Source organism: Rosa chinensis, chromosome 4 (assembly GCF_002994745.2).
Source record: "Rosa chinensis cultivar Old Blush chromosome 4, RchiOBHm-V2, whole genome shotgun sequence".
NCBI lineage: Eukaryota > Viridiplantae > Streptophyta > Magnoliopsida > Rosales > Rosaceae > Rosa > Rosa chinensis.
In genome coordinates, this window is record NC_037091.1 from 61178031 (window position 1) to 61236493 (window position 58463).

At 38.4% G+C, this 58463-nt stretch overlaps 11 protein-coding genes and 1 long non-coding RNA gene across 17 annotated transcripts; 5 read left to right on the plus strand and 7 right to left on the minus strand.

Moving 5' to 3' along the window:
* Positions 1-460: 460 nt before the first annotated feature.
* On the plus strand, positions 461-3831 carry LOC112197286 (pentatricopeptide repeat-containing protein At1g26460, mitochondrial). The gene is made up of 7 exons (XM_024337907.2): positions 461-1131; positions 1279-1501; positions 1595-2077; positions 2471-2677; positions 3004-3141; positions 3247-3441; positions 3522-3831. The coding sequence occupies exons 1-6, from the start codon at positions 524-526 to the stop codon at positions 3430-3432; spliced, it is 1845 nt and encodes a 614-aa protein (XP_024193675.1). The 5' UTR covers positions 461-523; the 3' UTR covers positions 3433-3441; positions 3522-3831.
* Positions 3832-4208: 377 nt separating this feature from the next.
* LOC112197287 (triose phosphate/phosphate translocator, chloroplastic) lies at positions 4209-7539 on the minus strand. Its single transcript, XM_024337908.2, has 12 exons — positions 6859-7539; positions 6692-6751; positions 6534-6599; positions 6346-6424; positions 6129-6249; positions 5711-5806; positions 5491-5603; positions 5314-5391; positions 5108-5224; positions 4868-4967; positions 4671-4771; positions 4209-4578 (listed from the first exon to the last, which is right to left on the minus strand). Exons 1-12 carry the CDS (start codon positions 7137-7139, stop codon positions 4552-4554), a joined length of 1239 nt encoding a protein of 412 aa, XP_024193676.1. The 5' UTR covers positions 7140-7539; the 3' UTR covers positions 4209-4551.
* Positions 7540-10513: 2974 nt separating this feature from the next.
* Positions 10514-12340, plus strand: LOC112198555. Its single transcript, XM_024339705.2, has 5 exons — positions 10514-10752; positions 10832-10904; positions 11367-11418; positions 11501-11570; positions 12030-12340. The coding sequence occupies exons 1-5, from the start codon at positions 10627-10629 to the stop codon at positions 12114-12116; spliced, it is 408 nt and encodes a 135-aa protein (XP_024195473.1). The 5' UTR covers positions 10514-10626; the 3' UTR covers positions 12117-12340.
* A 4037-nt stretch (positions 12341-16377) lies between these two features.
* On the minus strand, positions 16378-18844 carry LOC112199942 (14-3-3-like protein GF14 iota). The gene is made up of 7 exons (XM_024340937.2): positions 18674-18844; positions 17854-18160; positions 17506-17593; positions 17303-17412; positions 17063-17211; positions 16808-16863; positions 16378-16694 (listed from the first exon to the last, which is right to left on the minus strand). Exons 1-7 carry the CDS (start codon positions 18747-18749, stop codon positions 16689-16691), a joined length of 792 nt encoding a protein of 263 aa, XP_024196705.1. The 5' UTR covers positions 18750-18844; the 3' UTR covers positions 16378-16688.
* A 1207-nt stretch (positions 18845-20051) lies between these two features.
* Positions 20052-22237, plus strand: LOC112198517 (putative pentatricopeptide repeat-containing protein At1g26500). Its single transcript, XM_024339660.2, has one exon. The coding sequence runs from the start codon at positions 20218-20220 to the stop codon at positions 21718-21720; it is 1503 nt and encodes a 500-aa protein (XP_024195428.1). The 5' UTR covers positions 20052-20217; the 3' UTR covers positions 21721-22237.
* A 6017-nt stretch (positions 22238-28254) lies between these two features.
* LOC112199709 (F-box protein At3g56470-like) lies at positions 28255-28773 on the minus strand. Its single transcript, XM_024340684.1, has one exon. It carries the CDS (start codon positions 28771-28773, stop codon positions 28255-28257), a length of 519 nt encoding a protein of 172 aa, XP_024196452.1.
* Positions 28774-29351: 578 nt separating this feature from the next.
* LOC112198449 (probable methyltransferase PMT5) lies at positions 29352-34481 on the minus strand. Its single transcript, XM_024339576.2, has 10 exons — positions 34330-34481; positions 33050-33932; positions 32789-32924; positions 32306-32546; positions 31913-32144; positions 31589-31746; positions 31103-31406; positions 30685-30817; positions 30159-30366; positions 29352-29729 (listed from the first exon to the last, which is right to left on the minus strand). The coding sequence occupies exons 2-9, from the start codon at positions 33559-33561 to the stop codon at positions 30217-30219; spliced, it is 1866 nt and encodes a 621-aa protein (XP_024195344.1). The 5' UTR covers positions 33562-33932; positions 34330-34481; the 3' UTR covers positions 29352-29729; positions 30159-30216.
* Positions 34482-35276: 795 nt separating this feature from the next.
* Positions 35277-37152, minus strand: LOC112197456 (protein KTI12 homolog). Of its 2 annotated transcripts, none has more exons than XM_024338135.2 (2): positions 36997-37152; positions 35277-36570 (listed from the first exon to the last, which is right to left on the minus strand). In XM_024338135.2, exon 2 carries the CDS (start codon positions 36472-36474, stop codon positions 35566-35568), a length of 909 nt encoding a protein of 302 aa, XP_024193903.1. In that variant the 5' UTR covers positions 36475-36570; positions 36997-37152; the 3' UTR covers positions 35277-35565. The 2 variants fall into 2 exon arrangements, with proteins under 2 accessions (XP_024193903.1, XP_024193904.1); XM_024338136.2 differs by having other exon boundaries at positions 35277-36573; positions 36997-37143.
* A 669-nt stretch (positions 37153-37821) lies between these two features.
* Positions 37822-39659, plus strand: LOC112200278 (NAC domain-containing protein 41). 2 transcript variants are annotated; one of them, XM_040519176.1, is made up of 5 exons: positions 37822-38063; positions 38180-38193; positions 38433-38802; positions 39006-39313; positions 39396-39659. In XM_040519176.1, the coding sequence occupies exons 3-5, from the start codon at positions 38529-38531 to the stop codon at positions 39498-39500; spliced, it is 687 nt and encodes a 228-aa protein (XP_040375110.1). In that variant the 5' UTR covers positions 37822-38063; positions 38180-38193; positions 38433-38528; the 3' UTR covers positions 39501-39659. The 2 variants fall into 2 exon arrangements, with proteins under 2 accessions (XP_040375110.1, XP_024197075.1); XM_024341307.2 differs by lacking the exon at positions 38180-38193.
* Positions 39615-42777, minus strand: LOC112200277 (COBW domain-containing protein 1). Its single transcript, XM_024341306.2, has 9 exons — positions 42578-42777; positions 42243-42460; positions 42041-42155; positions 41567-41656; positions 41192-41365; positions 40980-41099; positions 40455-40565; positions 39976-40057; positions 39615-39884 (listed from the first exon to the last, which is right to left on the minus strand). The coding sequence occupies exons 1-9, from the start codon at positions 42707-42709 to the stop codon at positions 39826-39828; spliced, it is 1101 nt and encodes a 366-aa protein (XP_024197074.1). The 5' UTR covers positions 42710-42777; the 3' UTR covers positions 39615-39825.
* Positions 42778-44194: 1417 nt separating this feature from the next.
* LOC112196108 lies at positions 44195-47088 on the minus strand. 4 transcript variants are annotated; one of them, XR_002934937.2, is made up of 4 exons: positions 46734-47088; positions 46576-46637; positions 44927-46425; positions 44195-44561 (listed from the first exon to the last, which is right to left on the minus strand). It is a non-coding gene; the product is annotated as an uncharacterized LOC112196108 (long non-coding RNA). The 4 variants fall into 4 exon arrangements; XR_005810192.1 differs by having other exon boundaries at positions 44195-44592; XR_002934935.2 differs by having other exon boundaries at positions 44819-46425.
* Positions 47089-52169: 5081 nt separating this feature from the next.
* On the plus strand, positions 52170-56227 carry LOC112198050 (beta-glucosidase 40). The gene is made up of 13 exons (XM_024339064.2): positions 52170-52313; positions 52838-52904; positions 53082-53140; positions 53236-53311; positions 53439-53510; positions 53691-53778; positions 53865-54120; positions 54289-54404; positions 54542-54756; positions 54900-54931; positions 55293-55395; positions 55549-55657; positions 55789-56227. The coding sequence occupies exons 4-13, from the start codon at positions 53251-53253 to the stop codon at positions 55961-55963; spliced, it is 1227 nt and encodes a 408-aa protein (XP_024194832.1). The 5' UTR covers positions 52170-52313; positions 52838-52904; positions 53082-53140; positions 53236-53250; the 3' UTR covers positions 55964-56227.
* Positions 56228-58463: the final 2236 nt, after the last annotated feature.

The following is a 58463-nucleotide window of genomic DNA, read 5'->3' on the forward strand; positions in this document are numbered from 1 at the left end:
GGTAATGAATAGTAACTTGACCGGTCGAATTCTTGACTTTTCGACATTGACATTTCTTGACTACGGGTGGACTTGCTCTAAGAACATGGAGGAGTTTCACGACAGAAATCTCAGTCTACTTGTAGAATGTACAAACCCTAACCGGAGTTCACTGAAGCCCATTTCAACTTGTAGAATGTACACACAATTTCATGTGATTGAAAAGGTGTTGGGTCACTCATGCTTGGTAAAGGTCTGAGATTAGCGACATCTTCAGCTTGTGAAAATCTGTACTCGGCCTTTAGAAAAAGAAAATATGTAATGGGCCTCAAAGTTGGACCCATTTTGCTAGGTTCAGGGCGCCAAGACAACCTCATCCTCATGAACAGACGAAAATGCCACTACATTTCCAGATAACATCTAGACTGCCATTACAGATAGCAAAATTACCATTCCACCCTCCCCTGATCGCCACTGAGCTTCGTCACAGACCTTAAAACCCTAAAACCAACCAGAGAGAGAGAGAGAGTTCAGTTCACCACTGATGGCGTCCCAAATGGCGATCCTTGCCCGGACCCGATCCCTGGCCAAAACCCTAAACGCAAACCCCACCTTCTTCAAGACCATCACCACCTTCTCATTTCTCTCTCAGGAGCCCCAACTCGCCGCCGAGCCCACTCAGCCGGCGGCCCCCGAGGTCCCGCTCCCTCCCAACCCAACCTCATACCCCGAAAACTGGCGCACTCCGCCGTCCTCCGCCGCGTCGGCTCAGTCTCTGCTCCCCCTAGGGTTCCTCCAGCAATCCCCGAGCTTCCAAATCCAGTCCCTCTCGCAAGACCTGGACTCGCAGGGACTGCTCAACGTCTTCGCCGATTGGATGACGTCACAGAAGTGGACCCAGATGAAGCAGTTGTTTGAGCTCTGGATAAGGTCGCTGGACAAGAACGGCAAGCCCAACAAGCCCGATGTGAGCTCTTATAATCACTACCTCAGGGCCAATCTCATGAGCGGAGCCTCGCCGGCGGAGATGCTGGATCTGGTGGCCAGTATGGAGGACCACGGCGTCGAGCCCAACACGGCGTCGTTTAATCTCGTCCTCAAGGCTATGCACGGCGGCAAAGAGTCCGAAGCCGCCGAGAAATTGCTCCAACGGTTAGCGCTCGTTGTCGAAAATGTGTATTGAATTTGTAGCTTAGAGATAGTTGTGCAGTTTTCGATTTTGTTTTAGATGAAATTTAGAGCTAAGAAGTAGTGTGTATGTGTTCGTATTGATGAATCCATTCGACTGTAATGTATCAGGATGTTGCAGACAGGCAATGTAGCACCGCCTGACGATGAGTCCTACAACATAGTTGTGAGCTTGCTCTTGCAATCTCACAGAGTTGATGCGGCTTTGAAGTATATAGATTTGACTTTGAAGTCTGGTTATATGGTGTCAATGCAAGTGTTCAAAGATTGTGTACAGGGATGCGTCAATACGGGGAGGCTAGATAGTTTGGTTTCGATAATTGACAAGTGCAAGGTACCTTTTTCTCATACCTAAGCTATGTGGAGTGAGCGGTGGAAATTTTACTTGATGTTCACTTATTATAGTTTGCTTATATGGTGCCATCAGTCAATGGATCAGAACAAAGCTCTTTGTCCTCCCTGGAACTTGTGCAACTATATTGCGGACGTGGCTTTGCAGGCGGATAATAGCAAGTTGGCAGTTCATGCCCTGAAATTTATGGCCAATTGGATTGCTCGAGGTGAGCAATCAAGGCCGGCTGTTTATCTTTCTGTAGATGAAGGATTGCTTCTGTCAGCACTTGCAACTGCTGGCAGGACATCTAGTAGTACTTTAGTGGACGCGTCATGGGCAATCTTACTACGCTCATTGCGACAAAAGAAGGTCCCTAATCCTGAATCTTACCTTGCAAAGATATCTGCCCTTGCGTCGCTGGGGGAGCTGGAGAGAGCTTTTATTACTCTTCGTGAATTTGAGACTACTTATGCTAATTCCAGTAAAGAAGTAGAAGAGGAACTGTTCTCTCCATTCACCTCTTTATATCCATTGGTTGTGGCTTGCTCCAAGACTGGTTTTGAAACTTTGGACTTGGTATGTTTTGATTCCCACTGCTATACTAAGTATCTCTAATTATGTAGATTAATAAGTTCAGACCATTCTTAGCTCTAATTCTATATATTCATCATATTTGGATAATTATTCTGCATATTTCTGTTTCAAATTTTGGAGACTAGTGATGCTATTTTGTATCTTAAAGCTTTGTCTACACAACTGCCATCATTTATTTTAGTTTTCATATTTGCTCGTTTTAGGAATACATATTGGACCTTAATATATGACAAACCATAATTGATCCCATTAATTTTGTCTAAGAGATAAAGAGAGGTGATGTCTCAGAGGACCTTAATATACTATTACACACTGAATGCTTTTTTATATGTTTCTAATGCATCTTTCTAACTAGAAACATATACTATTTCTCAGGTATATTTTCAGTTAGAGAGTTTGAGCCGTGCAGACCCTCCTTACAAGTCTGTTGCTGCTTTGAATTGTATTGTATTAGGTTGTGCAAATATCTGGGACCTTGACCGTGCTTACCAAACTTTCGAGGCAATTAGTTCCACCTTTGGATTGACCCCTGATATTCATTCATACAATGCTCTTATGCATGCTTTTGGGAAGCTGAAGAAGGTAATATTTCAGTGGTTTTATCTCTTTGAGACTTTATTGACTCACCATGCCTGCCTTTTACTTCTGTTTTAGTGATATGCATTTGAATAGCTTGTTTCCCCCCTCCCCCAATGCCTAGTCACATAGGATAGATTTTGAGTTATGTTGTTCTTGAAAGAAATAATTACTAGTAGTTGCGGCATATGCTCAGGAAAATGTATTTGGTAGGGCTATATTTAGACCCATTTGCTACTCAAGGAACTGAGGCAGAATCATAATTTGCATATACAATCGTGCACATTAGACCTGCAAGCATCTTGCTAAAATATTTCAATAATGTTTGACAGACTTCGGAAGCTGCAAGAGTATTTGAACACTTGGTGAGTTTGGGTGTCAGACCCAATGCAATGTCATATTCATTACTTGTAGATGCTCATCTCATCAACAGAGATCCAAAAGCTGCCCTCTCTGTAATCAAGGAAATGGTAATTTCATCCTTTTGTAATCCATGGGCTCGCATTCAGTTTCCTTTGTATATGTTTTTGCTGCCTCTGCAGAGAAGCTTATATATGTGTAACATCTTTGGACAGGTAAATTCTGGATTTGAACCTTCAAAAGAAACGCTAAAAAAGGTCAAGAGACGATGTATGCGAGAGATGGACTATGAGAGTGATGATCTCGTGGAAGATTTTGCCAAAAGGTTCAACCTTCGAATGGATGGAGAGGCTCGCAGAAACAGATTGTTTGAACTTAATTATAGCACTGGATATGCATAATAGTAATAGGTAATTAACTTGCACACTCGGTCCCCCTAAATTAGGTCTCTTCTTCAACCACTTTCATGATTGTGTGCTTGCTCTTGTAGGTCTGCTTCGCCTTGATTTGGAAAATCTGACACAACATGAGATTGAGCTCCCTCTCGCAATGCAACTTTCATCCGTATTTGTATATTACTGTGTGCGCTCAATTTTGAATCTTGGGCAGGATGAATGCTAGGATAATAGTTTTATTCTATCTTCTGTCTGCTGTATTCTTTTTGTGCTTTTTTGAGGAAAACTAAAAGAGCTGTAGATTGTTAGACGACAGAAAATATTTTAGGTTGCTAATAATTATGGGATGATGATGTCTCATTTTTTTTCTTTACTTTCTTTCATACTATTTCTGTTACTGTTGTTGATAGAGCGACTTTTGTGCCAAAAAATTTTTATTTTATTTTTTATTTATTTATAGACATACAAGCAATTTAGCTGTCACAAGTGGAATGACACTGTTACATGCAGATAATATAAGCATCAATGGAGGAAACTCAAAAAAAGAAACATAGCATTCGGTAACCCTCCCAGAAGAAGCTGAAGTTTAGATTTTGTTTAGTTGATTGAAGAACAAGTTCTCTTCATTCGGGATTGAAAGTGAACTTAAATGGACGAAGCACATCTATATAAATAGAAAATGGAATGAACTAGTTTTATCGATATAACAGAATGAACCAGTTGCCTGAAGCAACGAACAAGAAATCTGGGAATCAAAGATGCATGTCCATTTGAAAACTTGCTTGGAAAGAAATCAATGAAATTGAAAGAGGACATGCCGAATTATGACATTAACATTGTGCTAAAAAAAATCTCTCGCACCAGTAGCGATCAAGTCTCTTTGGAGATCACTTACAAATTGGTAATAGTAGTACAACAACAGTCAAAATTCAATGAGCATTTCAATTTTGTAACCTATAGATGAAGCCTGCGACTCCATAGATATTATTTTCTCTTTCCATTCTCTCTCGGAGCTTTTATTTCCCCGTAAAAATCCACCGCGATCTTCGTAAGTTGACCCACCAAAATCAAACAGCAGCATCAACTTGTACTTGTAGCACCCTCGATCATCCTATGCTAGACCTCTTATGACGTTGAAATTGCAGCAGCCTTCTGAAATAGAACATATGATATAAAGTATAAGTTCAATCCAAAATGGCTACTTCAAATTCAAAAGGAAGAGTTAAGGACTGTAAAATCCTTACCTTCTTTTGCTCTTCCAAGTTTGCTTTTATCAGGGAGTAAATGGCAACACCAGCAATTGCTATTGCAGTACCAATCCCAGTTTGTGTAGAGATCCTGTTGCCTGCGAATATAGATTTCATATATGAAGAGTTAATCAACCATGGTAAGCAACAGCATCATAGTAAAGAGTGGAACAATGAAAGATGAGAGCAACTACCAAACACAACAATGGAGAACCCGATCACAAAGACACGTTTCAACACATTTCCAACTGCATGCGTTAGTGGTGCAACTCGTTCCAAAGTGTTGGTAGCAAGCTGCAATCAAAACCCAACAAATAGTTAATAATGCAAAATGGGCAATCAACTGCATAGCATAAAAGCCAAGCCGTATATGTAAATGTATCGAATACCAAGCATGTTTTCAGTTATATGCAGCAAGCGTGTCAATCGCTTACCTGATTGTACAGATGATAAAACATTCCAATCCAGAATAAATCAGACACAAATTTGTAAATGCCTACTTTGGCAATTGCATCCCTAAAACCATATTGCATCAGTTTGGGTCCTTCAATCTGACATCAAAACAAAAGCATTCAATAGTTATCTTTGAAAATTAATTCCAAATTCAAAAGCTGATTTCTATGAAAAGAAACAGACTCACAATTAGTGCTGGTGGGATACAAACCAAGAGAGCAATTATTGAAATGTAGGCGTATACATTTGTACTGTCCATTCCTGTCTGTGATGTCAAATGATATATTCTGATTAATGAAACCAAATAACGAAGAAAAACAGAAAAAGATAACTGGCTTGATTAAATTTAGTTGAGCCTGCTTACCATGGCTTTTTTGGAATAGATACTTCTGTAGGTGAATGCAATGTTTGAAATCATTGCACTACCAAAGCCAAGCCAGTTGAAAGAGAGTTCAGTCAGTGATGCCATTGACACACCTAAAATACAAGTTAACTTCAGTCCATTGAACTCAAGGCATGTGAGAGAGATGCTATGACATTACATAAAAGGATGGAAGAAGATGAAAGAGGAACGAGTTTGTTACCAATAACAACAGGGGCTAATGAGAGCCACAAGGACAAGGGAATGTGATGCCCCAAAACAAACTGAGAAGCAGAAGCATTGAAGAATGGCTCCAGGGCTGTACGAGGAAGAGCACACATCAGTAAACTAGTTTGTTTTGAGACAGAAACGATCATCATAAAGAAAGATAAACTTGTTTGTCTCTCATTTCTACTAGTAATTCAAAAGCATATATCAGTAAACTAGCAAGAGCAATGCTTGCTAATCACAAACCAATTTACCAAACTCAAATAGAACTACTGCAAGGTTCATTTACAGACTGAACATTGACAATGTACAACTGGTTAGACAGTACTGAGATATGTCTTTGCATGTCAATTGATTGTTCATCAACAGACACAGATGAATGAACGATCCAACATTTGCTATAGCATTCATACCTTTAATGGTGTGTGTAAAAGACACGGCAACAGCTGCAAAAGAGACATTGGACATGACATGTCCGAGAGCGTGACAAAATGCAACTGGGGTCAGCAGTGCCAATTGCTCCCTGTCAATCGGCTGGCGAAAGATTTACATGATCTAGTTAGTAGTAGTCATATTGTGACTTTGAAGATAGAAGATAACAAACAGTTGCAGAAAGAAACAAATACTTACTGCACGCTTCGGCAATCCAACAGACCAAGAAACAAGACAGTACACCACTCCAACAAGGAGATGTATAACAGAAACAAAACTGTAAAAGGAAGCAAAAGATAAAATCCCACCAATCAATCTTTTGAATAACAGTAAAACGAGGCTCAGTAAAGAAATATTGAATCCCTTGGCAAAGGTGAAAATCTTACTATGGATATGGGAAATAATTGTAGACCTTCTTGTTCAGTATATTGAAGATGACATTCAAGAAATACCTGAAAAATTAAAAAGCCAAAAAACATGAACATCTATCTGCATTGACCTCCACAAAATTAATTGAGAAAAAAAAAAATATCTGACTACTTACCACATGAAGAAAAAGAAGCCAGTGATCAAGAAAGGAAATTTCTCAAGAAAGCTCTTTGACCTGCATTCAAAAAATCAAGAACTTACTATAAAAATTTAAAAGGGTCTACAAATGAAAATTACAAAAGCACCAGAAACCAAAGTGAAAAAGGAATGGAAAATTCTAACCCCTCAGTAATCTCAATCTCAGCACCATCTGAAGCAGCCTTCACTACCGGCAATACAACAGTCCCTCGCCGTCTCAGGTGTTGACTCCAGCCGGAAAATCCCTTCGACAAAGCCGGAACTCTTAGTTTCTCCGGCAACGGCGAAAAGGCCAAGCTTGAGGAAGACAGAGACCGAGACTTGAGGGCAACATTGGAAGGTGAAATCCTATTGGGTGATAAGTAAAGCGAGGAAATTTGATTAGTTCGGATTGGGGAGCGAACTGGGGTGATCATTGAAGCCATTTTCAGTGCCCCAAAACAAAGTGTCGACGAATTGAACAGGGTTGGAGTAGCTAAGCAAAAACAGAGGAATTATATTAGAAGCAATATATGAACGGTGAAAACGAGGAGATGGGTTTGTTTATATTAAAAAGATGAACGGAGAAAACAGAGAGCAAGAGAAAAAAGGCAAATTCTTTTTCTTATGGAAAGAGAATCACAGAATCCACAAAAACTTTGCTTGGTTTTGAGAAACCAGTAAGTTTTGCAACACAGAATCTGAATACCAACAGGGTTTTAAGTATCTGAGATCATAGAGGTTGTGAAAAGGTGGAGTAAAGGTTAACAATAATGGAGAGAGAAAGACTGTTGACAACTTAAGAAGAAGAGGGTGAGAGAGACTGGTGAAGAGTGATAGGTGCACTGGCATGGCTGTTGTTTCTTGTTTGTCTTGTAGCTCAAGTTTACCCACCAAACTTGAAATGCTCTTTGTTTTTTCATTGTTGTCATTGTTGCTGAAAAGGGTTCATATATAAGATGCTCATAAAGTTGTTGAGCATGAATGCTTAGTGTTCATGAAGGAATAGATCAACGTGTTCATGAAGGAATAGATCAACCAAAAACCAAATACAGTAGTCAGTCTATGATTATGTAACATTGATGTGGTATAAACCGTATAATATGAAGAACAACTGAACAGATTATTATATAAAGAGAGAATTTTGCTTAAGAAAATAATTTAGTTTAGGACTTTAGTTTATCATGTGTTTAATTAGACAGATCATGCAGCATTTGGAGTCAAAATATTTTTTGTTTAGAAGAAAAGTGTTGTCAAAAATGGCGTTTGGATATAACAAACCAACCACCTTGATTATATCTTTGTTAATTAAATTCTATATTAGAAGAAAAAATGAATCATGTTTGAAAATGGCCGGATTTCTACTTGTGTGTTCTTATTTCTTTTTCATAGGAGTTATGAAAGCTAAATTGGCTAAACAAAAACATGATATTAGCAAAAAGTCAAATGAGAACAAAATAAGTTCAAAAAAAATTTCTCCGAAAAGCCACAAATACTTGAGCACCCAAAAATCAAAAGAGTTAGCTTAATAACATTTGTTCTATTCTTGATGGAAATCAATTTTTTTTTTCCAGGGGAATGTAGTGAGGTTTTCAGTTACTCTTAATTTTCGATATATAAATCTTCGGGCGGAATTTTCAAATGGAGTACGGACAAGACCCCATCTTACTATTGTTTTTGGTCTCATAGATAAAAGCATGATAAAGGCTAGTCTGTACGTATTAGGGCATCTCCAACAGAATACCTATTTAAAAAAAAAAATTGAAATTTAACAAATTTTGGGATAAGTTTTATCTCCAGCAGAATACCTATTTAAAAGCTAAATTTAGCTTTAGCTAAAAACTCTAGCTAAATATAGCTAAAGAGGAGAGAGAAAATAATTTCACGTAAAATCCTTAACGTTTCAAAATTTAAATTAACTCAATAATAGCTATCCTTGCTGAAGGACAACTCTCAAATTGGATAACTATATTTAGCATTTAGCAATTTTTAGCTATGCTAATAACAAACACTGTTGGAGATGCTAACAGTAGGTAGTTAATAACTTGATCTGACCATTGACGAACTGGTAGAAGCAACTGCAGCCGCCAAATATAACGTTGTATTACTAAACTTGGTAACTTCGTGATCTATGAATCACGAAAGTTAGTTACTCTGGATAGTTAGGTCATCAAGAATATTAACTACCGTGAAGAATAAACTATTGGCTTTCTCAGTTTCTCCTCCAATTAATAAATGTAGGGAGAAGGAGAAGAAGAAGAAAGATAAGGGCGCATGGTGTCCAACGTATGCGGTTGCAAATGGGTGTCAATTAGGCTGTCTTTGTCACTCATCCTCAGCCTCCATTATTGGCAAGCCAAGGTCGCTGCTCTCTTTTTATACCATTATTATTAATATTCTTTTGCAACAAATAAGAATTGTATTGATTCTTCAACAATTTCGCGGTCTTTTGACGTTATTGTCATCATTAAACATGGGAGTTGTCAGATCCACTGTTCATGGCAAACGATGAATCTTCTATCATTTTGTGAAATACGAGATATTTTTAGATACAGCAACATTGATAGAGCCGACGAGAAAGAAAAATTACAGAAAAACTGAGTCATACTATCCGTAACAAGTTAATTTTCAGAAATGTTTCCGATTTCAATTTGAACTTTGCTAAACTTTTCAAATAAGAAAATATCTACTATGCTTTCTGGTTAATGCTTTTGTGAAAGTTGTTGGGGACTTGGGGTTCAAAAGCTGATGGTCGTTGTGGAAGCGGGTGGTGTGTGTTGGTGTTGGTTCTCAAACTTCAAACCGTGGTCTCATTTGATTCGCAAAAACATAAATAATTTCTCTATCTTTTCATAGAATGAGAAAATAAATTTTTCATGAACTTTTAATTCCAGTGTTTGATATTGATAATAGGGAAAATATCACAAATGGTCATTGAGTTATAACCCATTCGACACTTAACTCATTGTATTTTCAACAATATCACTTAACTCACTCACTTTTACTTACCTCACTGTTGTTAATTCTACCGTTAAAAGCCATTAAAATTAAGGGTATATTTGTCTAAATATTAAAAAAATGCATTTCTAACTTTAAAAAAAAAATATTCTGAAACAAAAAAGTCAAATTTTTTGTTTTCTTCAAATTATACTTAAATTAAAATAAAATCATTTTTTATTAGAAATTTCAGAAATTAAAAAAATTGAAAAAAAAAATCTAATAAATTTTAGAATTTTTTTAAGTTAAAAATGTATTTTTAAAGCGTTTTGACAAATATACCCTCAATTTTAACGGTTTCTAACGGTAGAATTAACGGCAGTGTGTTAAGTGAAAGACGAATGTAAAAGTGAGTGAGTTAAGTGTCGAATGTGTCATAATTCAGTGACTATTTGTAATTTTTTGCCTTGATAATATAAGGAAAATTTTAAAAAATTGTCAAAAAAGGATTGTAATTAATGCAACAAAATAATGAAATGTGAGCAATAAATGTAAGGAAAGAATGAGAGAAAATGAATCGGAAGGAACCACTGTTTCCCTTATTTTTCCTTCTTTACGAAAAATATTTCTGTTTCTTCTGCATCCCGAACACAAAAAGGATTAATTTTCCTTTTCCGAAGCTTCAATTTGAGAATCAAACGAGACAAAAAGGTTTGTTGGCGGAGGAAATCCCCACTCACTCAAAACAAAGTGTAATAATAACTTTGGGCCTACCTATAAAGCCCAATAACATAACAACATCAACTTCCCTTTGGATCAAAATTGGAAAACCTAGCTAACAACAGAAAAGGCAATTGCTTTGGTTTCTGTTTTCCAAATTCAGTTTTCAACCTAAAACAAAATTTGGACCATTAAACAGCACAAAAGCACAAAGACCCCCTTTTTCTTTTCCTCACTGAGCGAAAAATATAAATTTATAAAAATAATTAGAGACTAATGAAAGGTGGTGGTGGTGGTGGTGGTGGTAGTGGTGGCGGCAAACCAAGAGAAGAAGAACAAGACGGCATGTCCGTACACTCTCCCTGCAAGGCTCCTCCTTCCTCTGCTTCTTCTCTCCCCAAGGTCCCCTCTTTCTCTCTCTCTCTCTCTCTATAGATACATATATACATGATTTAATTGTGTTCAATTTTATGGTCAATAGGAGCAATCACAGGTCGAATTGGAGCTCAGACTGTTAGAAGCTCTTGAAATTTATCCTCCAGTCAAATTGCAAGGCAGGTTTTTCAGTTTCTTATCTTTAAATTTCAAATCTTTATTATCTTGTGAGTGTAGTTTGGTGGTGAGAATTGTGTGGAAAAGTATAGGATTTGGGTGTTTATAGAGGGGTTTAAGCAGCATCTGGATGTAATTACAGTACTGATCGAGTCTTGTCTTTTGAGAATTTTTTACCCTGCAAATGCGCAACTAGTCAATAGTTCATGTTTGCTACTGATTTTGGAGTGGCATTTGAGTATAGTTATCAGTTTTAGTGAGTTGAATATGGAATGTGATGTCTAAGTTGGGAGTAATCATTGGATAAGTGTAATTAGTTTTCATATTTGGAGAAACTGTGGTGGAGTCAATGCACATTGAGTAATCGACAAGAGAATCAAAGACGAAATCAATTTCCATTTTTGGTCTTATATTATAAATGGATTTGCATATAGATAAGCAATCAAGAACGTGTTTACCTGCAGGCATACATCGTCACTTTGTGCTTTATGGGCTAATGGAGTTCCTGAGGAGAAGGTTTGTTCTGCTTCCTCGGTTTTCTAACAGTTTTCCAATGAACCTACAATTTCTGACTCACAGTTTCGTGTGTTATTTTCAGCTTTGATCGGAACTTCTCTTCTGACGAGGTTTTGCAATTGCTGGATCGGTTCTATAACTTGGAAATGCTGGTACGTAACTAATTTGAGTCGGTCAGTTTTTTTCATATTTCTATTTTTGCTATTTTCTTTGATCATTCTTTTGTTGTCCTTTTAATTTCAAATCCCCATATCAAACATGTCTATGTAGACTCAATAGGAGGTTCATTGAGTAAGGGATTATTGTATACACGTAGAATCATTTCTTCAACAAGAATAAATTTCAAAGTTCAGACCATCTATGTACCTGTCCATTGCACTCTATGATTAAAGAGGCGAATAGCTCAGTCTTGGGAATGTTGGAGCGAAAAGGGTAGGGATGAGGATATGAGTGATGTTGCAGGGCGTGTAGAGAGCGAGAAGATGTAACATAACTGAAAAACATTTCCTTACAAAATTCAAATAGTTATTAGATTATTTGTCCCTATATACCTTGTTACTCGTGAACTTTAAAAAACTGTACATTTTAACACTTTTCCTCTCTTGTTACAGAAACCAGATGAGGAGGAGATGGACATCTTGAATCATGAGGAAGAATTTAGCTTGCCTCAAAGTTTCTTTGTTAAGGAGGAATCTTAACTCTTTTGTTTTTGTATAGATTGCTTATTTTGTTTGAACTTTTTTATTCATTTTGTGTTCAAGATGATAGTTTTCAAATCGGTTGTGCTAGCTAGACGGTGTCTTCTTGGTTATTGCCATATGGTATTATGGCTTCATGCTATCACAATTGAATTTATGTATAATTGACCTTGTTTTTCCGAATTTATGTTAGATATCAGGCTATCAGCACAGATATTTCCCCATGGCAGCTCTGCAGAACCGCCTTCTCGTTTTGGTTTCTTCAAGCACAAAAGTAATCCCACACCTTCCAAATTAACAATCTGTCGCTATTCCCGAATATCTCGAATCTGGTAGTATGGCAATTTCTGTTTTCTTATAACTTTTAAGTTTGATATCGTAAAGATGCAGGGAGCCAGCATGAGTATGGAGCAGGAGCTCTCCTGTGTGGATTGAGCAAACAGGAAGAGGGTATCCCAATTTGTACCATTAATCAGGAAAGATGATGCTCTTTCTTAACCCGATTTTGGTAATAATTCAAAATCCATACATCCATAATTGGAGTCGTATCGATTTCCACCTCATTATTAAACACAGCCACACATCCATTCACTTCAACCATATGGCTGTTCATAGGTTGACCCTTAGCATTCTCTTGCATCCAATGTATGGGCCCTATGGATGCACAAATCTCTTGTCGGAAAAAGTAAGGAACAAGACGGAGATCTTCATGGTCCATCTCTGGTAGATCCCTCCATGTAGTATACTAGTACCACTTGGAGTGAAAATTTTGAACATGATAGAACCTCCTCGACGATATGAGCTCACTCGGGATTTGGAGTAACTCAGGTCTCAGGACGATCATTTGGTCTTTACGTTTCCTTCTTTTGATTTTGCTTCTGGAGCTAGCTTCACATATTACTAAAGATAGTCATCTCCAAACTCTTTCTTACAACTAATGGATCTCACAATCCTTGGTTACATAATGGCATGGCGCAAAATGCAAAGAAAAAACACATTATACAAATGAAGTTGACATTTTTTTTTTATTGGCAAAATTGAGAAGTCTCATATGAGGTGTAAGCAACATGAACTGTCGAGCAAGAAAGACTGATCATGGTACAATTTTTGAGTGACTGATGTACTTAAATTTGGGCGCTAAGTAACATACGACCTTATACTTGGCTACATGCAACTACATGCATAACATAAATTCTACAATTCTGACCCTCCCAGTTGCCATCTGAGACTAACATTGAGCATTCCTCCCAAGAATTGCATACTTAAATTAGTCTTTTTCGCTGCAGATCAGTATATGTCTTCTTATTATATTTAGATGTTGCCCTCCCTGTCTTCATACTCATCTTTAAGGTCCGGGCGCCACTTGTTCACCCCTTGCCTTGCTTGTATCCTCTTCCACAATTCTTGTGCTTCTCAATTGATGTGATGGCGTTGAAGTTCTTGGTGTTTGGTATGCCAAGGCAAGGCATTCCATGCTGATGGCCGGCGCCATTCCTTAAAATGCCGCTCAAAAGCTCTAACCCCCGGTAACTCTGATTCCCACGTATCTCACACTTGAATTCCTGACCAAGACCATGAAGCTTATACAGCCAGTAAGCTTTCAGTATCATCAGCCTGTGTCTCTTCATCCTCACGTTTTGGCTGCAATTAACAACTAGTGCAGCTGGACGCCTCCTATGGTACTCACGGCATTTCTATCAATCTATCATCGAATGCATTGGTGTCGGTGGCAGTTTGGCCTCCAAGAGCCGCAATCTCGTCCTTCCTCGCATTATCGTTATCCTCATAGATCTCAATGAGTCTTTCTGTGGTGGGGATGATGGTGTCGATCATGAGGCGGACACGGCCGTGGCTCTGAGCCAAGCGTTCCTTGCTGCTCCTCGGCTCGTTCTGAAAGACCTTCACTATCAGACGCTCCAACCGCTCCACCTCCTCGTGACTCGTGAGAGCCACGCGTCACCTCCAGCAGCGTCGACGACATCCTCTCTTGCCTCCCCTGAGTAGCAGTTAGGGCTTGGTTTCTCCCAACTCTAATACAAACAGCTTGTGCCAACAAAATGCGGCTACTAAGAACGTTCCTGGTCCTAGTTTGATTGGTTCACATTCCTAGTTAAGTACCAAATACTTATTTCCTAGTCCTAGTATGATTAGGTTTACATTGTAAGAATCATAATTGTAAACAGCCATCAAGATTAATTAACATCAGTTCTGTGTTTTACTTGGAGACTAAGTAATGAGATTGTATAGTTTATTGTGAATCTGAAACAATGAATATTGAGAATCATATTATCATTACTTATCTTTTATTATAAGGAAGTTAGTGTATATAGCTAGATTTAGTTGGATACTATTAGGATTTTATTTACGGGAGAGATCCGTTACCATGCCCATGTCTTTAAGTGCGTCCATTTCATTTATCCATAAACTTCATGGATGACTCCTTTTCTCTTGTTCATCTTCGATTAACCACTTGTCTCTGGTAAGGATGAATGATTTCAACCAGGTTTCTCTTCTGATCTTGGTTTAATTTCAATTTCGAATTTCTATGGGTTGAATTTCTCAACATGTTCATAGCAAGACTCCCTCAATTTATTTACAGATCTACTTTGTATCTTGTAAGGTCCCATATTCCAGTTTTCTTAATTTCATCACTCGATGCTAAAACGAGGACCAATGAGGGGAACTTGTGCTAATGATTCTAATAGTAAGATATATTACTCTCTTTATAACAAAAAAAATGTGTTATTGGGTTATACATTAGAATTAAGTTATGAGATGCTGCTATAACTCAAAGTCTTAGTTGTATCAAAATTCCCTTAATTCGGGTTTGAGGATCTGGAATACTACTAGTTTTCCTTATCTTGATTCATAGTTTTTGTTGGAATTAATGCTTTCCTACTCCAACTAGGAAACTGCAACAGTGAGTTAGCAACAGAATACTTAGCTGCAGGGAACAACTGCAGTTAAGGATATTTTCCTTCCACTTGCTGCACTGTTTATTCCACTCAAATTAAGCTAGATCAATTGTACAGTGATGCGCGTGAATTTATGTGCAGATCATATGATCCAACCATGAAGAAGAAGAAGAAAGCCAAAACTGAGCCAGCAAAGATTGACAGTGAAGATGTCCTTCTCCGACTCCCATACTACATAATCGTGGACATTTTTGCAAAATCCCCACCGAAACACTACTTCATCAGTTCAAAACTGTGTGCAAGTCTTGGCACTCTTTCCTCTCCAATCCTCAGTTCGCCAAAGACTTATCTTCTCAAACTCCTCCTTGCTTTATGATGTCGAGAAGCCCCCCAAATGGCTTGTTTATAGTCGATCCCGAAAAGGCCTCGTGCCCGGACGGCCTCTTACTTAGGGTGCCTAAGCCTGCTAACGATGATCCATATTGGATACGTGTATCGTGGGTTCATGCAATGGCCTCCTCTGCATACGCCACTCTCGCTTCTTCAAGCATAAAAAACAGCCTTATGTTTTCGCTTTTTACCTTTTGCATCCCATTACTGGTGAGACTTTAGCTCTTCCGAGACTCAAGAACGTTCAAAAGAGTGGAGCCTTATGTGCTTATGGGTTTGGGTTTAGTCCCATCACCCACGAGTATAAGCTATTAGTTATTATGCCTTCAGCTCCACAATCTGATGAGTGGAAGGCAATGGTGCTGACGGTTGGCTCAAAGAGTTGGAGAAGCATTGGGAGTTGTAAGCGTCCTGGTAGCCTGCGAGAAGAGATGATTTATTTGAATGGTTTTCTTCATTGCTTTGATCATCAGAGTTATTCGATTCATGCATTCAACATTGAAAGTGAGCGGTTTCAAGAGTTTCAGGTTTCTGCTTTGAGAGAATCTAGTAGTCATTGCTTTGACAGGCTGGGACTAGGAGTCTTGGAAGGCTGTCTCTCCCTTACTGATTTTAAGAAGAATGATCGTGATGTTGAAGGTGTTTGGGTGATGAAGGATTATGGTGTTAAAGAGTCTTGGACCAAAGAGTTTGAAATTAGAGAATCGTGTGAACAACAACGTACCCTTGAAATTTTAAGCGGATTCCTTTTCGAAAATCTTGTTCTTTTTTTCTCGAGGGGCATCTTTATCTTTCTATTGTTGTGTTCCTCATGGGGCGAACAAAAAAGACAATTACTTCTCTCTTTTGGCTACTCCTTGAGATAGTGGAACAAAGTATTTGGTACAATTACAAACTACAAAGTCTTCAAAGTCAACTTGTAAACACTAAAAGAATGTGGTAATGGCTAGAAGAGGTGCCAAACAAGAAATCCATAGCATCCATTACTTAACATAAGAAGTTTACATAAAAGAGAGCATTAAGCAAAAGCAAGGAAACCAAACAACTGATAAAAATATCCAAAAACAAAGTGCAGACTGCAGACAATTGATCAAAATCCTATCTCCTTTGGAATCTAGAACGATGAATGTCATAAAACAAAGTGTCTACGTCCTTCAATCAATCTCCCCGTAAAAACTGAGTGAGAAAAAGCTTAAAGGAAGGTCGCCTCTTGCAAAAGCAGAATTTCCAATTGCCATGTGCTGGGGCTATTTCAGGTACCTCAACATCAAGTCTGCAAATATATTTACATTAATTGGTTTAAGCAATATCAAAGTTTTGAAGTTAAGGTTGATGATTGGTAATCAATATGAGCAAAACCCTACAAGAGAGAGTTTAAGTACATACTGCAGCAGCATTCGGTTCGATAGATTTGGTTTCGTCGGCTTTAAAATTGTCATCACCTGTACAAAAGCATTTACAAGTCACAAGTCTTTTCTATCTGGAATCTGATTTATTTTTCACAACAAAAACAAGAGCTGATAAAGACAAATGGAAGTCTTCCTCGATTGTACAAGAAGTTAAAAATGGATGGGACTCCAATTATTTGGAGTTAGGAAAGGCTAATAATTGTTTCTGTTTAGCAACTACATTAGACTATACCTCCATCTTCAGGCAAATCAGAGGTCCAGAGAGTGAGGTTGTCTCTTAACAGTTGCATGATAAGGGTGCTATCCTTGTATGACTCCTCACTCAGGGTGTCCAACTCTGCAATTGCCTCATCAAAAGCTTGTTTAGCCAAATGACAAGCCCTAAAGGTTTCAATAACAAACATCGTATCAGGAACTAACTATTCAGATGAAGAACAAGCAAAAGATGGCAACAGATGTAAAGTAATAATACCTCTCGGGAGAATTCATAATCTCATAGTAGAAGACAGAGAAGTTGAGAGCTAGACCAAGACGGATTGGGTGGGTCGATGGGAGATCTGTGTTTGCAGTGGCTGAAGCAGCCTGACATAGGAGAGCGCATCAAATTATAGATGGGGTAAAAAATGAAACATATATAGCATTGATGAACCATTTGTATGAGTCGAGTTAACATGCCTCATATCCCTTGAGTGACTGTTCAGCTGCCTCTTTTCTGTCCTGGTCAGTCTTGAACTCAGCAAGGTACCTGTAATAGTCACCTTTCCTGAAACATGAATGCCATAACACATTAGTCAAAACAACGTACACTATTAATCACAGAACAATAGGACAAGTAATGTTTAACCTATCCGTCAAGCATGACCTAGGAGAGATACTTATCAGCATATATATTTGCGATTTTTTTGTTTGGGAATATGGTGATATGGTCCATGCATACAAAACCAATAAACGCAATAAAGCAAATTGACGGGAAATAAAAGTGAGAATTGGGCAGAATTGAGACCATTAGAGTATGTGACTCACATCTTGTAGTAGAAAACAGTGGCCTCTCCGGAGCTGGAAGAGGGAATCAGGTGCTTGTCAATGATAGTGAGAATGTCACTGCATATCTTGGAGAGTTCCTCCTCCACCTTCTGGCGGTAACTCTTGATCAGTTTGACATTGTGCTCATTCCCTTTAGACTCTTCCTTTTGCTCTATGGAAGACATGATGCGCCAAGACGCCCTTCGAGCACCTATCACATTTTTGTATCCCACAGACAAAAGATTCCTCTCTTCCACAGTCAGCTCAAGATCAAGCTTCGCAACTTTCTTCATACACTCGACCATTTCTGCACCATTAATCAAACATATGATATATTTCAGAGACAAATTCTTCATCAAATACAAATAATAGTCAATGACTCGTTTCCGATCGATCACTACTCTTAAGCAAGTAATTTCCTCTACAATCAAATTCCACACCGAAACGAGACTAACTTGTCATCAATTTATATATGGTGAATCAAAGTCCACCAGCTGCTTAACTTGTCATCATCGAATATCAGTTTAGATTACTCTAACAATCTCCTTTGGATTAATTGAGCATTACCATCGGTGTTTATTCTGATCTTCCTTCAATTCATATATATATATATATATATATATATATATATGCATGGATCAAACATGCACATAAGCAATCATACTAATACTAATAGTGTAGGATCCTATACAATGCTGACTGACTCAACAACGTACATGAATGAAGAATCAGATGCCAGTTTTAACAAACTGAAATATATATAAATCAGAAGAACAGAAGCAGAAATCAATACTAGATCCGAGTGTGAGTAGTGTTGCACCTTCGTAACGCTCGGCCTGCTCGGCGAGCTTGGCCATGTAAACCTGGGTCTCTCTCTCCTTCTCGGGCGACGACATCGTTTCACAGGAGAGATGATGATCTGCTAGCGCGGAAATGAGCGAAGGCGGAAGACGATCAATTGGTGAAACTGAAATAGAGGAGTTTGATGAGGAAAATGGGGAGGGTGGCCTTAAATAAGGAAACAACCCGGTGTTAAGGTTCGAGCAAGTCGCGGGGTGAGGACGACCGGATCTGGACCGTCCGTTCGCGTGTTTGAAAGAGGAAGCGCGCAATTTGTGACTTTGTGAGACACGAGAGGCCTTTGAATACTTGCCCTTATATCGGAGGGGCTTTTCAGCACTTTCACTCTACAATTTTCAATTTTTTTTTTGTTTAATCACTCACGAAATTATAGTTTTGGTCTCTATTTCTTCATTGGCCAAACGATTAAATCTTTGTTTGAGAGAATTGAAGAGAAGAAGAATCATTACTTTACTTCTTATTTATAATTTTCATCGTCTCCAATTCTACTTTTTAAAAAAAAAAAAAAAATTGTGATTTGTGATATCTTTTCTCAAATTCATACTGATTAATTAACCAATAAACCATAATGAGGATGTGAGTATGAAGCCCGATTCCCTTCCAATCACTTTGAAGCTATAACTTCATCTGTTTAGTCAGAATGTTCCAAATACAATGAACAACGTGTAGAGAGGTTGGTTTTAGAATAAATTAGTTTGACACGATTTTTTTTGTTAACGTGACTCCTTGTATAGAGAGCATATATAGGTCTATCCTTTGGTTCCAAACGGTTTATTCATAATGGTCTAAGAAAAAGTAGAGGGTGCATACATCAATGAGTGATGTCGGAATTTCGTCGAAACCATCACTTGTGTTCACTTAGCAGAAGGCGGAATTGATCGAGCCTTTATGGTTATAGAGTCATTACTCAATTGGTATGCTGTACTATTCTACCAATAAAATTGGTATTTTGTTGGATTTAAAGTATGCATGGTCGACATGATCATTTTTTCTCAATCTGATAGCGTACTAGAGAGTACGTAGCTTATTTATTGTTCTCTTAAACACATGAGAACAGATTCAGGCCTGATAGTTTAACGTTATGTTATGAGTAGGCTGCTAATTAGTGATTTTTGTTGAATACTCTTAACATTTAGGCATTTATACATTCCGCAAGATTGGGTGCATTTTCTTGTTACATATATAAATAGGGAAAAGCAACAAAAGATGATCGAGCACTCCCATGATCAATCATCAGTTGTCTGATTCTATCAGTATTATTTCGTTCCCAGGTCATATACCGCACGAAAATCAATTTGCAGTCATCATCAAAACAAAAACAAGAAAGAAAAAAGGAAAACATGCCATAATTCATACCCATTACCTCTATTTATCGAAGCCCAACAAAGAAAGAATCAACATTGAATTCATTTTTTCTTTAATTAGTCTCTTCTCTATCTTATTTTAACCTTGCGAGTACGAACGAAGTAGAAAGAAAGAGAAGGGAAATCAAAAGCATAGACAATGATACTGGGACAAAGAAGGAGCCTCACAAAACCCCTGCAAAACCTCGTCCGCTTCCTCACAACCGAGTCAACACTCGCCAACCCGCCATCCCCAGTGAACCAGGCCCACCTCCTCCGCGTCTGCACCATCCTCTACCAGCAGCAGAACTCGCCGCCCGAGTCACGCCTCCACTCCAATCTCAACTCCCTCAGCTTCAATCTCACCCACGAGTTCTTCCTCCAGGTCTGCAACAACTTCCCGCTCTCATGGCGACCCGTCTATCTCTTCTACCGGTACACCCAGACCAACCCCAGTTTCACCCACACCGCCGTGTCACTGAACAAAATGCTCGACGTCGTCGGAAAGTCCCGGAACATCGAGCTGTTCTGGGACTTGGTTAATGAGATGGGACGGCGTCGTTTGGTGAATGACACGACTTTTGTTATTGGGTTGAGGACTCTGGCCAAGGCCAGAGAGTTGAACAAGTGTGTGGAGTTTTTTCACGTGATGGGTGGGTGTGGGATTGAGTGTAATGTGGAGACTTTGAACAAGGTGATCAAGAGCCTTTGTGGGCTGAAACTTGTTGAAGAGGCCAAGTTTGTGGTGTTCAAGTTGAAGGAGAGGATTAGGCCTGACGGGGTTACTTTTAAGTGTTTGATTAAAGGGTTTTGTGATGCGGGGGATTTGGTTGAGGCTGGGAAGATTTGGAATCTGATGGTGGATCAAGGGTTCGATCCTTGCGTTGGTGCTGTTGAGAAGATGATGGAGACTCTTTTCAAGACCAAGCGGGATGCTGAGGCGATGAAGCTGTTCCAGATGATGAGGTTGAAGAGGATGGAGGAGTTGGGGCTTTCCAGTTATAGGCTTGTGATTCAGTGGATGTGTAAGAAGGGGAAGGTGGAGAATGCACATGTGGTTTATGATGAAATGCGCAAGAGAGGGATCAAAGCGGATAACTTTACATGGGGGTCACTGGTTTATGGTCTTTTGGCGAGAAGGAGAGTAAATGAAGCTTATGGGATTGTGGAAGGGATTGAGAAGCCGGATATCAGTGTCTACCATGGCTTGATGAAGGGGCTGTTGAGGTTAAAAAGGCCGGGGGAAGCGACACAAGTGTTTAGGGAGATGATCAAGAGGGGGTGTGAGCCTAACATGCACACATATGTCATGTTATTGCAAGGGCATTTGGGAAAGAGAGGGAGGAAGGGAAAGGATCCGCTTGTGAATTTCGACACCATTTTTGTTGGGGGTTTGCTTAAGGCAGGGAAGTCATTGGAAGCCACCAAGTATGTGGAGAGAGCGACTAAAAGAGGGCTTGAGGTGCCTAGATTCGATTATAACAAGTTTTTGCATTACTACTCGAACGAGGAAGGGGTGGCAATGTTTGAGGAGGTGGGGAAGAAATTAAGGGAGGCTGGAATGGTTGATTTGGCGGATATTTTCCAGAGATATGGGGAGAAAATGGCGACGAGAGATAGAAGAAGAGATAGAGCTGTCGACCCATTAGTAGAGCGTTCATAACCTCATGTATTAGGCTAATAGGCAGTGGGATGTTTCTGAATGATATACAATTTCTCATGAAGTCTCAACTCGACTTCATGAAGTCCCATATATACTGTTTCTGAATGATATATTCTTGTGCATCAATCGTCATATATGTTGTAGTATATATGACTCATGTTGTAGTATGTATGAGTCATAGTATAAATGTCTATATCATGTATAAGATAGGTGCTTGAGTGTATAGATAGGTATAGTGACTTGTGTGACAAGCTTTATACCAAAGGGGAACAAGTATGGCAATCATCATCATCACAAGCCACAATGTGAAGCTACAAATGAAGATGAATCATCATCATCACAAGCCACAATGTGAAGCTACAAATGAAGATGCTATCAAGTTGTATTATTCTTTAAGCACTCACACTTCAAATGTATTCCTATAAATACCCTATTGTATGAGATGAATAAACACACATGAATTCTCATTCTCTCTGCAACATTACTCTCTCTCTCTCTCTGTTAATATGCTTGTCCTTAAACACGTTATCAGCACGAGCTCCTAGCCCTTGCTAGCCATACCGTGCGCTGCCCCTGCGCTCATTCCTGTGCAGATCAGCCTGCTTGCACGCCCCGAAACATCTTGATCGGGACCTCAGATCAAAATCCTTCCTTCATAAAAATTGTTCATCTCTGTCTCTTCTATCTGACCTCCAAATTTCAGCCTTATTGGAGTGGTTTTGAGACCTGTACACCATTCGAAGTGGGAGCTGTTCAGCACGCTCATTCCTGTGCAGATCAGCCTGCTTGCACGCCCCGAAACATCTTGATCGGGACCTCAGATCAAAATCCTTCCTTCATCAAAATTGTTCATCTCTGTCTCTTCTATCTGACCTCCGAATTTCAGCCTTATCGGAGTTGTTTTGAGACGTTCACTATTCCGCCAAAAGCAAGCAGCACCTCCGGCCGAGCCTAACTTTTCCGGCTACTTCCGGACACTTTTCCAGCAACTTTTCAGGCGACTTTCCGGACACTTTTCCGGCAACTTTCCGACCATTTTCCTGCGACTTTTCGGCGATTTTTGGGCAACTTTTCGGTCATTTCCGACAATACTATTTCAAGGTATTCTTTACTAAAGGTTCCCGCTTTTGAGTTTTTATTTATTTTTTCTCCTCCTTTTTCTTTTTCGGGAACTTGCAATTAAAAAGCGGAATTATAGAAATTCACGCTAAACGAACTAAGAGCGTTCGTAATCTATGAACTAAGAGTGTTCATAATATTCGGACTAAGAGCGTCCGCAAGTATCAATTTATCAACTAAAAGCGGAATCGTGGGGATTCAAGCTAAACGGACTAAGAGCGTTCGTAATCTATGAACTAAGAGTGTTCATAATATTCGGACTAAGAGCGTCCGCAAACATCATTGTTTTGGTCTAATCCAAATATTTTTGGAAATTAATTTCTTGGTAGCATAGCTCGGAAATTTTATTATTTTAGTTTTTCGTGGAAGTTTAAACTCCGAAACTAATATATCTTCTCTTCCTACTTTTAGGATGTCGAATGAACCTAGACTCGACTATCCAATGCTTGACTCAACAAGCTCGGAATACCATGGCTGGGTAACCAACGTTGAGAACCATCTCACTGCAAAAGCTCTTCGCCTCAAAGCCATGCTGAGGTTCTGTAAAAAACCTCTCACAGAAGAAGAACTAATTGAGAAAACTCTCTCCACCTTCCCTGTCACAGCACTTGTGATATCAAAGCAATATCGCACTGAAGTCAATTGTGGACGAATTACGAGTTTAATGAAATCATCAATGTTATGTCAGTGGCTGAAAAGCACGACAACATCCTCGTAAAGAATTATAATTCATGGCCCATTAAGAACCAAGAGCGTTCGTGAGGCGAATTATAATGCACCCAAAAGAGGGTACAAGGAGCGGTTCCCTAATAACAGGGGATATGAAAGACGAATGGGTCCATATAAACCGCCCCAATAAAGGAAGGAAACCACAAACTTTAGAGCGGAAACACGTGGTGGAAACTCCACACGTGGGAGAGGTGGATATGGCAACACCATGGGCCGTGGAGGTTGCACTATGAGACATGATAGTAACAGCAACCCTACCAGGAAATATCCACAACGTGCACAACCTGCACCTCAAATAAAGGGAGATAACCACAATGACATATGTCATCGATGTGGATCAATTGAGCATTGGTTCAAGCAATGCCATACAAATACCCAAACTAGCTGCAAGCTACAAGGAGTATAGGCAATTGAGAGAGCAAGAAACCAATCTTGATGAAGATGAAGATGGTGAAGATGTCACTCTCACCACTGAGGACTTCAAAGCTGTAAATGAAGAGCACGAGGATGCCACAGACTTTGATTAGAATAGTCCTTTCTATTTTCCAATAAAACGGCAAATGTGCCTTAGTCAATAAATGACAATTGTATTGACTCTTTCTCATGTGGCGTACCCAAAGAAGTATGATGTCTAGGAAAGTAATTGAGATCGGGGTATTTAAGCGAGCCTCGCTCCACCAACATCTCTCTACTTCCCTGGTCATATTTCAATGGAATTACCAAACGGATTGAGCAATTACAATTTGTATAAATTTGATTTTATTTTGGAACAGACTTTGGAAACTTTGATGTAATCATTGGCTATTAATAAAGTATCGCATTATTATTCAATGTCATGGACATGTGTTAAATTTCGAACTTTATTACTTGAAAGATATAAGAGCCAATGATTTTTATGTGGAAACACATTGTAAGAATGGACAAGAGTTCCTTTGCATCGCCTCTAATGACTACGGACATAAACGAGTATTAGAGAAACTTATGTGTCGCTCTAGTGGGTTGCATGCAACCACTATTCGAGTCATTGAATCAAACCATGTCATAAGAGATGACTTATGGGATTCTGACACATATAGGCTTTGGCAAGACCGTTTGGGATATCCAGGTCGTGATATGATGTTCCGTATATTAAAGACTTCACGGACATCCATTCCTCAAAACGAAAAGAAGTACGAACCAAAGATTGGTCCAAAGAGCTCTATGAAATTACACTAGTGTACATGAGACGTGGAAAAGAAACTCCATCATAATTGATGATGTAGTTGCGCATTCTGTTGCACATGAGTTTGTTGAAACCGATGATATCGAACCACACTCCGTTGAAGCATGAATACCAACGTAGAGAAATTTAGCCTAAATGGAAAGATGCGATTCAGATCAAACGAAGAGGAAGGTTTTTGAGCCAGTGATGCCAACACCTCCTTACATAAAACCTATTGATTAATGGGTCTTCATTAGAAAGCGTGTTGAGAAAACGAGATGGCAATCTCGCCTTATGGCGCAAGGTTTCTCACAAAACGCACTGGAATTAACTACGATGAGACATATTCTCTCGTAATGGATGACATTACATCCACTACCCTGTCAGTTTGGTAGTTTCCAAATAACTGAACATGCAGCTTATAAATGTGGTCACTACGTATCTCTATGGGGATCGAGATACGAAATATACATGAAAGTTCATAGTGAAACTTTATTTACCCAAATCAAGTGGCTCTAGGCCACGGAGCGCGTTTGCAATAGAGTTGAAACGCTCACTTAAGTGACTACTTGATTGGGAAGGGATATGCCCGCGCATTTCCATAACAAGTTTCGGATTCTATCGCGGTTTTCATGTTGGACATGATCTTCATTAGAAGCCCTTAAAGAATTAAGGGAAACCGCTGAACACTTGAAATCCGAGTTTGAGATGAAGGATTTTTGGGGAACACGATTAAGCCTCGTTTTTTGAATTTGAGCACCGTGTTGATAGATGCTTAGGCATTTTGACAAGGTCAAGCCTTCAAGCACCCCATGATCATTCATAGTCTTGATCCTGAAAATGATCCTCTTCGTCTAAATGGATAATCGGACGAAGATGTGCTAGAGAGGCTGAGGTGCCTTACTCAAGTACAATAAAGCGCATTATTGTACTTAGCTCAATGCACAAGACTGGACATCTCACTTTGCCATGAACTGGTTAGCTAAAGGTATAGCTCTGCGCCAACGCGACGCCATTAGATTGGTGTAAAAGATATCTTTCGATAACTTGAGATGTACGATCGATATGGGCTTATTCTATCCCTATAGAAAGATGATGGATTCGGACCCATCACACACTAGAAACGCCGCCAAACGTTGGCCTGCGTTTTCTATCTCTACCCCAAAACGACATTAGTGTTTTGGAAGGTTATGCTGATATTGGGTATCTCTTGACCCATACAAAGGTCTTCCCAAACTGGTAAAGTGTTCACCATGGGTAAGATCGTGATATCTTGGAGGTCTACAGAATAGACCTTAGTCGCTATATCTTCGAACAATGCAGAGATTATTGCTCTTCACGAAGAAGATCGTGAATGTATATGTTACGCATGTTCGAACAGTTGTGGTTAATTTGAAGTCTACCACAGATGAGCCTACAAGCATTTAGGATAATGCTGCTTATTTTGAACAAATGAAGCATGACTACATCAAAAGCGACAACACCAAGCATAAATCAGCAAACAACTGACTCTCCTCAAAAGATCAATCAGAGGGGGAGATGTCTACATATATGGTCTCGAAACATGAAGAGTGTGTTGTGCTCTTTTTCCTTTCGACCGAGGTAATTTTTGTCCCACTGGGTTTTTGTTACTCGACAAGGTTTTTTTAATGAGGCAACAAGAGAAGCACCATGTTTGGGAGACACAATAAGGAGTCTAAATCAACGGAAGTTGAAATCAGGGGGAGTATCCAGAAGCATACTCACTTAACCATCGTGTACTCTTTTGTCCTTCGACCAGGATTATTTTGTCCCACTGGGTTTTGTTACCTGGCAAGGTTTTAACGAGGCACATCTTTAGCATGGTCGCCCCACTTATAATACATCCTGAAGATGTTTTGATTCAACATATATGCATTTGCTCATCTTTTCCCTTTGACCACGGGTTTTTCCCAATGGGTTTACCGGGCAAGGTTTTGGTGTAGCAACTCTAAATGCATCCCTCTCGTAGACATATATACTACCTACTTATGATGCTGATAAGAAGACTCCACTTATCTCCGAAGCTATGATATTGCATACTCCACACTCAACGCGCGTTGTGCTCTTTTTCTCCTTCAACCAAGGTTGTTTTTCCCACAGGGTCTTATTACTTGACAAGGTTTTTAACGAGGCAACTTCGAAGCGCACGGCCTAGACAATACTATTAACATGAAATATCCAAGGGGGAGTGTTGTAGTATATATGACTCATGTTGTAGTATGTATGAGTCATAGTATAAATGTCTATATCATGTATAAGATAGGTGCTTGAGTGTATAGATAGGTATAGTGACTTGTGTGACAAGCTTTATACCAAAGGGGAACTAGTATGGCAATCATCATCATCACAAGCCACAATGTGAAGCTACAAATGAAGATGAATCATCATCATCACAAGCCACAATGTGAAGCTACAAATGAAGATGCTATCAAGTTGTATTATTCTTTAAGCACTCACACTTCAAATGTATTCCTATAAATACCCTATTGTATGAGATGAATAAACACACATGAATTCTCATTCTCTCTGCAACATTACTCTCTCTCTCTCTCTGTTAATATGCTTGTCCTTAAACAACTATTTCTCATGAATTCTCAACTCGATCTCAACTATTTATTCTGGAACTAATTCAAAAGATTAAAACAAAATGACTTCCTTGTTTTCTTTCCTTTTTTTTTCCTTATCTGTTAGCTTATTGAACTTGCACGAACTCAGTGCTCTGCGTATAATTTCACATAATTTGGGAATATTTTTGAAAAAGAGTAGAGTAAAATATGAGAACCTAGCTTGTAACCAAACAAAAATATGAAAATCTAGCTACAGAAAAAAAATCAGTACAGCTTGAAAATGGAACTAGGAGCTAGCCGAGGCCCTTAAACGGTGGCGTAATCCAAAGTGCGCGTGGCTTTTCACCTTCTATAACTGCACAAGCGGTTCCAAACTCTACATCGAAAATTCTCATAACAAATTCTTTCGAATCTCCAGTGTAGTATATGGAATTTGGCTGGCACCCAGGAAACTTTGAAGCCGAAACAGAGACTGAATAATTTTTGCCAAGGAACAAAGCGTCATCTCCTATGGTTTTTACCTCAACATGCTTCACCATGCAACCATCTGTATCGCTGAACACCACCTTGTATACCCTGAATCCCTCTTCGAAAAGTACATTGCCGTCAAATTGCGCGACTCCTATTAAACATCTTTGTACGTGCCATAGGTGTCCCTTGGTTGATTCCACAAGATAGGCCTGATCCAAATCTCTAACGCGAGTCATGAATACCCGAACATCCAGTAATTCTGGAGGTCGAGGATGTGAAGAGTTGATAACACACTTGTGAACATTGATTGACACAATCGTTCCATGAATTGATACCGCGTAGATTTGGCTTTTATAAAATAGAACATCAGTAAGATGGTGATGTAGTGAGTCTAGTCTGATGCAATTCCAATCTTCCTGCCCTCCTTTAAGGAAAAGCCAAGTGTATCGAATTGTAGATTGCTATAACCATATAACTATTCGGATTCAAAGCAGGATCAGCAGATAGGATGACCTTTGAGACGTCCTCATTCAAATGAGGGAGATGAATGGGCGCCATTGCTTGTGCAAAAGGGTTCATGAGAGTTATGTCACGACTAATTTTGTCTACTATGGCCAACCAACCATGGCTAGAGCCACAAAACCTCTTACGTTTGTACGGAAGCTGAACATTTTTAATGTAGTTTTTTCCTTCGGAAACACTGTACAGCGTTTTTGAGGATCCGGCAGATATCATGAGCATAGGAAGTACCCTGTGCCAGCGCTGCGTTGTAAGATTATATTCTTTTGCAAGGGAATGCCATTCCTTGCAGACGAGAGCACAACGAACATGGTCAATGGGTTCCAACAACTTGTCCAGAATCAAAAAGAGAAGATCAGGCCATGCTGATAAGTAGCTACTAAAGGTAACTGCAGCGTATTTATTCAATTTATTTCGTCTGGTCATGTCTCGCCAGTGTTGCTCTTAGATGAGGGACAAGAAAATAAGAAGTGGCCGTTTTATAAAGGAAAAATTCAAACAGAATCCTATAAGAGCAAGGAATATAGGTAAACCTATAGCTGTTAGTTAAAGTCTATCTGGGAGAGGTATTCCCATTTCCCAAAAGGAGAAGACCAAGAGCTCCAAAGCTTCAATCTTCTACCTACCTGACTGTCAACAATTTGAATACTATCCAATGAGTGGTATTTTATGGAAACTATTTATATAACACATCAATAATCCAAGAGACGGAACGAAAAATCTGAAGCTCGAAGAACACGGTAAGCCATGATTTTAATTAACTGTGATTCTGATGCATCAAATGTGACAGATAAACATCAGTTTTAGTCTCTCACACACACACACACACACACACACATATATTCTGTGCAGGCATAAATGTGTACATATCCAAAAACACAGTTCTCTTTGTATTCTATGACTAATTAATTTGAGAAATATAAATCTGAACTTGGGAGTTCAAAAATGGGAATGATTGATTAATTAGTTATGCTCTGGTTGGTGTTTACATGAAAACATGCTGGTTTCTGGAAATTCAAGTAAAGAATGAAGTCAATAGATAAGAATTCTAGAGAGAATATCAGTACTCTTACACTTCGTGGACGTACCGACATTCTTTACTAAAGAGTATAAGGTTCTTACAAAAACGTGAAGTTCATTATCAAAATGAATATAAAAAAAAAAAAAAAAGATGAGAGAAAATGTAACAAAGAAAAAATATGGATGAATGAATTGCTACAAAGCCCTTAACAAAATTGAGTTGCAGCTACTTCTGTGCCAAACCTTCTAATCTACAGCTTCCACATGCTCCTAGTCCAGTGACTCCAGTCATGACCGATGAGCATCTTCAAGGTCCTTCGGATTCTGAGCATGTATATGTCTGTTGCCAAATTGATCATAATCTGATAAGGAACACAAAAACAGCATAGTTAAATTCCGAAAGACACCACCTTCTTTGCTTTGAAAGGATCTTAAACCCCCCTCTCTCATGTTCTGAAACTATGTCCACTAGGCAATGCAAAGACAGACCATTGCCCTCTAGTTCTTTGTTTGGGTGAACAGGGATGGGGTTGGGACTGGACAAAAATGTGTGTGTCTAGAGAAGCAAAGGAGAGATCACACCTATTCATTCATTTGACACTCACCAAGGATAGGAAAATAGATTAACCAGACCCCATATTACTCCTAACAAGTTGAGACTGGATGAAAGATACCTTCTAGTGTTCTAAACCTCCTATATCGTAGGACTGACAGCTTCATAATACAAAATCAGGTCATTGCACTGCATTTCGTTATCTGAAAATGAATTTTTGAAAGATGAGAGAAATTACCAGAGCTAAAAGAAAAATGTACATTTCCGCAATGATGAGACCTCCTGAAGTAAAACAATCATTTTTTCACAAATGGTTTTTGGCATACAAGTAGTCTCTGGTCACTGCCATTCTGAGGGTCAATCACCCTTGCTTCCCAACGTACTTGGGTAGCAAACATGCGTGCCATCTCTATAGCTCCCACTTTATCACAGAGAACAACCCAGCCCTGCAACCGGTCATAATCCATGTCTCAAAACGGTCAATTTCATCACATAACATAAGAAAGTTACAAACTTTTACATGAGTATATCACAAAATAAATTTTTTGAGGCCTAGAGGGAGATCACATGCCAAGATGGCAAACAATAATGAGGGAGTAATAAAGGGATTTGCAACAGTATCCAACTTACATAAATAAATCTCATTAAAAAATCAATCAATCTTAGGGTCAAAAAATGGAAAGGGAGATAACTGACTTCTCCGTCTACGAAATAATCTTGCAGTATAACTGTAAAAGGAAGAAGCAAAAAAAAAAAAAAACTACCTCAGGGCGCAGAATCCGGTCCATCTCCAAGAATAAGTCCATCATGCTGCACCTCTCTGAAGACAGGTGTGAGAGCAGCCCATTTGCATGCAGCAGATCATATGTTCGAGGATATGTTGGGAATGGTTCGCACCTGTACCAATAGATAGATCACTACCTCAAGAAACTTGGAGCAAATAAATACTGGATAGGAAGTGGAACAAAGTAGGATATCTAGAGCAGAAAGAAAATTTATATATATATATATATATTTTAACATTCAAGTTTGTCAACCTCGGTTCCAAGTGTTCTTTTTATTTGAATGTGGATTTTCGAACAGTATGGATAAACAAACAAACAACTAGATCAATTTAGCCTGAAAGAAGCTCCTAATTTCAAATTAGCCGGGTCTCCAAAAGACCTGAAACAAATAACTTACCAGTCATGCAAAACACCAGCAAAACCTTGATCTAGTATGAGAGGAAGTGTATAGGGAGCATTAACAGGCACAACATTCATCACCCAGACTGATTTCTTTTCCTCCAGAAAAGCAGCATTTAAACCCCCATAATGAGCACTCATGTCGAGCACATTGCGTATCATGTTGAAGGGAGGTAAAGGGTCTTCATCGCCTGGTCTCTTGGGGTGGTCAGAGAAAATCAAAGGGGTAAGCAAAGACCAATAGTTCTTTAGAGCTGATCTCCAAACCTGTAAGTCTTCAAAGAAATCATCAGGCTGAACTTCTGCAACAAAAAAAAAAAAGGGTATCAATATGCTGGCAGATAACCATGAAGTGGGAACAGAATTGAATGGTCTTAGCAGATCCAACAAACATAATGATACTAAGACATTCAGAAACAACCCCTTCCAGCGAAGAGAGACAGAGAAGTGAAGAAAAACAAATGTACGATGGAACAATACTTTCCATGAACTTCAAGCTTAGATGAGTTCCACTGGGAACTAGACCTATTTCGGATTGGAGTCCAGCGTTTGCTCATGGTCCCACTTATACACGATACTAGGGGCTTATAATATGACTGAACCTCATGCTCTTCTTGACAAAGTGGAATAGCACCCTGCTTGCTAAAATAATGAATAAGGAGAAAAGCATTAGCAAGATTGCATTCCAGTTGAAGAGAAAAATGCGAGGAGCTCTTCAACAACACTAAAGCTTTAAACAGTACTGAAATTTTAAATGTGAAACTAACGATTATTCTCAAAAGACCATAGATATTGTCACTATCCTTACCGAGATGTATAGCAATTAGAATCCACAGTTTTCTGCCAGATAAAAGTTTCATATTTTTGAGCCAAAAGAGTCCAACAGATTTTCTGGGTTAATTCTTCCATTAGTGAAGAGTCTGTAGCTATGCCCTCCTTCATAGTCGATGAACTTCCATATGGCTGGCTTGTGGGTGAGGTTAAAACAAAGTAACCTCCAGGCTTGAGTACCCGGTCAACTTCTAAAAGAAACATCCCATCTGATGCATGAATTAATTTAGGTTACACAAAAGAGTAATGGTATTCAAGAACCTCTAAGCTATTAGCAGGAGATAGAGAATGACAGTCAGACTCAGAAAGGATACTCGATCCAAAAGGAAGCATATAAATGCAAAAAACCATAACTACTCCCTAACATTACCTTTTTTGTCCCAAAGAATACCACATTGAGCACAATGAACCATTTCAAATGACAGAGATGGATATGGAAGTTGTCTTGTGATGAAGTTGCCGATCATTGCTGGAAGACCTCTCTCAAGGGCCAACTGAACTTGACTGCCAGTTGCCTCATATGCCGCAATACAAATAGCCATTAACTTTAGGGATACTAAATGAGCGCCAAAGCTACCAAAACCACAACCAATATCTAGTACTGTGTGAACCTGCAGTTTAACATAAAAATAGTTAAAAAATTTATAAAGCATCTGGTATCATATTATAAGCACCTGTAGTGATAGGCCAGGCTTTATATTAATCACATATAGGTAAAAGCATCAGCTGCATGCCTTTTCAGTTCCAACATACAACTTAATTTAGAATATAAGAAAACAATATTGGTATTAGTTCAATAAATTGTGGCCTCTTTTGAAATCTAATGGTTACATTAATTTCACTGTAATCTTACACCAGCTTGAGGAAATTCAGAGTCACTGCTCAAACCCAGCATCTCAGCAATTTGACGAGAATAATCCTTGACACCATCAAAAATCAAACCATCCTCAGAGTGGAAGGAAATTTGATTTTCTTCTAGTAACATCAACCTGCATAGTTTAGTGAGAAGTTAAAAAATGACTTTGCAGAGAAGTACAAACCAAAAGGGAGAAATAATGTCACAATTTGCATAGATGTTATGAATGTCTGTTATACAGCTTTAACTGTGAAGCACCTTTTGGTCATGCTTCCAGATGACAGAAATTGGTCTTTGGTTATCTTCACGTTTCCACTCCATATCACGTCCCTACCAGCTGGCCACCTCAGAGGGATCTTATAGTCCTTAGGGGGGCGAACTAGACACTGTTCTCTGTCTCTTGATACTTCACAATGCCGATCAAACTCCTCCCCATCTTTATACCCGGCTAAAAGATTTGCTGAAACATTGTAACAAGGCACAGAGTGTTCTTTATCTCTGCCACAAAGGCCAAGCTCTTTTTCTCTACTACCCCCCAGTGAGAGAGACCTCAGCTCCAAATAATCAACTGCCGCTTGCTCTTTTAGCCTCCTATAGTTTGTGTAGATGTCTGGTACTGAACTAGGGGTTAAAGAATCAAATGTACTTGAAGATGATGATCCCAACACTGCAATTAGTGCAAGTACACTCACGAGGCACAAGAGTAACCAGTTGAGGGGTGGTCTAGGGCCAAAAATGAGAGAGAGTTTACTCAACCAGGAGCTTCTCATGTCCAAAATCGTGCAACCCCGTCTTATCAATTCCAAAATAACCCCACTAGATAACCTTCAGTTTAAATCTCCAAGAAGACTGAAAACCATCATCTATCATCACACACAAGCTTCTATATATATATCACCATGAATCCGGATAATTCCTACAAGCACTGACACCGTGATCTCCACTTCTTCCCCAACAACATATACGAATCTTTGCTTTGTGATTGTTCATAAATTCATCCTGAGCCAAAGCCAGATAAGATCACAACTAAACACGATCCCAAACTCGATTATATAACCAAATTTTCAAACTTGAGCACCACCAATACTGCTAAATTCCCAAAGAAACAGACTTTTTTTACAAGTGATCAACCAAGTCCAACCTGCAAGAGAAGCCAAAGGTCCAACCAATCACAATCAATGTCCCAAATAAAAGTCAAGTCCAGATTGGTTGCACAGAAAAACTATTCTACAACTAATTCATAGCAGATTCCAATCACAAGACTCCAAATTTCCCACTTCATTTTTCCACAGCAACCAAACACAGAATGATAAGTACAACACCAAATGCAGCACTTTCCATTTTTACACACACACCAGTGAGAGAACCAAAATCCCAGATCTCAAAATGGGAAGAAAAATTTTGAACTCAGATCCAATCCAAAAGCAAACAAAATCACTATCAAACAAACAAACAAAAAAGCAATAAATCCAAATTGGATTCAATTCCAGCAAACTCATCCTGAAAATAAGGGGATTAGGGTTTTGGGAAATGCTTACCTGGTACTGGGTCGTTGGAGAGTGAGATTCAAAGCCCTCAAAAACAGAGAAAGACTCTAACTTTAATGTGAGTCCAAATTTATAGGAATTCTAGTTATTGTGAGTTTTTTGTGTTTCTGTTCGTGTTCTCAGGTTTATTTATATATATATATATATGTCCCTGTTGTCGAATGGTTAATCAGATCCAGAGGCTCGCGGATTTAGACAAAAACAATCATTAAAAAAATTTAATAATAGAATAACTAAAAACTCAATTAAAGGGAATCATTGTTATTTATTGTGTCTTGAACTTTAATTACTTTTGGTCTAAGCCATGACGTACGCCAACAACTAGCCTCACGATTCGGGTGTAAAATAAAAAAAAAGAATTGACGGCTGTGATTTAGCCGTCATTTTTATGTGATTAGCTTAACCCATCTCCAGTAATTAATTCCAAATGTGTACCATTTCAAGCATGTCATTGTCAAAAGGTTGAGACTTTCTTCTATTGCATGCATTCTCAGATTAGAGAAACAATAAATGTGGTTGGACCAACCTAGAATTATCAGAAATGAAAAACAATGAATTGGGTTGGTCTCAGCTGGTAGCTTCTAGCTTACCTTGAACCTCAAGATTGAAACTTTACCATCATTTTTTTTTTTTCTTTAATACATGGGGATTAATGATGATCCTGAATCCTGATTAGGAAATTATTAGTTAACAGTTGCTTTGCCAACTCTGCAGGTCCAGAGTAGGGCTGATAGAATATGAGCTGTGCCAATCATAGCCATAGCTTTATGGGCTTGATTGGCTTGATTGGTGGTCAAGACTCCTGTGCTGACCATGGGGCATGGCGAAAAGATGCCTCTCTTTTAATAGAAAATGGCATTAAATCCCCGGCTTTTTAAAGGTTTAATCAGCAACCACATTAAGTAAACAAAATCTATCTGTTCATGTACAAGGGAATATAAAGGAGAAGAATTCAAAATTCAGGACCATGCCATCAAATTGTTAAAGTAAGAAAACCCAACTAAGAATTCTAAGAGAGAAAAAATAAACAAGTTTTTAATAATACATGTAAGAATGATAGTACAGTGATAAGCAGGTGACATTTGTATAATGCCTGGCAAAACGCAGCGGCAATTCCCCATCAGTGCGGGAATGTTTTATCAGCACAAGAATCTGGCGCAACCTAGACCGGTATCAAAAACTGAAGGCACCTGCCAAAGACTATAACATTGACCTTGTTTATCTCGCTCACGCATTTGCCAGTTCCCTGTTCAAGTAATCAACAAACATCCTCTTTGCACTGTCTGCATCAGAAGGTGGCGGTCGCCCACTTAAACTCGTTTGCCCTGTCAATTTTATGAAAGTTCGCCGCAAGCTTCGAAGCTCTGGAAGGCCTACTGGTCTAGAAATATTGATAGGTGGTAACCCCTGACCAACAGAAACTCCATTTAAAGGTCCGCCAAGTGCCTGTGATTGTGCTTCCACAATTGCATTGGACACCTCCTGTGTAGCTCGGTCCAACTCATACAGAGAGTTTGCCTCAGAAAACCGTGTGTTCTGTGTTGCAATAGTTGGCTGCAAAGTTTTAACATCCCGTGTCTTTGAGTCTACCTTCTTTGTCAGATACGAAATCGCATCTAGAATGGCAGCAGAAGATGCTACTATACCTTCTCTATGTGGCCATAACTCAAACAAAGGGGAATCCCACCGATTTCTTCTATCTGGTGTCTCAAATCTCCTTACCAAATCTTCAAAAATCTTATCATCATAAGCATCTTCTCCCTTCTCCCTGCGCTCCTCATTCCATTTTCTACAATGGGTTTCATCAGCATCACAATATACCACACAATACCTTATTCCTGCAGCACGAGCCAAACACCACAGCTCGTACCTATAACCCTTGATGCTATTCAAAGAATCTACAATTATGATACTGTCTCTTGACACCGATCTATCAACTTCAGATCTCAGCACCCCTCTTAAATTCTTCTCCGCAGGCATATTGGCATAGCTCTGATTGCGGTCAAGATGAAAGGAAGTTTCATCAATAACCCTGACAGTATGATTCGACCCGGATTCTTTGAGAGCCTCAGCTAGGCAGACGGCAGCCATTGACTTCCCACTGCAGGGTTGCCCACAAATCACAACTAATGCCATCGCAAGGAAAAAACCAGCTTCTTTAAGAGAATGAGTCCGACAACGTCCAACCCAAAGTCAATGCCAACTTCTGATTCAGTAGTGATACTACAGTAGCTGCTAGTATACATAGAGTGTAACCCATCAGCATAAAGACACAGTTAGTGACTATAAGGGTGTTTATGAACTTGTTATATTAAATCCCCAATCAAAATTCCTAGTCTAAATATCAAAACTACAAATCAAATCTGAATTAGGTGTCGATCATAATCAAATAAAAAAGATTAACATTGTAGTGAAAACCAAATGTAGAGGCTTTCATTCTACAATCTCACAAAAGATGGATTTTTTCAACTGAGAATCTTCAATATTACTGATTTGAGAACCCTAATTAGTGATTAGAGCAATCATATAGGAACTCCGAGAAACTAGAGAACGATTAAATTAACAGAATCAAACCCAGAATCAGAAATTGGTTAATGAAATTTGAATGCATAAGTAGGGAAATTGAAGATAATGAAGCAGGCGAAGCCTGAGACGAACCTGTTCTCGGTGGTTTTAGCTGAAACTGGGAGAAGCTCAAAGATCCCAAGATTGATACTTCGCTTTGAAAATTGAAATTGGGGAGACTCAGAGGTTTTGCTCAAGGAGAAAGAGGGAAAAGGGTTTCAGGCTACTTGAAACGACGTCGGGCCTTTAAAGACGAGGGATTTATTCGCAATTCGTGAAAGTTCTTTGCTATAGTTGTAAAAAAATGAGAAAAATGTAAAATATAAGAATAGAGACTTCAAAGGTTTTGACATTCCAAAGTTTTTTCAGTCTAACTTGTGCACATGATTTTGCCGCGTACAATATACAAACTCATTTTATATTTAGTGTTTTTAGTGCATGACATATTAAATATAAACAAGAACATACGATATATTAACTCATTTTATATTTGATATTTTTAGTGTGTGACGCATGAAATATAAACACGAACGTACATGACTTGTTTAGCACAATATTAAAGATGAGGAACTCGATTATGTCATTTGATCGAGCAACCTTGACAATAATATTCTATTTTATTGCTTATGCAAAATAGAAATAGAGTAGAGTAATAAGCTGATATCAAAATCTTACAACAAGCGTGACGAGAAAGAACCAAGCGAGCGTCTTTGGAGTTAGTCCAAGTAATGAGGAGGGTGGGGGAATATGGCTAGAGAAGGAGGAAAAATCAAACAAACTAGGAATCAGAACATGAGAATCTGACTTTAATATAAAGTGAAATACATTTGAGAAATATCAGTATCAACTTATTATGATAATAATTATAAAAATGACGTATATACAAACGAAACAGGAATATAACTCTATCGAGAATTGCTACCCTAATCAGAAAACTGAAAACCATACCCATACCCAAATTTCTTCTCCTCCACCCAAATAGCTCAAATTTTGGAACGTGCCGTTTCAGTTTGCCCCGCTCCATTTACTTGAGCATCAAGACGGGACACAATTAATGAAAGATATTGCGGTCGATTCTTTTTTGCTCAAAAATGGATAGAGGAACAACCTAGACATACACAAGAGTTTCAACCGCCATACGTCTCTTCATCTCAGCCCCGGTGAGTTTCTTCATTCCACGATCATCGTTTTTGTTCTTCCTCTCTGTCTCTTAGATTTGAACTTGGATCTGATACATATAGTTTATTGATCTGAGTAACTGGTCGTGTATATACAGGTCGGTGTATAAAGGTAATGTTTGAATCTAATTAGTCTGTAATAGAAGCCTGGATCCGCAAGGCTCTGATATAATCCAGAACCATAAGAAGTTGTAGAATACAACTGGTTCCTGCTAATCGTACAAAGCCTTCGTTCTCCCATTTTGGGTTCCTTTATATATAGATATGTAATTACATACCTATAAGGTGACTTTAACGAAGGTGAAGAAGCATTGTATGACTCCCTTTTCTTTGCCTCTTCTATATATGCAGGCTTGCAACATCACAGGCTCTCCACAAAGTCGGTCACAAAGGAAGAAACGTACACTTTTATCTCATAAACTCATTTAAAAGTCTTTACGTGACCAAATGTTGAGTTGGGTTTTCATCATTGTGTTCATGGCATTCTCTCCCTCGGCTTCCAAGAAGAAAGGAGACTTCGATCTGTTGAAGTGTTCAAAAGTTGATGTTGGGAAGAAAGAAAAAGAGCTGAAGTTACCTACAGGCTATAGGTTTTCTCCGGACGATGATGAGTTAGTTCTGTTTTACTTGGTTAACAAAATTCTAGGTCGTACACTACCCATAACTGATGTTATCAAAGAGATCGATTTATATGAGAATGATCCGGATCAGCTGCCTCTAGGTAAATTTCAAATTCTCATTCCCAGTCACTAACATAATGATTTTCAAGCAACTGTCTGTGTCGTTTTGATTTTTGAAGTAACTGATCTTTTCGTTTGAAACAAAACTGTTCAATTTAATACTCGTAGCTATGAACTTTTTTATGCGGCCAGATTTTTCTTTTTTGGTCACTGCCTAGTAATTTGATACCTATTTGAATCGCAGATGATTACAGACATGGTACCAAGTGCAACGAAGCCTATTATTTCACCAATGTTGAACAAATTTACAGTAGCGAAGGGAAGGTCACCAAGAGAACCACAAAGGGTGGTTACTGGAAGGTAACTAGTGAGGGGAAACAGGTTATATATGGAGACGACAAAGTAGTTGTTGGGTTTAAAACCTCTATGTTATTCAATAAAGGACATGTTCCAGCACCAAAAGGGAGCATAAGTTCCTTTGTCATGCATGAGTACAGAGTTAATCCCAGCATAGTTCCTGTTGATGTGCTGAATGACAGCATAAGGGCAAAGGTTAGCGCAACAAACTGCGTATCTTTTCAACTGTGAATATCTAATTTGTTTGGTTGGTAAGAACCTATTTTCTTTGTTACAGATTGAGAGATTTGTGGTATGCAAAATTGTAAGCAAAGAGGCTCGTCCTGCATATAAACTTCCGCCAGAACTGCTTAGCCATGGAGAAGATGCAAAATCAAATTGATATGGCAGAATTAGTGTATGCTGGCTTTATATTAGGACCAATTTTGGCACAGTTAGTCCTGGTTTTAAGTTTCTGAGTCTTGATGTAAAGCAAGTTGCTTAGTCTTTTTCGATAGACAGAAAAATAAATGAGTCCATATACTATATACTTTTATCACCATACACATACATATGGATTGCGCGGACGAAGTTTTTAATTGAAATACTTGATTTTGCACTGCAGTCAAAATTTGGAATCAACACAGCCTCCATTCAACCAAGTCACCATTGATGGTTTATTTGTAACCTCAAGCAGAAAGTATCAATTTGCAATTGTGAATTGAAAATCAACAAACTATGCATGCTCTAAACGACTCAGTAAGAATATTCTCGTTTAGATTATGCCCTGCAGGTCAAAAAGCAAAGGAACATATCAATAAACTAAAATGCAGCTGTTTGTGGAAACTTAGCGTGAGCGGAGAGCAGAGCTCTTTTACCTATAAACACTATCTTGTTCATCTGATTTTCTTCCTTTCGCCAATCACGAGTTGGCACAACCTCATATATTTCCCTCACTGCCTGCCAAACATTGATGAAAAAACAGGCACAGATTTAAGTGAATCTCAGCATAGACTTGGATCTTCCAAAAGAAGACTGGAAGACTAAATAAATAGAATTAGTGTCTAAGGTGTCGATAATTAGAGACATCATATAGCCTAGATGTGTCCCTCGTGGCATAACTGATATCAAAACTCAGGTCAAGAGATTTGGGCACCTTGCTATTGATTGGTCTTATCATGCCATAATGATTCAACCTCTTAACATGCTTCTTCAAAGTCATTCAAAGGCAAGTAATTATGTTTTCTATGGACTATCATCACTCTTGATCAGTCAAAAACTTTGGAGGCACCCAACTAGAGCATTAAGTGCTCTACCCCTAGAATATTGCAGCATAAGTTATAACATTAAACAATACCTGCAAAGTATGTAATTGGTTTGAACTGTGAACACTCAAAACCCCTTTGCAGCGATACACATCCATGCCATATTTCTTTTCCCAAAGAATCTCCTCGAGCCATAAGCGGACCTTGAGAAACAAGATCATCAGACATAATAGGCTGACATATATGATTATCAAAAAGCTACAGCAATGAGACATTATAGACAGCTTTTGTAATGTGCATTTGCATCCCGTATGTATAAGGTAAGTGACACATTTCTTAGATATGCCATCCACTTTTGCAGTTTTAGCCGCTGAAATCCATATGTGATACTGTTGGTTCTGTCTGCCTAGTGTACCCTTACTTTATGCACAACCCTTACTTTATGCACAACTGATCTCAACAACTTATGAAATACACTTTTTCAGGTAAATGATTCAACTAGCAATGATGTCTACACTTCTAGATGTGATGAATGGTAACTTTCTGAAAAGTTGTTAATACAGGACCAACTAGTTAATAGTAATTTATTTCAAACAATTCATATTATAACTGTTTACCTTTTCAAGATCAACCTTCTGTTGCTCACTAATACATAAGGTTCGCACACCACTATCATGGAGATCCCGTGTAGATAAAGTACGACTTTCTTCCAATAATGATTCTAAATGAACAGCATGCTGAAAAGGAAAAAGTTGACTATTGTTATTAAATTACATCTCAGCATGAACTAAAACAATAATAAACACAGATAGAGATATGCCTCACTAACCGTAGCATCATAGGCCTGACAGTCCAATATCTTAGACAAGTCAACTTGACAATGAACAGAACGGATGATACAAGCAAGCGAATTAATACTATGAATCTCCTTCTCGAGTTCCTCCAGATAATCTTTAGAACCCTCTGGAGAAACCAAATCAACCTTGTTAAGTATTACAACATCCTACAACAAACAGCCAAACTCATAAGATATGAAGTACAAGAGCTCAACAGTACAGCATGGTTAATAAGCGAAATCAAATTTCACAAGCAAAATGGACAGGAGTCACAGGACATATACACACCAATGCAGATAAAATGATAAAGGTAAAACTACTTTATTTTTCATTATAAGTAAGTCATGAGTAAAATAACGTGACAATACCGCAAATGCAATCTGCAGATATGCTTCAGGAAATGAGGATGAACCTTTATTCTCGCTCAGCTGAAAAAGGAGGTTCTTGGCATCCACAACCTGTAAATACATTGGGGTAACTTAGTAACAAATTAAAGAAAAAAATCGAACCACTCTAAAGAAAAGACAGAAATACTAGCTCAGTTCTTATGCAATACATGAAACAGTAGAAACCAACAGTACATAACTAACGTATCATGGGTATTGGGTACTAACACTTGATGCTGCCAAGTAAGCATTTAGCAAGACAGGTTCTTAAATTCAAATGGTACTGTGAATATATAGCTCCAAACTAATAACCAATGGTTAGAACTTCAATTTCATGATGCGTCCCAAAAGGCCATAACAAACTTGAATAGCAACATACTATCAAACACCAAGCATCAATTAGATAAACAAGTAGCACATTGAATTCCAACATCAATTCAAAATCTCAGTACTCACAGTGATAATCGAATCGAGCTTGACAGTCGATTCCAACTGATCATCCAACCACAGAACCGAAGCAAGTGGAGCAGGGTTAGCCAACCCAGTAGTCTCCAACAATATATGATCAAGTCTACAACCAAACAATCAACATATCATCATCATCACCATAATAAACACTTTCAAACAAAAACCCAAAAACCCATTATAAACCTCAAACCTTTCTTTTCTCTGCACAAGTTGCTCTAGTGCTTGCACCAAACTGTGCTTCACAGTGCAACATATACACCCATTTGCCAACTCAACCCACTCTTCCACAAGAGCACCACCATCTCCTTCGTTTATCATTGCCCTCTCAACCCCAATTTCCTCACCAAACTCGTTTAATATCACAGCAATTTTCTTCCCATGTTGGGTGTTTAATATATGATTAACCAGCTGAATACCAAAAGTCCAAAACCAATAAAGCAAAGCATAATCAAAGCTCTTATCTTTCTCTAAAAAGAAGATAAATTTGAATAAAAGATTTGAGCTTTACAAAGAAACTGAGCTTACAGTGGATTTGCCTGAACCCAGATAACCAGTGATGACGGTGACGCCGACGGGAGCGTCGACTTCATCGGGTCCACTTGAAAAGGGTTGGTCGATTTCAACGGCGAGAGGTGGAGCTTCTTCTTCGTCCTCCATTTTTGTGAGAGCTGCAAACAATTTACGACCGGGGGTTTAAAGGTTTTAGTTTTACCTTAATAGATAGAGAGAACGGCTCCCTTAAAAAAAGCGAAATTTTAAATACACACTTCTAATTAAGTAATACTAGCCTTCCTGCACGCGCCTTGCGCGTGCGGAAGATCTGCCCTCGCGCGTGCGAAGGGTCTTTTCTATTGTTTACATGTATTTAATTTTGTTACAATTTATACATTGATACTTGACTTCGTTAATTTTGATTAAAAAAAAAATCTGCTTGATATCTGCATACAATTTTCTTATTTACTGTATTACTTGTTCTACTTAATATGTGCTTATTTTAGTTTTTTTCTTTAATAGCTTGTGCAGAAGGGCCACGCTCATTCATTCATAAATCTTTCTTATCTACCATATTACTCGTTTCAAATTAATACATGCTTATTTTAGTTTCTTTCCTCAATAGATAATAAACAGCCTTTGTTATTATAGATAGGGGGGTGAAATTTGCACCCCCAAATTTACAAACCACACCCCATTTTATTTTTTTAATAATATTTCTTATCATCTCTTTTGCCACTACCTAAAACACCCTCCCCCCTCTCTCTCCCCCCTTCTCTTCCAGACCACCACCAAGGTCCTCTCTCTCTCTCTCTCTTCTTCCGGATCTTCATGAGCTCGGAGTCGGACGCGGAAATAGGCGACCGGCAGAACGGGCAGGTCTGCTGGGAGTGGAGCCACGTGTCGATGCACGATACGTGGAAGGCGTGACAGCAGAGAGGGAGTAGCCGGAGTTGGTCGTCGTGCTCGAACTTGGAGAGGCAGACAGCACAGTCGGCGGCGACGACCGCAGTGGAGGAGGCTCGGCGGTGCTTGATGGAGAAGACCGGGAGCGAGGCGACCGGATTGGCGGTGGCAGCGGATTCGGCCGGAGATACTCGGGCGTGGGCGTCGTCGCCGGAAGAGGGAGTGACATGGCGGAGGAAGCGGTTGTTGGATTTGGCAGAGGGAGAATGAGGCGACGATGGTGACGACGACGATGATGATGAGAATGCTCGGACTTAAGGTTTTCACGGTCAATGAGCGGTTGTTGTGAGGTGGTGGAGGTTGATAATGGCGGTGGCGGCGGAGTTCTTGGTGAAGATCTGGAAGATCGGCTTCAGAATGCCAGCGTTCCTGTTGACGTTTCTCTTGGGCTTGACCGCATCGGCGTCTGCTTTGGGCTTCGCCTTCGCCTTCGATTTGGGTGCGGCGGCGGCGACCTTGACGGCGGTTCCAGCAGTGGATGTGGAGGACTTGGCCGGCAGTGGGAAGAAGAACAGGGACCTTGGTGGTAGTCTGGAAGAGAGAGAGGGGGAGGGTGTTTTAGGAAGCGGCAAAAGAGATGATAAGAAATATTATTAAAAAAATAAAATGGGGTGTGGTTTGTAAATTTAGGGGTGCAAATTTCACCCCCCTATAGATATTGTGTTTGTCAACCGCAAGTGTATAGAAGCTTATCTTGTCAAATATTATAATATTTTGCAAAATATTTACATAGAAACATCAACTTGTCTATGACGTACATTTTTTTTTTCATTTACCTATTTTGTTTATAGACCACTTATAAGATAGTACAATATGAAATGCCACACCTCCAATGTCTCTGTCCAACTCAAAAGTACAACCATAATCCATGTATCTTAAATACAAACTAATGCTCAATCTCTACTAAAAAGGATATCAGCAAGAGAGATCGCCAGTTGCCTTGTATCTACTGCAGTTCAACCTTGATGGTTGTTACTCTCCTCTACTCGATCAGTTACAAACAATTCAACATTACTGGGCAAGAGCTTGCACATTCCAGATCCTCTTGTTGCTGCATTACAATTTAAGCAGAAGTATTCTCACTAATGAAAATGCAAAAAAAAAAAAGGAAGAAGAAGAAGTAAATGATAGCAAATCCCAACTACACTTAATCAAACAACCAAAAATAATGCAATATACTTATTGCTAATATCCTAAGGTTCGAACTGTTTTATCGCACCATCTATCAAGTTTGTCTCTAAAGTATGAACCATACATTCTGATTGAAAGTTTGAAACAACAAATTCAAACACAAAAAGGAACACGCACCCAACAAAATTCCTTTCCAACACATCCCCCACATTTAAACCGAGAAACATCCTTGTGCGGTAATATTTGAATGCTTGAATCAATAAGATGAACTAAGACTAAAAAGACCTGTATGGTGAAGATCCTATCTTCGAACTGCACTTCTTTCGTCAAGAAATCGGCTCCAGTAGTCACCTCTTATTGATTGCTGAACTTTTTATTAACATATCTATACGAATTATGGTCAAGAAAAAGAAAAATTGTTCTATCTAAACAACATAACACAATACCTTTGAAATTAAACAGCTAATCACTAAAACAAACCGATTCATCAAAGAAGTCTTCTCAACCCTGTGAAACACACTATTTGCACACAAACAAACTAATAGACAAATAAAAGCCTAATGACTACCATGTAAAACGCAGAGTCATTCGGAAGAGCAAAGATTCACCATCTACCAGGAAAGATAGAAATATCAATCTCGCAAGCAATTAGCTAATAGAACATCTGTTTCCCCTTCAATGAAGACCAAAGAAAGTAACAAAAACGAACATCTCTTCTGATCTTGAAACTGACCAAATAATAGAGACGTGCAACATAACTTTCACTTTGATCCTGTTAAAACGAAAAATACGGAAACAAATATTTAAGTTGTTAAAACATCAAGGTTTTTTCTGTAATTATCTTCCTTCTAAATGGATTGAAAATCAAAGAGAAAATGAAAAAATAATGATGGATTGCAGGTCGAAAGAGAAAAAGAAAAAATTATGATCGAGAAGTAGGACTAAGAGTTGACATATTGAACAACTAACCCAAAAGAACTAATTGCAATTACCTGCACCAAGAAAGCAACAACATTTAAAAAGCACAAACTCGCAAGATTGAATATATGTTTTCTATTCATTGAAGCAAGGAATGAAATGTTTTCTCACCACTTAAACACTACAAACATAATTCTGTAAACTGTTCATCCAAAAAAAAAAAACATAATTCTGTAAAACTTCTGCATTTGTTTTATTCATACCATCAGTTGCCTACTCTCTGCAAGAAGAAACAGAAAATCAAAGTATGAATTTTGAACCGTTTCAAGCAAATTACTTAACCATTGACAAAGAATATTGATTAACCAAAAACTAAATCAGCAAGGCTCACACATAAGTGCAATCTATGCTAGAGCAGATCGAATTGCAATCAAGTGCAGAATTGCAATCTATATATCCAAAGAACAATTGGCAAGTTATACCGGAATTTGAAATTTTGAACCGAATAATGATGGTTGATATTGTTCTTTTCCTTTCTGTTTGATTTTCCGCTTTTCGTCTTTATGGACTGCGTTTCTCCTTTTATTTAATCTGTATCTGGCAATTGAATCCAGATACAATTGGCAGCGGATATAATGTATGAAAAGGCCTAACAACGGTCATCAATGAAAAGCATCTCCCATTCATACCTGATCAATAGAGAAACATAGTTTTGTTTGGTTCATTTGCTTCTTCCCCCCCCCCCAAATTGCATACCAATTGATTACTTGAAGAAATAAGAACATAGGAGACAGAAACAGTACCTGGAACCAACATTAGCAGACATCATTTTCTCACAATGTTCAGAAATCTCCCATTTAATTCACCTACAACAATTGAAAGAAAACCAAGCGGTAACCACCAAAAAAAAAAAGAAGGGTAAATCCCAATTGAGCGAACAGTTCATGAGCAGCAATTGGTTACTATGATCAACTGAAAACGTGAAACCAAGAATGAATGAAATGACCAAACCATACCTGTAACCAAAGTTTTCCGATTCCTTCAAGATATATAGAAACTACCCAAGTATGCAAAGTCCCTTGAAAATTCAAAGACATTCCCCAAAAAACAGTTCAATGTAAGAGTAAGAAATCAAAATCGAAAACCATAGAAACAAAGATAAAGTTAATAATACCTCCAAACTCTTTGAAGGCATTAAGCTTGATTTATTAAACCCAGATAGAATCGTTGGCGAGAGGTTTGTTCAGAAACGTGAATCTGCAACCGATTTTGATACTAATCTTTCCCTCACTCTGGGTTTGAGTTTGCTCTGCTTCTCTTCCCGTGTGAGTTTTCTCTTTTCAATCAAATGAATTGTAAACTGAGAGACGGGTGAATAGCGATGAGGCCATATCTACTCCGATCATCTCCCACGATGTCTCCAGTCTCCGATCGTGCTCCCTGACGGTTACCCTTTTATCTGGTGATGGCGTGCTCTCCAATCGTGCTAACCGCGGGCTACCGTTTTTTATTTTTTTCCAATCACACGATTTCATATTTATAATTTTTCATTGGTTTTTTTTGTATTTACGTGGCTATCCCTGTTTCATATTTTACACTCAAGTTGAACTGTTATCTATACCGGGGATAATTTTGGCAGTTCACTTTTTGGTGAAGCCTTTGACACCAAAACAGGCGCTTGGCTTTCTAATAGTAGAGATAAATTCCTATTATTTTATATTTTAAATTAAATTTTATAGACATCTATATATTAGAAGAAGAAAAAAATGATTTTTGTCTATTTACCCCGTTTTTAGAGACTTGATCATATATATATTAAGTTTTTTTAATTCTCTCTTACCCAAAACACTCTAAGGAGATCTTCTCTAATATCCCATTAAGATTTTTTGTTTTTGTTTTTTAATTTTGTTTTAATACCATTTTACCCTCACCCTTTTATTACTTAGAGAGAGAGAGAGAGAGAGAGAAACCATAGGAGACTTTGCCGGAGCCCGTCACCGGTCGCAGGAATCCGGTCACCGGTCGCCGAATTCTGTCACCGTTCACCGAAAAGGTTTACTACCCCAATAGACATCTATTGCCCCCCAATAGAGGGGTAATAGACGTCTATTACCCCTCACAGCCATCTATTGCCCCCCAATAGATGTCTATCAGCCCTGTATTGCGCTCCAATAAACGTCTATCGGCCCTGTATTGCCCTCCAATAGATGTCTATTGGGGGGCAATAGACGTTTATTGTCCTCCAATAGAACTTTCAGTTGCTAGAATATGAACTAATCTCCTAAAATTTAGACAAATAAAACTTTGTTTAAAGAAAAAAATGAAGAGATTATATTAATTTTAAAACGTCTATTGCCCTCCAATATACGCATATTGCTCCCCAATAGACATTCAATTTTTTTTTTCCTTCAGCCCCATTACTTAAAAAAAAAAACTGCTTTGGGCACCCAAGTCAAGAGCTCGACCAAGACCACCGGATCGAAGCACCTCTGGAGCTCGCCGCCGACTTCTCTCACTCTCCGAACCTCCAGTCCTCGTCGAAAGTTGCGAAGAGCTGCGCTGCAGGTGAAGCAAGGGATCGGGCGAGCGGCGCAGGATCTGGGGAACACGCCGGCGTGGAGCTGGTGACGTTGGAATGGTCTAGAAGAGCGAAGCAGCCTGAATTAGATTCGATTCGAGCTTATGGTTGCAGCGAAAAAGCCGACGTGGAGCTGGTGAGGTTGCCGGAATTTGTTCATGGTGGTTGAGATAGGAAGTTGAATCGGAGAAGATTGATGGAGGAAGTCAGCGAGCTCGTCGGTGAATGAACCTCGATCAACATCTGCTGGATTTGCTTGGAGATTCGGAGTTGAAACGGAGAAGATCGATGGAGGAAATCGGCGACATCGCTCCGGTCAGTCAGCGCCGGAAGTAGAGAGAGAGAGTCTTTGGGGAGAGAGAGAATGAGTGGCAGTTCTTGTAATTCATTAATTGAGTTAAGGGTATAATGGTCATTTGTTGTCAAATTGTGTATATGGGAATAAAAATCTGTTGTTGGGGTAAGTGAGATAATTTTTGTTCATTTTGATGTTTTTGGTCAAGAACCCAAAAAAAAAAATTAAATCACACCTATATTCTTTTTTACGTCTCTTCTTCTAAACCCTGGACGTTGTAATACATCTTTTTTCTCCACACTTCATCATATCAATTTTGATCATTGACATGGATTCTTAAGACCTCGCTCAACAATCTTCTCTTCAATTATGTCGTGTTTGGATGAAATAATTTTAAATTGTTGAGAAATTTTAAAACAATGGAATCTACCGCTCCATCAATTAGAATTTCCATAAATTGCAATTTCCATTGTTTGGTTATATTTATTCAGAATTTGAAATGTGTAATAAATTAAGAAGATTTAAAACAAGTTAAAATATTGAAAACGAAAATTACCTTGTTTTTGAAACTAATAAAGTAAGAAAAGTAAACTTTTGTAAGGAAATTCGAAATGATACAATGATACATATTTTGATGGAAATTGAAGTGAAGAATTCGGACAATCAATTCATTCATTTCTTTCCATAGAGAAATTCATAATTTCCAAGTATAGAATGTCAAATGAGATAATTCATGTTAAGAAGTTATGAACTGCTTATTTTCATTTTAAATATCATATTTTTTTCCTTCATCCAAACTCACTGTTGAGGTGTGTGTTCTTCATCTTGTTTATTATTCTCATGTTTAAAGATTTGAAAGGAACAATAATAAATCTTTAAGGATTTTCCAATATTTAACACAAGTAATCAATATGGCCATTTACAAAATGTCAACCTAGACTGATCATACTAAATAGTAGCCTTAATATAGCCAAATAATATAATATTTCATGATTTTTTAGATTAAGGGTATTTTAGGTACTTTGGGATGTGTATTTAGTAAAATATTAGAATGGTAAATTAAATGAGTGGTGTATTGAGAATGGGGTATGTATTTAGTAATTGGGGGTGTGTATTTAAAATTTCTCAAAAAATAACGGTGAAAAAAGTATAGAGTAAAATTCATATTTGATATTTGCTGGGAAAATTTTGAAAAATGACTTATTTTCAACCTCCGAGGGGAAACATTATATTTTTGTGAGTCGTTTAAATAGAAAATATGATATATCATATAAGTTATAACATCTTAATATTTAATACAGTGAAACGTTATATTTGTTATGTATCGTTTCATTTAGATGTTATATCGTATTTTGTATTATATTAAGACAGTGGAGACAAGGAAGTGGGTTAGGCCATCTCCAGTAAGAGAGGGCTATATTGGAGTCAGGGCTATAATCTCATAAATATTATTCTTTATTCATAAACAAGTGAACCATCTCCAGTAAGGGAGGGCTAAATTTTAGCCCTATCAAGTATTTTATGATTTTACATTATGTTTTTAAATTTTTATGATTTTATTTTATTTTAATAATATTTTAATTTAGACTAAAATTAATTTATGAGGAAAAAGGTGTATATTTGGATGAAGTATTTATGTGGTATTCTGATAAGTTTTTTAAGTGTCACGTGCCACTTCGGAAACAAAGATATAGATTCCCGATTAGATATAGTGTCGACGTGGCAAGATTAATTATTCACCATTGGATTTAATTATTTGCATGATTATGAGCCATTGGATTGAACTATTGCATCACAAAGAGCAAGATTGGGCTGATTTTCTATGGGTCCCACCAAGGGCTAAAGGGCCACCCATAGGGCTAAATGTAGCTCTCTCCACCCACCTCTCCACCTCTAGCCCTTTGAACCTTCCCTTGTTGGAGTCCATTTTTTAGCAAAGAGGGCTTAAGGTTAAGCCCTCCTTATTGGAGATGGCCTTATGTGCTGATGCTTTAGCCAAATGGGTAATTTTAAACTTCCTGTTTGGATTAGATAGTTGCTTAATGCTGATGTTGCAAATTTTCATATGATTATCTTTTTCAACTTTGATGATTGTAGACAATGCTTGGCCTAGAACCAAATCCAGAGTGGATGATGGAGATGATGTGAGATGCTCATCTACATTTTGGAAAAACCGAAAAACACATCAATACATTGTATTGCTTCAAAATTCAAATCTTCTTCCTTAAACTTTCTCACCATCAAAGTTGTTAAAGATTCGAAAACTTGTGCTGATGAAGTGATGAGCAATCCTAATTAAAAAGGGAAAAGCTTTTAATAGGTGGAGAATATACTAGTTACATCATTAGAAAACAAGATGCAAAGTGAATTGAACAGAATTGAAGCCCATAACATTCTTGTTTTAAATTAGGATATCCATTCTGTATTTATCATAAAATCACATTTCATTGACTCCATATAAGTACATGCTTTGAACTTAATGGAGCCAATTAATAATTTGAAGGACATGAGTAGGAGCCGTAGGTGTTGTCCTTCTGTCCTTCCTTAATCAACTTTGCTACGGTTATGGTTGCTTCTTGAACAATTCTCCAGCAGTTTCTAGCATTTCATATCGACGTACAACAGGCTTATAATTACACATAATCATTAACAAGAATACAAGATACATAGCACAAGCAACACATGGATCCAGTCATTTCAAGCATTTCAAAATTTTAATTCAAAGTATCAATGTCATATTGATGATCAGCACCTACTCAATATAGAAAAACCCAGTATTGTCCTAAAATACACCACCAGAAGATGGCATCATAAAGGTAGCTCTTTAACAAACCGATCTCAAATCACGAAAAAGCAATATTCCATTTTCATTGTTGGTACATGCACTTGGCCTTTCTTTTTATCTCAAAACGGATGTCATACTAGGTACTGGGTATGTGATTCATGAATCATACAAGTGTGCGACTAGATTAAATAGAATGAGGTAAATTCTAAAAGGAAAAACAAAACAAAAAATGTAACACTTTGTATTAGTGAATCACAAAACAAATCATAATCTTAAAAAATTACGGTTATGGAGAAGTACGTACGTTTATAGTTTGTGTAATGTGCACAGTTGTATCACTTGATCTTATCCTATTCTATGCTTTTGAATACTAATATAAATCCTAGAACTAATAAGGTGTGGAATGGCAACGAGACTCTAATGAGCCAATAACACAAACGGAATCAAGGACATAGATTAGAACACACGATTATATAAATGAATTGCATTCCGAGACAAGGAAACTAGGGAAAGGCTGGAAAGCAATCCCATACTCTTCCAAGATAATTGATGAAAGCAAAGAGCCAAAGACAATGACCAAGCTGACAGGAAAAAAAAATAAAGGAATTATAATAACACATAAAACCAAATCTCAAAGCCTCATGAATGCATTGCAGCAGCTATATATAAATGCCTCTTCTGGTATGGGAACGTGTGAACTCAGGACTCCCCAATTCCTCATTCCATGTTTGCCACTTTCCCCATAAATTGAAAAAGCTACCATCTTTGATCTTTCTCTCTTTGGCCGTTTTGGGATTCCCCACCCACCATTTTATGCCTCTTTCCTTAACTTCCCAGTTCACATTAATTTGTGGTTTGATTTGTCAGTCTCACTATAAATCTAGCATCTTCATATAAAGCTCCAATCTTTTTTCAGTATAAATCCCCAATTCTTCATTCTAAAACCCCATAGAGAAGCTATGGGGGGCAGAGAGGCATTGCTTTGTTTATTGCTTTTCAGGTGATTATTGGGTGTTTATCGGAGTCTGAGTCGGAGATTAACAGAGGCAGCTTTCCAAAGGGCTTTGTTTTTGGGACTGCTTCTTCTGCCTTCCAGGTTTGTCACTCTCTTATCTTTTCCGGTACTAAACGACTAGAACTTGTCTAACACAGTGATTAATCCCGTGAAGATAGAATAGGATGCTGAAAGCGAAAGAAAGTTTGAATTATAATATCACGGTGTTTCGTTTCATCTCAACTCTAAACAACACTTAGGAAGTAAGAAATGACGGTTAAGGTTTGGAGAAAGGAGGGAGTAGACTTTTCCGCGTTTTCTATGTTTTTGTTTGGATCTTCAAACTTCAAAGAGCCAAAAGGACAAAATGAGCCACTCTGTTTCATGATATTTGCAACTCACCCTTTGTTTTGTTTATGGCTTTTTATATGTTGTTCCTAGGCTAGTGACAATGAGCATTTTTGACTTTATATACATTGTTCTTGTCACTAACGAGTTATATGAATTCTGGCTTACCACCTTGTTTGATTTCTATTATTATTATTATTTTGATTATTTATTTCGATAGGAATGTATGTAAGATATACTGATATACAAATGGTTTATATTTCTTCTGGTTTTGTTAGTATGAAGGCGCAGTAAAAGAGGATGGGAGGGGGCCTTCTGTATGGGACATTTTTTCACACACTTTTGGTAATGATTTACTATCTTCTTGTTGTTTCAAACCTCTAATATGATTTATGTGGATGTTAAAGCTATTTAGTATCAATCCAAGCTTCTGCCAATAGGGTCTTAAGGGTTCAAATCCATAATTCCTCCGACTATATAAGCAAAATATTGAGTGTTTTAATTGCTTACATTGTGCTGCAGGTAAAATAACTGATTTCAGTAATGCAGATGTTGCTGTGGATCAGTATCACCTTTATGATGCAAGTCTTCTCCAACCAGTCTCGGATTTCTTTTTGGGTTAAGAGAAGTAATGACATTATTGATTAAGGCTAATTTTTACTCTATTTGTGAGCAGGGAGATGTGCAACTTATGAAGGATATGGGAATGGATGCTTATAGGTTTTCGATATCCTGGTCTCGGATTTTCCCCAGTAAGCTCTAGCAGTTCTATAAGCTTTTCTTATGTTACATTCAAGATTTCTATAGCTATTGGAAGAAGCTTGGAATGGAAGAAAATACAAGATTGAAATTCCTAAAGCTGAGCTTTATGTATATCAGATGGAACGGGGCAAATTAATCAGGCAGGGGTTGATCACTACAATAAACTCATCAATTCATTGCTAGCAAAAGGTAACTTCTACATATTCATCAATCATTACCCTCCAAAATTTCATGTATAGCTCCTGATAGTTGCATTATTTTTTTTGTTTCATATTCATCTGTGAATAAGCTGTGACATCTAATCAGTTCAAGATCTGTCATATGAGGTTTCTTCTAAACTAACTAATGATGATATGACCTCATCTGCAGGAATTGAACCGTACGTAACCCTCTACCACTGGGATCTTCCTCAAGCCTTGGAAGACAGATACATTGGGTGGCTTGACGCTCAAATCATGTAAGCAATGCTGACAATTTCATGCCTTTACTTTCTGTAAGTTTGATCAATATTCAAGTGATACATATGACCTCAGTCAATTACAGAAAGGACTTTGCAGTATATGCGGAGACATGCTTTCAGAAATTCGGTGACAGGGTGAAGCACTGGATCACATTCAACGAGCCACACACATTTGCTGTGCAAGGATATGATGTAGGTCTCCAGGCACCAGGAAGATGCTCTATCCTACTGCACCTTTTCTGTAGGGCCGGAAACTCTGCGACTGAGCCTTACATAGTTGCTCACAATGTCATCCTTTCTCATGCAACTGTTGCCGACATTTACAGGAAAAAGTATAAGGTAAGAAGACGGAATTGATAATTAAATTAGGACATGATCTTCTTCAACCCAAAGAAAGTCTTTAAGCCATTCTTTCATTCAAGGGCTTGTTATACATGCAGGCATTTACACACTTAACCTGTGTCAACAACAAAATTTTGTTACTGATGCTACTTTCTTCCTCTGTAGTCAAAACAAAAAGGATCAATTGGGGCATCATTTGATGTTATTTGGTATCGATCGGCAACAAACTCCACAGCAGACATTGAAGCAACTCAGAGAGCCCAAGATTTTCAGCTTGGATGGTATGCTCATGACCTTATAAGAATATGTTACTCCATTGTTGAAATTTAGGCCTACAAGTTCTCCTTGCTTTCATTGCTTATATTTTAACAAGAAATGGGCATTGATCTAGTGTAATCACTTTGTTGTAATACAACAGGTTTCTTGACCCATTTATGTTTGGGAATTATCCATTCTCTATGAGAAGTAGAGTTGGAAGCCGGCTGCCAAAGTTTTCCAAATCTGAGTCTACTTTAATCAAGGGGTCATTGGATTTTGTGGGCATTAATCACTACACTACCTTCTATGCCAGTAACGATTCTATAGTCAGACTACTGAATGACTCTCTATCAGACTCTGGTGCCATTACCCTTCGTAAGTCACAATAAACACTACAACATATTTCTGTTATATTTAACAGATGGTACAGTCAACTTCCATAACATTAGAACTCTGTAATTTGAATCCTCTCAACTGTTGGTTTCTGACTGAATATATTACTCTCGTCCTGTTTTCAGCTTTCAAAGATGGGAAACCTATTGGAGATAAGGTATGTAGTGTATATTTTTGTGCACCCATGTGTGTTGTATATAGTTATATACACATCATATCTATTTTGAAATATGTCCTCTACATTTAGGCTCTGTATATGATACATACAGGAGATGACACACACACACACACACACACTCATCTATACCTAAAGCAATGAGAGGAAATGTGATACCAAAAAAGTGGAGGATATCACATCCTGTTTTCCTTGTTCTCTTATGAGTATCTAATCATTCTTTGCAGTCTTTAACTTGTTTCAAGAGATTGGGATCTGATAAAATATATCATTGTAATGCTAAATGCTTCTACTGTTTGATTTTTAAGCCTGATTAGGCATTATTGGTCATGTAAAAATGCAGGCAAATTCGATATGGTTATACATAGTGCCTGAGGGGATGAGAAGCTTAATGAACTACATCAAGCAAAAGTATGGCAATCCTCCTGTGATGATCACTGAGAATGGTAAGTTCTGAGAGCGAAATAGAAGGGATTAATATAAAAGTAGTTCTACTTAGTGATCATTTCATTACCTACCAGACTATGTTTCCTTTTTGAAAGATACTAAAACTCATAAGAAAACGAGCTGATGTATTCTTCTTTTCATTATTTTCACAGGCATGGATGACCCGAATAGCCCATTCATTTCCCTCAAGGATGCTCTAAAGGACAAGAAAAGGATCAATTACCACCGTGACTATTTGTCAAACTTGCTAGCTTCAATCAAGTATGTATAAAGAAATATCTTTGACTTTATCTATGAATGTGGTTATTGATCGATCTAGCACTCCATGTTCATATATATATTATGAGCTCTGGCAGATCGTGTTAACCTCTGTTCTGGTTGAATATATGCAGAGAAGATGGGTGCAATGTGAACGGTTATTTTGCATGGTCTCTACTGGATAATTGGGAGTGGGCTGCGGGATACACTTCAAGATTTGGTCTCTATTTTATTGACTATAAGGACAAGCTCAAGAGATACCCTAAGGACTCTGTTCAATGGTTCAAGAACTTCTTAACTTCTACTTGAATAAGATGGTATGATAGAATTCACGAAAGCTACAATTACACCCCAACTCATCAAGTACAAAACAAAGTGGTTGTTGCAGTTCATGTTCTTGGTGGGAGCAAGGGAGCTGTCGTAAACCATGGTAGTTGTGTGACTTGAGTCTTTTCTAATGTGTTGATTTGTACAGACAAATTGAAGAAAAAGAGCACACAATAATGTGAATTCGTGAAATTTCGAATGACAAGAAAAAAGTGTTGATTTCAAATGAATACCTCGTCTTGCATATATACTGTTATTAATTTCAAATGCCATCAAGGAAAGAACAGGTTATTTCAATTGCATTTATATGTATATATCGAGTATGGTTAAGTATTCGAAGTTCTCCTAATGGCAAGAATTTGTGAATGGATCTAAGTTCACTCTTGTTTTATCGTTTTATTTAGATCCATTGATATGCAACCAGCCAACCACAACTTTGTTGGTCAGAAAGTGACGATCGAGAAGTGCACCATTTTACTTTTGTCAAAATTGATTAGGGAAGATCGGTTCAAGCTTCTCATATTTGCACACATCGCGATGTGCATACTTTTCCTGCACTCTCCATATGCAGTTCCCGTCTTTCGTAGCACCATCGTAGTCCGTCCGGAATGCCGGGAACCAGTTAGACGTCCAGCCACCTTGTCTTTCTGAACTGCGATATTGTTTTTTAGGGTTTATTAGGGTCCTCAGTGCACACCTTACACGAGTATTTTCGATCTGTAAACCAGTTGCCGCGGAAGGAGAGATAGATCGATTTACGGTGGGGTTGTTCCTAACTGTCGTAAACTCTGTGAGTCTGTAGGCATTTGTGATATGATTGAGGGTCCTTTAACTTAGGGTTTTAGTTTTCTGTTAATAAGCTGCCTATTATCTAGGGCAGTGCTGTTAGTGTTTGAAAGTTTCATGGTTTAGTTTACCACGTACTTTGTTGCTTACGTGGGTTGCAAGATTTTCTCATTCTATTTTGTAAAGGCTGTTAAATAGCCAAAGTTGTTTTACAATAAGATAAGTCATTCATTCCAACTTCTGTTGTGCTTGGTCTAAGAATCCATATTCTTGTTTATCCGTTCATAACAAAGTGGTATCAGAGCCCCCACTGGGCCTGAGAAAAATGAGAGCTATCGTGAGTGACTTCCAAACAGAGAAAGAGAGATGACGAGTGAGGGGAATTATGTTCAACCTGCAATTCCTCGATTCGATGGTCACTATGACCATTGGAGTATGCTAATGGAGAACTTCCTTAGGTCAAAGGAATATTGGCATCTAGTGGAGACTGGCTATGAAGAACCAGCAGATAAAGTAGCTACAACAGAAGCACAGTTGAAGAAGGTCAAGGAGTTGAAACTGAAAGACCTGAAGACAAAGAACTACTTGTTTCAGGCGATTGATAGGACAATCATGGAGACCATATTGAAGAAGGATACGTCGAAACAAATCTGGGATTCGATGAAGAAGAAATATGAAGGGATCAGTGCACGAGTTAAGCGGTCTGTCCTTCAAGCCCTGCGCAGAGACTTATAAACCCTAGAAATGAAAAACGGTGAGTCTGTCACAGATTACTTTTCTAGGGTTATGTCAATTGCAAACAAAATGCGTATAAATGGAGAAGACATGAAAGATGTGACTGCGGTAGAGAAAATTCTTAGAACTTTGACTGAGAGATTTAATTACATTGTCTGCTCAATCGAAGAATCAAAAGAAATTGATGTGTTTACGATTGATGAGCTACAAAGCTCATTGATTGTACATGAGCAGAAGTTTCAGAGACAAAATAATGAAGAACAAGCTCTCAATGTGCCGTGGGAAGAGAGAGCTGGTGGAAGAGGTCGTGGTAGAGTTTCATTCAGAGGCAAAGGTAGAGGAAGAGGACGTCAAGCATCCAACAAAGCCACTGTGGAATGTTGCCGATGCCACAAACTCGGTCACTTCCAATATGAATGTCCCACCTCGGATAAGCAAGCCAATTACGCAGAGTTGGATGAGCAGGAGGAAATGCTGCTAATGGCTTATGTTGAAGACATTGGAGCTAGGAGAGAAGAAGTTTGGTTCTTAGACTTGGGCTGCAGTAACCACATGTGTGGTGATAAGTCCTTGTTCTCTGAGTTGAATGAAAGCTTTCAACAAGTAGTGAAACTGGGAAACAATACAAGGATGAAGGTTGCCGGCAAAGGGAGTGTCAAACTGGAGATGAATGGGGTCAACTATGTTGTTACTGAGGTGTTTTTCGTACCTGAGTTGACGAACAATCTCCTGAGCATAGGACAATTACAGGAGAAAGGTTTAGCCATTCTTATACAATTGGGAAAATGCAAGATATATCACCCACAGAGAGGGTTAATCATTCAAACTGAGATGACGGCTAATCAAATGTTCATTTTAGTGGTAAAGTCTCAGTCACATCTCTCCCAGTCAAACCAGGAAATCTACTTCAACACTACTGCTCAAGATCTCACTCATCTTTGGCACTGTAGACTCAGTCACA

Excerpts from the sequence above, each read along its gene's own strand:
- LOC112197286 (XM_024337907.2), top strand. The coding sequence starts at position 524 with ATGGCGTCCCAAATGGCGATCCTTGCCCGGACCCGATCCCTGGCCAAA. Across the intron at positions 1,502-1,594 it reads CGATAATTGACAAGTGCAAG|TCAATGGATCAGAACAAAGC; the intron begins GTACCTTTTTCT and ends TGGTGCCATCAG. Across the intron at positions 2,078-2,470 it reads GTTTTGAAACTTTGGACTTG|GTATATTTTCAGTTAGAGAG; the intron begins GTATGTTTTGAT and ends ACTATTTCTCAG.
- LOC112197287 (XM_024337908.2), bottom strand. The coding sequence starts at position 7,139 with ATGGCTTCAATGATCACCCCAGTTCGCTCCCCAATCCGAACTAATCAA. Across the intron at positions 6,752-6,858 it reads GAGATTGAGATTACTGAGGG|GTCAAAGAGCTTTCTTGAGA; the intron begins GTTAGAATTTTC and ends TTTTGAATGCAG. Across the intron at positions 5,392-5,490 it reads TCTATTCCAAAAAAGCCATG|ACAGGAATGGACAGTACAAA; the intron begins GTAAGCAGGCTC and ends TTGACATCACAG.
- LOC112198555 (XM_024339705.2), top strand. The coding sequence starts at position 10,627 with ATGAAAGGTGGTGGTGGTGGTGGTGGTGGTAGTGGTGGCGGCAAACCA. Across the intron at positions 10,905-11,366 it reads TCCTCCAGTCAAATTGCAAG|GCATACATCGTCACTTTGTG; the intron begins GCAGGTTTTTCA and ends GTTTACCTGCAG. Across the intron at positions 11,571-12,029 it reads TCTATAACTTGGAAATGCTG|AAACCAGATGAGGAGGAGAT; the intron begins GTACGTAACTAA and ends CTCTTGTTACAG.
- LOC112199942 (XM_024340937.2), bottom strand. The coding sequence starts at position 18,749 with ATGTCGTCGCCCGAGAAGGAGAGAGAGACCCAGGTTTACATGGCCAAG. Across the intron at positions 18,161-18,673 it reads GCAGGCCGAGCGTTACGAAG|AAATGGTCGAGTGTATGAAG; the intron begins GTGCAACACTAC and ends TTAATGGTGCAG. Across the intron at positions 16,864-17,062 it reads TGATTTGCCTGAAGATGGAG|GTGATGACAATTTTAAAGCC; the intron begins GTATAGTCTAAT and ends GCTTTTGTACAG.
- LOC112198517 (XM_024339660.2), top strand. The coding sequence starts at position 20,218 with ATGATACTGGGACAAAGAAGGAGCCTCACAAAACCCCTGCAAAACCTC.
- LOC112199709 (XM_024340684.1), bottom strand. The coding sequence starts at position 28,773 with ATGACCAGACGAAATAAATTGAATAAATACGCTGCAGTTACCTTTAGT.
- LOC112198449 (XM_024339576.2), bottom strand. The coding sequence starts at position 33,561 with ATGAGAAGCTCCTGGTTGAGTAAACTCTCTCTCATTTTTGGCCCTAGA. Across the intron at positions 31,747-31,912 it reads TCTAATTGCTATACATCTCG|CAAGCAGGGTGCTATTCCAC; the intron begins GTAAGGATAGTG and ends TCATTATTTTAG. Across the intron at positions 30,367-30,684 it reads ACCGGATTCTGCGCCCTGAG|GGCTGGGTTGTTCTCTGTGA; the intron begins GTAGTTTTTTTT and ends GACCGGTTGCAG.
- LOC112197456 (XM_024338135.2), bottom strand. The coding sequence starts at position 36,474 with ATGGCATTAGTTGTGATTTGTGGGCAACCCTGCAGTGGGAAGTCAATG.
- LOC112200278 (XM_040519176.1), top strand. The coding sequence starts at position 38,529 with ATGTTGAGTTGGGTTTTCATCATTGTGTTCATGGCATTCTCTCCCTCG. Across the intron at positions 38,803-39,005 it reads TCCGGATCAGCTGCCTCTAG|ATGATTACAGACATGGTACC; the intron begins GTAAATTTCAAA and ends TTTGAATCGCAG. Across the intron at positions 39,314-39,395 it reads ATGACAGCATAAGGGCAAAG|ATTGAGAGATTTGTGGTATG; the intron begins GTTAGCGCAACA and ends TCTTTGTTACAG.
- LOC112200277 (XM_024341306.2), bottom strand. The coding sequence starts at position 42,709 with ATGGAGGACGAAGAAGAAGCTCCACCTCTCGCCGTTGAAATCGACCAA. Across the intron at positions 42,156-42,242 it reads CTTGTGCAGAGAAAAGAAAG|ACTTGATCATATATTGTTGG; the intron begins GTTTGAGGTTTA and ends GTTTGGTTGTAG. Across the intron at positions 40,566-40,979 it reads AGAAGGTTGATCTTGAAAAG|GTCCGCTTATGGCTCGAGGA; the intron begins GTAAACAGTTAT and ends TTGTTTCTCAAG.
- LOC112198050 (XM_024339064.2), top strand. The coding sequence starts at position 53,251 with ATGAAGGATATGGGAATGGATGCTTATAGGTTTTCGATATCCTGGTCT. Across the intron at positions 54,121-54,288 it reads TTTACAGGAAAAAGTATAAG|TCAAAACAAAAAGGATCAAT; the intron begins GTAAGAAGACGG and ends CTTCCTCTGTAG. Across the intron at positions 55,658-55,788 it reads AACTTGCTAGCTTCAATCAA|AGAAGATGGGTGCAATGTGA; the intron begins GTATGTATAAAG and ends GAATATATGCAG.